This window comes from Blastomyces dermatitidis, assembly GCF_000003525.1.
Source record: "Blastomyces dermatitidis ER-3 genomic scaffold supercont1.1, whole genome shotgun sequence".
Classification (NCBI taxonomy): domain Eukaryota; kingdom Fungi; phylum Ascomycota; class Eurotiomycetes; order Onygenales; family Ajellomycetaceae; genus Blastomyces; species Blastomyces dermatitidis.
The window spans coordinates 3,638,191-3,710,279 of NW_025544774.1; the positions used below are offsets into that span (position 1 = coordinate 3,638,191).

A 72,089-nucleotide genomic window follows, 5' to 3' on the forward strand; every position below is an offset into this window, starting at 1 on the left:
ATATAATGTTAAAACCGTGTAATGGGATCAGTCGAATTGGTAATGAGACTATCAAAAAATCTAGTCCTGGTCCCAGACACGGTCACACGGTCAGTCTAGTCAGCTTCAAGACTTTTAAGAAGACTGTTACTGACTCTGTTTATAACTCTTCAAATTTCTATTTTAATTTATCTGAACAGTTTGTATGTAGATGTTCTGATTTAGAACAGATAAAGTAGAGTCTCTTTTTCTTGATCTCTCTGTTATACACTCTATTCACAGAAGCTTGTAAAGCTCTCTCTTTCTACTCAGCAGTCAGATATGAATCTCTCTGTATTTTATTATCTTTTTCTGATAAATCTGTTCTCTGTTGTTCTGACTCTTGCAGAGCTGATTAGTAGTTTACTCTCTATAAGTCTGTAACTCTCACAGTGATCTATAAGTGATGAATAAAAGTTATCAGTTTCTTCAGAGTTAAGAACTTAGAGTCTTACTTAATGAGCTTGTTCTGTATATCTTTATTCAGTCTCTTTATAAATATTATCATTCAGGTCTTATTTCAGAACTCTGTTTTCACAGATCTTAATTCATATCATAATTTCATAAAGTATTATAAGTAGTCTTCATCAGATTTCTCATCTCTTTTTCTAATATTAATAATTACAGTTCAGATGTTCTCTGTTCAGCTTATAAAGTCTCTTAACTTATTCTCTAGATAGGTCTTGAGAACAGATCAGTGAGATCTCTTATAATTATTTTTTAAATAATTCAGTCAGTTCTTAGCTTCAGTGTAATAGAGATCTGTTATTATATAGATGACAGCTTCTTCATCTTTTATATCACACAGCTGACCTTGTAAGTCAATTTCAAATATAAACTTGTAAAAGCTTTTATAGATTGTAATTCAATAAGTGATCTTAAGTAATTGTATCTTAAGAAAGTTTCTTTTTAGTTCACAGATATCTCTGAAGATTATGTCTAGAGACTCAGTTCAAGAGTGTTTACAGACAGTAAGTATTTCTTATAGAAAAATAGCTTAGTTTTATAAGAGATGCTCAAGAATGTTCTTCACTGAGATTGATTTGTTTATAAGTTCAGAGAATTTCTCTGTCATAGATGCAGAGAATGATGTCTCATGAGTAGTTAATAAGTTCTCTGAGACTTCTTTTATGAAAGCTATTCATGATTTGAGTGACTGCTTCTGAGTGTCTGTAGTAGAGTTTACAGAGATTGAAGTATATAAGTTTCTAGTTCTTTCAGTCATAACAGATGATTACTGACTGACTGAGCTTGAAATGTAAGAATAAGTGCTTACAGATGATTATTCAGATGTTTGCAGCTTGATGTGATATATACTGTTAACTACTAGAAGTATTCATAGTAGAAAGATAAAATGTAAAGATCAAATGTATAATAGCATTCAAGCTGAGTTATGAATAGTATTCACAAACTTCAGTCTATATAGTTATGTATAGCCAAGGGCTGCTAGCTCTATTGATTACATGAGAGATAGAAATAGAGATAAAGAATCCGCGAGAAGCGGGATTTCTTACATAAATCTTCAGTTATAAGATATTATAATCTTCAGTATATCTTCTTATTAAAACTCTGACTTCTTGCAGAATTCAATGATTCAAAAGATATCTGCATCTGTTATATAATGAAACTAAACATAGATGTTAGAGAACATCAGTATGAAGACATTTATATATATAAAGTTAATAATCTTGATTATAATCTTATATTAGAACTTATCTGACTATCTGAACAAGGCATCTTATTAAATGCTTAAAACAGGAGTTTAATATTCTCTAACAATAATAGAGTTCATGAGAATGATATTTACAAGACTATGAATCTGACACAGATCTCCTATAACATCTATAAAATACTCAGAAAAAGAAGTTGCTGAAAGAATCACTGATAGTAAAATTATGTATTAATCTATTCTATCAGTCTGACTGATATTAAAAAGACTCTAGAAAAGTTATTTCATGTTATAATAACAGATTCTTATACAAAACTCTCTTAATAATATTATGAATATCTAGATGTCTTTCAATAAGATAATAATGCTACAAATCTACCTCTCTTACAGAGTTCAGAAGTAAATTACAGTATCAAGTTAGAAAAGAAAAACAGTAAGAACTCTGAATCATCATGAGACTCTCTTTATAACATGTTTCAAGATGAACTTCTTCTTCTTCAAAAGACACTTAATGATTCATTAAATAAAGAATTCATACACATTAACAACTCTTTCATCACAGCCTCTATTCTCTTTGCAAAGAAACCAGATGAAGAACTTCAGTTCTGTATAAATTATCAAGAATTGAACAGATTAATGAAGAAGAACTGTTATTCTTTATCTCTTATCAATGAAACTCTAGCTTACATTGAACAAGCTCAATGATTTACAAAGTTAGATGTTATCATTACATTTCATAAGATCTGCATCACTGAAGAAGATGAGTGACTTATAGCATTCTGAACACAATATAATCTCTTTGAATCAGTAGTCACACTCTTTGAACTGACTAATGCTCTCAGTACATTTCAGAAGTATATCAACTAAGTACTCTGAAATTTTCTTAATGAATTCATATCTGTATATCTTGATGACATTCTCATCTTCACTGATGAATGCAGAAAAGAATATTAAGAACATATGTAAAAGATATTATAATAGCTACAAGAAGCAGAACTATCAATAGATATTAATAAGTATGATTTTGAAGTCAAGAGTATCAAGTATCTGAGTTTTATTATAGAAGCTGACAAGAGAATTCAAATGAATTCTGAGAAAGTCTCTGCTATTCTTGAATGAGAAGCTCTACATACTGTGAAAGATGTATAAAACTTCATCAGATTTGCTAACTTCTATCAGTGATTTATATAAAACTTCTCAGATATTATAAGATTATTTACAGATCTCACTAAGAAAGACTCAGTATTTCAATAATCAGCAGACACTAAAGCTGCATTTACACAGATAAAGATGATATTCATTAATATCTCTCTGCTAATAACATTTGATTCTGATTATAAGACAGTTATTAAGATCAATTTCTCTGACTATATAATAGAAGAAGTAATACTGTAATATAATAATAAAGATATTCTACAATCATATATCTTCATATCTAAGAAACTGAGTTCTGCTGAATGCAATTATAAGATCAATAATAAGAAACTTCTTACAATTATACACTGTTTAGAAGAATGAGACTCTGAACTCTGAAGTGTCTTCAAATTTAAGATAGTCATAGATTATAAGAATCTCAAATACTTTATAACTATCTGTAAACTTATTAAATAACAGATATAATGATCTGAGTTCTTAAGTTACTTTCATTTTATAATACACTATCATTCTGACAGTCAGAACTCAATGACAGATGCTCTCTTATAACAAGAGTAAGATATGTCATTTAATGTAATATATACTCACTGAATGAATCAAGAGCATCAGCTCTTAAATCTGAAGATACTAGTTAATTAAGATGAAACAGCTCATAGTACTATACATACTTCTTCAATTAGAACTGATATTGATATCTTCACTTTCTCTACACTGAATGAACTGTGATATACAGCAGCTTAGGCTGATAAACTTCTTCAGACTCTCACTGAAGCAGTATATTAAGAAGCACTCTGATTCTTCTCAGAACTACATATAAGAACTGATATTTCAGAATATTCAATCAATGATAATAATACTCTACAATTCTATAAATGATGCTGAGTCTCTTACTTTGAACTCTTACACACTCAGATAATGCAAGAGATGTATAATTTATATATAACTGATTATTCAGACTGTGAATAACTATATAGAATAATCTTCTGAGAGTTCTACTCATCTGAGATATTAAACAGTATTAGATACTTTATCTGAAACTGCAATCACTGTTCTTCTATTATCTTATGAAAGAACTGTAGAAAAGATCTATTAAAATCACTCAATATCTCTGATAGAATCTAGTAAGATATAGTAATTAACTTCACTATCAATCTATCTAAGAGTAAGAGTTATAGAAACCTTCTGACCATCATGAATTAATTAAGCAAAGATATAATATTGAAATCTTGTAATAAGATGAATATTAAATAAGTCACTGAAGCTTTTCTACAGAGTCTGTTCTATTAAATGTATAAATTACTAAGATTTATAGTATCAGATCAGAGCTGTCAATTTATAAGCACTTTCTAAATAAGAATCTGTCAAGTTCTTAAGATTATATACTGTCTGTTAACTGTCTATCACTCTGAGACTGATGCTGTATCAGAATAGATAATTCAGATTATAAAGAATTATCTTTATAAGTTCTGTAATTACTTATAAGATGATTGATATGATCTTCTTCTACATGCAGAGATTGCTATTAATAATCAAGGTACTATTTTAATAGATATAAGCTTATTCTTTCTTATATATAGTTATTATATGAAGATGTTAGATCTTCTAGAGATTATACAGTTCATATCAAATTCTCACAGTTCAATTCAGATCACTGATAATATAGTAATAAAGCTCTAAGATATCTGTAATTGAGCAGAGGTCTTCATGACAACTGTGAAACAAGATTAAGAGAATTAAATCAATATTCATCAAGATCTCACTGAATAATATAAGATAGAAGATCTAATATAATTAAATCTTAAGAATATACAAATCATATGTTCATCTCATACACTAGATTACTGCTATATTAGATATAAAGTGATAGAAGTTCTAGATAGTTATAACTACTATCTTAACACATCATCAGAAATCTATAATATATTTTATACAAGCTTACTATACTGCACTATCACTGATCTGTTCTTCTCTCAGCTGACTTCTAACTGACAGTTATCAGACATCATAGAAGAAGATAATGAGCTTGAGTGAAAGATTGAGAATATTCTTGATAAGAGATCTCACAGTTACAGCTGATAATATCTTATGAAATAAGTCAGCTATAATTAACTGATCTGAACTCTGAGTTTCATGTTATCTGAAACAGCAGTTCTTGACTTATGAGAACTGCTTCTGAAAGAGAGAGATTAATGTGACAGACTGCACCTGATCAATTATATAAACTATTTCATTACACTTCATAGATTCTTTCATTTCACTCTTAAATATATATACTCTGATTCTCAGTCATTTCTGATTGCTGATTTTCAGCTGTTATGAACATATATGTTTCAATCACTGATTCTCAGTCACTATAAATATGTGTATATTCTTCCACTCTGAAGCTTCACTGTGTACACTATTACATACATGTATAAATATTCATCTTAATCACTGATTCTCATACTTTCTCTTTCTTTTCTTCTCTAATGTTTTTCTCTTTGTTAAATAAGATCTATTAATATAATACTGATCTATTCAGTGTAGACCTCTTACAGACAGAGTATAAGTGTGAAGAATTATCATTATTAACTGTAACTGACTTAGTGAAAAGAATACGAGATTATAAATATATATATAAGTGAGATTATGTTAACTTCATCATCTTGATATTCATTTATTAAATTCTTGTCAATATTATTCTCTTTCTTTTCTTACTTTTTTACAATGTGATGTGTTTTCTGCAAGCCTCTTTTTTAAGTGAGTAGTAGTATTATTAATTAACAAGATCTTAAATGTGTTAATACTGATTGAATAAGATGATTTTTAAACTGACTATGTAACTGTGTCTGAAACTAGAATCAGAATTTTTAATAGTTTTATTACTAATTTAACAGATCTCATTACATGATTCTAACATTAGATAGTAGTCTCATACTGTTTCAGTGAAACTTACTGTCTACTCTTATCACATTTTTCAAATGAGATCATGATTTTCACTTCTCAATTTAAATTATTTTTATTACTTTAAATGACTTTAAATCTCATTTAAGTGTTATTAAAAAGTGTTGCTTTTTAAAAAATTAAAAATAGTCTAAAAAAAACCTTAAAATGTCTAAAAATAGTAACTTTATATTAAGAATGAAATTAAATGAGATTAAATGAGATCACTTTCTCATTTTTTTCAAGTCATGATTTCATTTTAAGATCTGATATATAGTCACTTTGCATGTTTATTTAATGATTAGTCTCAGCAGAATTCACACTAAGAAATATATGAGATCAGATTAAATGAGATTAAATGTGAAATTTATAATCTCAGTAATCAGTCTAATGATTTTAACATCTGATAAATGTATTGAATGAAGCAGTAGTTAAAATAATGATTATATTGACAAGAAATTCTAAAATGACAGCAATTTTGTGCAAAATGAGTCTCATAACCTGTGGAAGGTGTAAAGCTTGTGTGATTGAAAGGTTGCTAGCTTGTGGAAAGTTATATGGTGGAAGGATTAGTAGGCCAGATCACGTGACCTGACAATACCAGCGTACATTCTCCCGTACATTCTCATTATCTCACATTGTTGCATAACCTCAAAGGGGCTCATTCTTTACAGGGAAGTAGAATAACTCATACACCCCATTCCATACATCGACATATCCATCAATCCGTCCTATTCATTCAAACACACACGTCTTGTTAACAACGCCGGGATCCTTGCTGTTTAAGAAAAAAAAAGAAAAAAAATTAACAAAATTAAGATGAATAATGAAATCCAATCCAAACACGCGCCCCTTTTAAACGAAAATAAATAATAAGGTAACTGCCACAAGCAAGCGCCTCTTAAGAAAAATATAAAATAAAATAAAAAGACATTAAATAACTCCTTTTCCATTTTATTCTTTCTATTTCCTCTTCCCTTTCAATTTGCTGGTGGCCGGTGCGCTTGACGAGACACTGCCAGCTCTCGATGTAGCAGTGGATGTAGCTCTGCTGCCACTGGCAGATTGGACAGCTTTGAGTTGCTTGTTCTATTGTTTCGACTCGTTAGATAGTTAGGTTCATATAGATCGCGGGTGGAACATAAAAATAAATAAATTGAGACTTACCACAGCGCCGTTTTTAGTTTTCTTCTTCGCGGGGGCCTCAACCTCTTCATTCTCGACGTCATCGTCACGATCACGGCCACGGCCCTTACCGCTGCCCGTATCGCCATTGGGAATTTTGCCTCCATCAACTTCAAATTCCTTTGCGACGGTGTTTAGTAGAGTCGTGCATCGTCGACCAATCTCAACGGGTGTCCGGCTTAGGAAGAACCAGTCGAAACGAAAGAGCGGGCTTTCCCTGATTTCCTCTCTGATTTTCTCGTAGAGGCCTTCGCCATCGACGCCGTGCCTATCCAGCATCACAAGGAGGAATCTGTCTTCCTCTTCCGTGTATACCTTCTTATTTGTCGTGGAGACGGTATAATTCACTTTCAATTGTTGGAGGGGGACGCGGTACATTTCCATTTTCTTGCGAAGCATCTTGCGTTGGTGGTTCATTTTGCGCATCTTTTCTTCGCCTTGCTCGATGACACGGATATATTTGGGGTAATCTTGAATTTCGGTATATCGCTTCCAGAAGACCTTTGCATACTCTTTGATTTCATCTGGGTCCTTGCTGTCCACTTCAGTAGCAATCTCGGTATAATTAGTGCGACCGAATTTTGCGGACCCGTTGATAAACTGTTGAAAGTCTCTTCGATTCCAATTACCAAAGCCTTCTTCGGACAGGGCGGCCTTTTGTTCCTGTTCCTCTTCCGTTAACGGAACAGCATTGTCAATTTCCTGCTGTTCTAATTCTCGCTCTGCTTCTCTATCACTCAGTTCCTCGTCAGGCCCGTCAGGTAGGACCGCCTTGTATCCAATCTCTTTATGGAAGTAGGCGGTTTCTTTTTCCTGTAACTCCTGGAGTTTAGGCGGGAAGAACTGCCAGTCGTGGACGGCAATTTGTTTCGGTGCCCGGGGGACTTTAGGCTTTGGATCAGCCGTCCTGCCTCCAGTAGCCAATGCCTGTCGATAGTACTGGTCCATCGAGTACGATTGTTCTTTCCGTTCACGTTTTGCAGGGTTGATCCAGTTGATCCCGATGTCCTTCTTTCGATTAGTGAAGTCCTCACCGTTCCACTCATACGCGTTATCGGATGTGAACTTCTGAAGGTCATCGATTCCGAGTTTCTCGTATTTCTTATTCAGCTCCGCGGTGCGTTCTTCGCCCTTTCTCAAAATTTCATCGATATCATCCTCTGAAATGTCATTGCCTTTTGCCAGAGCCCCGGTTGGGCCTTTGGTGCTGAAAACGCTAGCAGCACCGTGTTGGATCATGCTCAATAGTTCGTCCTTAGACGCCGCATTCTTCACTTGCTGTTGAGCACGCCCCTGTTGGATAACTAGTTGGTCTAGCCTCAATTTTTGTGCTGCGCGTTCGAGGACTTTTTCTTCAATGGCATTTTCAGTCACAAAACGGAAAACAATAACTTGTTTCGTTTGGCCGATACGATGGGCGCGGTCCATGGCTTGTAAATCTGCCTGGGGATTCCAGTCGCTGTCATATAGGATGACAATATCAGCGCTGGTTAGATTGATTCCTAGGCCACCAGCGCGTGTCGTGAGGAGGAAAATAAACTTTTCCGAGCCGGGACGGTTGTATTCATCAATGGCAGCAATACGGTCTTCATGAGCAGTTGAGCCGTCAATTCGACAATATTGATGTTCGCGGAAAACACAGTAATCCTCCAAAATATCAAGAACACGGCTCATCTGTGAGAAGATCAAGACGCGGCTTCCTTGATTCTTCATTCGCTTTAAGATCTTATCTAAAATCACCATTTTTCCGGCGTTGTCGATCAGGTGCTCATCTGTGGTGTAAGGAGGCCCCGGTTCCGCACCCTCAAAAAGGTAAGGGTGGTTACAGCACTTCCTCAGTTGCATAACGATATTAAGAAGGCGAGTTTTTGATTCGCGCTTCCCTTGGGCTCCATTGACAGCATCGATATCCTTCTCTAGGATTTTCTGGTACCATTTTACCTGCATATCGGACATGCCCACGTACAAATTCATTTCCTTTTTCGGCAATAAGCTCTTTTCGACATCACTCTTAACACGCCGGAGCAAAAATGGTCGGAGAACTCGATGGAGTTGCTGAACCACGGTATCCTGATCCGCTTCCTGATTGGAGAACCACTGGTCGAATGCGTCAGAATCTCCGAAAACATCGGGTAAAAGGAAATTGAGTAGAGCCCACAGCTCGTGGAGATTATTCTGGAGAGGTGTTCCGGTAATGAGGAGTCGATTTCTTGAATGGAACACACGGATGATTTGAGCTAGAGAAGATTCTTCATTTTTGATCCGATGGGCCTCGTCAATAATGATATACTCCCAAGCAAACTTTTTCAGATGAGATTTCTCCCTTAGAACCATCTCGTAACTCGTGATACATACGTCAAACTTCTCGTCAACGAGTCGTTCATTGATGAGTTTGTGGCGGTCCTCCTTTGCACCCTGCAGCACGAGAACGTTGACGTCAGGGGTCCACTTTGAGAATTCTCGATGCCAATTATCGAGGGTTGATTTTGGAACGGTAATGAGATGCGGACCAGTTATTCCGCGTAAGTGCCGTAGGTAGCCTAGAAAAGCAATTGTCTGTAGTGTCTTCCCGAGCCCCATCTCGTCGGCTAGAATTCCAGAAATACCATTTTCGTGAAGCGAGACTAGCCAGTTCAAACCAGCGACCTGGTAATCTCTCATTTCACCTCCCTTGACAAACGCTGGTGATTCGCGGAATACTGTCTCCGCCTGGCCACCTCGTTTCTCGTCTTTTAGGAGTTCAGCATCTTCTTCTTGCTCTGTTCGCCGCCGCCGTTCACCGCTGGCACCTCCTTTACGAGTGAGGCCTTTCCTGGAGTTGGCCTCCGCTTCATTCTGGCGATCTATCTCTGCCATAATTTCCTTTATGCGGGGATTTGGATTTGTTTCAATAAAGTGGCGGAAAAGATCAGTTAATCCTAGCAGGTAGCGAAATCTGCGGATCGAATCATCTTCCTACAAAAAATAAAAAAAATAATGACATCAGAATGTATCTGATTTGAGGAAGACTTATTCTGCAGGGAGGAGAGGGCGAGCTGGGGCATGATTGACTTACCTTTGATTCATCGAGACGGCCATGTTTTCGTCCCAGCACGCTTTTCCGGAGTTGAAAGGCCTCTGATCTTCGTTTTCGTCCATCTTGTTGAGCTATATCGCCCGCGATACTACTTGCGGTCGTATTTGGGTTCGTATCGGAATCCTGGCTAAATGTTAGAGCGTATGGTCTAAGTGTTTAAAATGATATCTATTTTCGCGGGCGGCAAAAGTTGACAGAAGACATACCGTGTAGTCTGGAGTGTCCTGATAATCCTGGAAGTGTTAGCGATTTTTTAACATTGGATGACTTGAAGATAGTCATATATGGCCCGAGTGGGCTGTTTGAAAGGGGGGGGGTTAAAAAAGTTTACCACCATGCTTTGGTCCTCATCACGGGTTCCCTCCATAGTATTGGAAGGATAACCATTGGCATCAGCCATAGGAGTATCTGCCTGGGCGGGTGACTCCGACCCAGACAGATGAGAGAGCGAAGGGGCCATATGTGCTTTGCGAGCAGGCTGCACGGCGCGGCGTCCAGCCAGGAACAAGGTGATATGAAAGGCTAAACGCGTTTCAACAACCACAAAGCACAGAATGTGCTGAGAGCAGGCAACGCGGAGATGCAGAGAGATAGGAAGAAAGCGTGGGAGTGGCCGTGGCTGGCAGGGTTCATGTCATTAGTGAAAGGTTGAGGGTTCGCGATTGAAGATGGTAGTATCTGAATGAATCGCGTGGCTCTAGGTTGGAAGGGCTCGAAAAGACCCGGAGCCCTTTCACGCGCGCCGATTGGCCGGGCGCTGACTGACTCAGCGGGTTTTTCATGTAGTCGGAATATCTATTGTCCGACAGTGCTTGTCATGTGGTAACTACGGCTTGGCGGGCAAACTCACCATCGAGGTACTCCTACAATCTGCCATAATTCCTCTTTGATATACCGCCTCCTCCCGACCACCTGTCCCCTTGGTTGTATGCTACTCTATATTGCATTCCCTTTCGGTGTCTGAGAGCAGCTTTCTTCTTCTTGTTGTTCCATCTGTTTTTTCTTTTTTGCCGAGCTTGGAACCTTATTAAGTTCGTTAACTACCCACTTTACTCATTAGTCTTGGAAGGTTCATCTGAATACTGCCCTAGCAACGAGGGGTCCTTTTGGGTTGCCGACGCAGACGAAGATATTTTTTTTTGGCTGCACCCCAAACTGCCAAAACACCTCGCGCCATGGACTCGATGAGATCTCTCAATACGTCTCTGCCAGTTTCGTCGCCTCGTCCAAACTATGCACAGCCTCCTGAGCAGCTGCTCCAAGCGTTCAAAACTGCAGCCCTCTCCGTGACAAACCTCTACAAAACCGCCGTTTCTGACCAAGCAAATGCCCGCCAAACTGGATACCAAGAAGCTCTGGAAGACCTTCGCGCTTTTCTCGACAGGGAAAAGATTGGGTTGAGTGATGGGGAAGGGTCGAAAGTGCGATGTTGGGTCGCAGAGCGAATAGATGGAACCGCCGCCGCCACCTCTTCGATGGATAGTGACGATGAGCGAGGAGAGGTCGACAGCAAACGAGAGCGGAGTATATCCCCAACCGTCACGAGAAAACAGACTCCGGACGTTAATCATACATCCCAAGCACCTAGAGCCACCTCTCCCCCGCGGCAAGAAACCAGTACCCTCCAACCGTCAGCACCCCCTGACTTATCTACTACGCCATCCAGACCAACCACCTTCACGTTCACCACTGGACCGCAGTTCCCGGTCCTTCAACAGTCCGATATCGACATGCAAACTTCTGAGTATGTGCCAGTGACTACTCCTGCATCCTTGCAACCGGATTCCTCCCACCTGCCACACTCGTCGACTATCAATAGCTCCCCAACCGTCAGGGTTGAAGTAGTTCCTCGAGGATCAAGAACCCCCCATCGACTCAATAACGGTAATCGACATAGCGCACGAGCGTCGGCGCGGGATCCCGTTTCAAACAATGGATCCAAGAGAAAATTCCATTTTGGAGATTTTTTTGATATCTCCAGTCTTGGGAACGGACGAGAGGCTTTTGGAGGCGGCAAGCGGGGCCGCTTTATCTGAAGTAATGGCACGCCGTCATTTGGGGGCATAATATTGGGTTAGACAGAATTCCTTGGGATGGGATGATAACGACGGAGCATTATTATGGTTTTCATTTACTTTTACTTTTTGTTTTGCTTTCTTTTCTTTCTGCTCTTTGCTTGTCTTGTTGTTCGACCCTTTTGTCATTTAGCTTAGTCTTTATCCCCACATCCCCACATACCCTTTCTTCTGGCTCATTGTCCCTTTTGTTTCCAACGGCCAACCCAAAGGTCATATCATGATTAGAAGCATTTACGGAGTCAGTATTCTAGCATTTTCATACATTACATAGATAGCATCCAATCAAGATACCCATGACCAGATGATATGAGCTCTTTAACTAAATTCATGTATACAAATCATATCCTCCATTCAGAGCCACAAGGTTATCTTATAGCCTCACAAGGAGACAAATGTTCCCATGGACATCCAGTCTCCCTGTCCTGTCATGCAACACAATCGTCTTCGAGCAACGTCCAACAAACATCGCGTAATGGAGTGGTATCGCATTTCCTTTCGGTTTCAGTGAAGAGCACGCCATATCCCCATCCCAACCAGCGTCGCCGATATCGTCGCAATGCCTAGCCGTCTTGAACCCATTCTATACGGAGACTTGCTCTTCAGGATGACTTTTTCTTGCTTCGTGAGATTGTTCATGCCGGAGATGTAGCTATATACGCCGAGTCCGATAAAAGCCAAACTTCCTATAAGATTTTTTTTTTTTTTTTTTGCCGTATTAGAATAAATTGCCTGTGCCTAGTTTTCTTGCGCATCCTCGCGAGGAGCTGGGGGGAGGAGGATGAGTTCCCGTACCTGTAACCTTACAAGCAAGGCAATCATCCTGGTATTTTTCCTGGGCAATCGCCTTCTTCATATCCTTGGGAGTTATATCCCATGAAGTATCTTCTTTGGCCATGGTAGGCTTATCTTATTAGCTGTGGAAGCGTGAGGCGATTTGCACACTTAGAAGCGGGAACCAGGTAGGAGATCCTTTCGTCATATCATCGCTCCCTTCCTGTAGTTTTTGTTCTAACTATCCAAAGTTAATCAGCTGTACTGAACGCATCCCTAGAATAGGCAATGCATTTACTAGTTAATCATAGAGCGCGGAGAGGTGCTGGATCATACATACTTTTCTCCCAAGAGAGCTCCGAGCTGGTTGCGATTTAACACTCAACTTCTGCTCGTCTTTAAGATTGGCAGAGAGAATGACCAAACTCTTAACTTATGTAATCAATCCTACGCCAACAATCCCTTCCCCGCCGGAGCCTCTTGTTGCCTGTAGCTGATCCCAAGCACCAAAGATACCGCAAGCTGCAACAATGAACAGCGCCATAGAAGCGCTTTATATATTTGATGAGCTGAAGTAAGTGATTCATTATCAAAAATTGGACTACAGGTATCTCTTTTTATTATCTTACTGACCAAGCCCGGCTTGAATTTCTAGTACTCCGATCCTTGAGCACGTCTACCGCGGCCGCCCACCTGCCGCCGTTACGCTACTCGGTCTCTTCCTCGCCCATCCCAGCCCGCGTCCTTCGCTGCTATATCTCTCCAACGCGACGCCCCCAACATCGGTTTTCTCCGTAACGCATTCAAATCTACTGTTCCTAATCCCCTCGAGTACGGAGAGCGAACCCCTCCTCGTTCTCGAATTTCTTCACCGCGTCATTGATGTGTTGGAGGAATTCGTCGGCGCCCCGCTCCTGGCGGGGAAGATACAGAGCAACTATGACGTTGTTGCGCAATTGTTGAATGAGATGTGCGATGGCGGTATTATTTGCAATACCGAACCGAATGCGCTGCAGGAAACCGTTGAGATTCCCGGGTGGATGGATAAGTTGCTTGTCGGGGTTGGCTTGCCAGGGTCAATATACAACCCCCTTGATCATTTCGGAGCTTTTGTTTTGAGTTTATGGAAGCTGTCGTTTGTCTGTTTTGGAGGTGATGGGCTGACCGGCCGCTGTATGAATAATAAAACAGTGCTTCACCCGCCCTTGGACCTTCGAATTCGCTGAAATCATCACTGGCCACTGCGGCGCATGTAAATGGAGCGTCAGCACCAGCCATTCCGTGGCGACGACAGGGGGTCCGGCATACGTCCAACGAACTATACGTCGATATAGTTGAGTCTTTGTCCGTTACACTGGCTCCCTCGGGAAGACCTATTTCAGCACTAGTACATGGGACTATTGTCTTCACTGCGAAAATATCAGGGGTGCCCGACTTGTTGCTCTCCCTCGGCGCCCCGGGAGGTCAAAAAAACGTAGCCCACAAGCTTCAACTCCCCGTATTTCACCCCTGCGTTCGTCTTGCACGATGGAGGGAAAAACCGGGAGAGCTCAGCTTCGTCCCTCCTGACGGGCGTTTTGTGCTTGCAGGGTATGAAGTTGACCTACAGCCCATCGAACCTGACAAGGACAATCCACCTAGCCACATGGAGAAGCTATTCCTACCTGCTAGCGTAGACCTACAAAGGTCCCTGGGCCCAACCGGGGCCGAATTCGAAGTCCGACTTACCTTAAACACCAACTTCCCCGGCTTACCACCTAGGAGTGGATTACCCGGCCGGGGTTCAGGGACATCCACCCCATCATTCCTCGGAGGCAGCTCCAGTTCCACATCCAACGCCCCAACCATAGACGAAGTAGTAGTCACAGTCCCCATCTCCACCTCCGTCCGGAACCTCACAGATCTCCGTCCTAGCCGCGGCGAAGCGAATTTTACACCGGGCGGCGACACGCTCGAATGGCGCGTCCCTACAACCAGCAAAGACGCAGGCAGCCTCTCCGGCACCGCAACCCTGCGCTGCACGATAATCGGCCCGCTCTCCTCACCAGCCAACGAAGACGACGATGATAATACTAGATACGAATCCACACCGAGCTCCGCGAGAAAACAATACCGCACAAACCCCCTAATCGGCTACTACGACGACACCCTCGCCCACCAGCCCGAGAGCAGTTACCAGGACCTGGAACATGCCCACCACACCTCAAAACAACACTACCCTTCGTCATCATCGGGCCTGCAAGGCTCGACGACGACGCCGCTCGAGCGCGCGCGCAAGTCGCATATGGCGGCTTTGATGCCATCGTCTGTTTCTGTGTCGTTCACGGTGCGCGGGTGGCTACCGAGCGGAATACGGGTTGAAGGGTTGCTGGTTGATGCGCGGAGGAGCCGGGGGCTGGGTGAGGGGGTCAAGCCGTATAAAGGGGTTAAGTACCTGTGTGTTAGTCAGAAGGGGGTGGAGAAGAGGTGTTAGATTGTGGAGGTGCAAATTTTGGAGAGGATAGGCCGTGTGGTAGGGGTATGTGGTATGGAAAATGACGTGGGAGTTTGGTTTGTTTATTTCTTGCCTTCCTTTAAAAAAAGAAAAGGAAAGATATTCATGACTGCTGCATTGGAACATAATCGAGAGCGGGTGTTTTGTCCTTTTGCAACGCTAATTACTGTTTAAGTGTTTGCTGTTCTTTTTACTTTGCTGGTGTAGGTAGGTAGGTATGTACTATACATATATCAATTCAATGTCCATGACCTACAGAGGGAGCACCGTTCGTTCTAGGTGATTAAATAAAAACCTGAAGAACGATTTAGTTATACTATGCGATATGGTTCATCAAAGATAATTTAAACCAACCTATGTAGGTGACTTACCACCGGAGAAAAGAGGTAGTATTGGTGTGATCCTCGGACGCCCGATCAATGCGATAGGAGCACATTCATTGGAAATTTGACAGGATCGAAGAGGGCTTACGGCGTCATCATCACAATCTCCCTTACGCCTCCCTCTTTGTCGAGTTCATCCATCTTTCTACTTTCTCCTGCTTTTCCTGCTTTCCCTCTCCCTCCTATGTGACTTGTATATTCATTCATAACCTCGGGGGTATGTAAAGTGTAGATAATTAAATAGTTGCCCCAAAAAGCCAAAAAGGGGGAAAGGCGGAATTCCGCCTTCTCTCCCTTCGACGCTTCCTTTCCCTTTCATGACTTTAAATTTTCGTTCACAAGTTCATCAGAACAATTTATTTATGGTATGTTTGTTAGGTATATATAGTACTTACATACACATATGTACCGAACAAACGAAAACGCGGATTGCACATAACTATGATTGGCAAACGTAAGGTATGGAAGAAAGGTAATAAAAAACAACAATAGGAAGAGAACCTGCGGGAAGTGATCGGTGTGTGTAAATAGATGGAGGGGAAAAAAAAAGAAAAGAAAAAAAAAAGAAAAGGAAAAAGAAAGAAAGAAAGAAAAGAAACGATTTCCATAAGATGTACACGTACATGTACAAGAGTAATGTAATTTAACATGGTAAAAGTAGAAAACGGTCGCAGCATTATGAATCGGGAGAAGCTGGTGAAATTGTTCTTGTATACTATAATGATACTGTTTTATATCGCTAAAACAGTTTTTCTGCTTCTGGTTTCAGAGGTTGGCTCCGCGCTTGATGTAGTAGTTGATAGCGATGGCGGCTAGATATTTTTTTCATGAAAATTATTTTTGTTAGTGAAGGGGGATATTCATTGGTGATGGTAAAAAGGAGATAGTTTAAGGAAAGATAAGAGCGAGTATTGTGTTTTTTTGCTCTTGGGGCTTTTGTGCTGGGTGAAATATTGGGTATCGAGGTTTCAACAAATAAGAGAGAAAAAAATATATAGGGCAAAGAGACTGGGATGTACATGATGTAGTAGGTGATGTACAAGAAGAGTATTAAAGGGAATGGTCGGAAATGAACCGGTACAGAAAGGGGACCAAGGGGAACAGGAATATGGGTGATGATAAACATCGTGAGAGGGATGGGGGCTTATTTAAGTGGAGTTCTTTGGCTTCGAGTCTAGTTCGAAAAACGTAACAGGTTGGCATATATATGGCAAGAGTTCGGATAAGTTGAAGTCGAATTGTGAATGGGGTATAGAAAATGACAAAATAGAAAAGAAAAAGTTAAAAAAAAGGAGCAAATGAACTTCGAAGAAGATAGTGGAAAAGATAAGGAGAATTTCACTAACCAATAGCCGCAACAGCCGCACGACTCGCCCCAGACTTATTAGCCCCGCCAAACGTAACAAACCAAACAATCCAGCCCAAAAGGCCCGTCGTCGTCTTCCCATTCCGATCGAAATTGGGCGCTACGGCGTTGGACTTGAGCGTCTTCTGCAACTTGCCAGCGTATGGTGGGTATCGAACAGAGAGGACGCGCTCGACCCAGCCTGGTGTGGCGGCGATCGACCGTCGGTGCACAAAGGAGTCGAAGCTGCTTCGCCCGTGGTAGCAGCCGGTTCCACTCTCACCGACACCGCCGAACGGTAAGGTTGGAATGCTAGCGTGCATGAAGGAATCGTTGATGGTTGCGCCTCCGGAGCGAACGGCGGATAGGACTACGGGAGGAATTTTATATTAGTCTTAATTATGATTTTAGAAATTCGGGGATATAAAGCGAAAGAACAAGGGTCTTTTTGGGGAGGAGGACGGTGGGGGGTTGGTAGTGAATATAAAAAGAACGTACCCTTTTCGACCTCCTGCTTCGTTCCAAATGGGTAAATAGCCAACGGAGTGCTATCAACGTCATTCGCGATTCTGATCCCTTCATCGAGATTGTTCACAGGCAAAAGCGTAATAATTGGACCGAAGGTCTCCTGGCGAACAAGAGGATCGTCCGCAGAGTCGACCTGGACCAAAGTCGGCTCGATAAACCGCTCTTTCTCATCCATTGTGCCTCCGAGCAGAATCTTGCCATTTGTGCTATCAATCATGCCTTTAATCCGGCGGAAAGCGGCATCACTAACGATACGGCAGTAGTCAGGGGACGCCTTCACGCCATCGGGGTAGTATTCCTTCCACGCCTTGCCAAACTCCGTCACCAGCTGTGACACCACCTCTTTATCGACAAGTATGTAGTTTTGCGACAGGCAAATTTGACCAGCGTTGAAAGTTTTACCCCATAATAGCCGCCTTGCAGCCAGTCTCAAGTTAGCTTTCTTGGTGATGAATGCTGGGTTGCGGCCACCAAGCTCAAGGAGAACTGGGGTCAAGTTGGGAGCGGCCGCTTTGGCAACAATGCGACCCACGGTTGCGCTGCCAGTGAAGCAGATCTTATCCCAACGTTCGCTTAGAAGAGCCTGGGTTTCCGGAACGCCTCCTTGGATGACAGTGACAACATCTGGATCGAACGCAGCTGTAATGATTTCTCCCAGGACAGCGGCGCAGTTGGGGGATGTTTCGCTGGGTTTAACCACGACGGTATTTCCTGCCGCGATGGCACCAATTAATGGACCAAGTGTCAGGCCAAATGGAACATTAAAGGCTCTGTATAAAAAGGAAAAAAGTTAGGGGACGTTCCATTTTATTAGTTCACACGCCGAACGTATGTCTTTAGCGGAGGCGGGGGGTGGGGAGATGTATGTTTTTTTTCTTCCGTACGCAGCTTACCCGATTACAAGAACGCAACCCAAGGGGTCCTTTCTGATTGTCGGCTTCATCAACGTGAAGGGCAAGTCGACATCCTGCGCTTTCTCATCTTTGGCCCATTTGGCCACGTTCTTCTGAACGAAGACGATGTCATTCTCCACCATTCCGATTTCTGATACGTAGGCTTCATATTTTGGCTTCCCCAAATCCAGACGAAGGGCCTCCGCGACTTGATCTTCACGATCTTTCAGCCTGTCGTCGATTCAATTGATGGAAACGAATTAGCTTGACACGGATAGATATTAAAGTTGACAACAAAATTTATTTGGGGAAGAAAGAAAAATTAAAAATTAAAATAAGTGGGTCAAAATAAAAATTAGACACTCACGCCCAATATAGCTTTCGCAGCTGTTGAATCCGGAACTCGATAGGGCGAGTCTTGTGTAGGAGGAAAGTATTGCGGACTCCCTTGACCTTGTTAGGGATCTCCTCCACAGGGGTGGGAACAAACTGCGGGAGGTCGATGGTCGACATGTTGAACCAGGTGGACGCTTTGGTCGATGCTCGTTATATATCGACTAAAGTGGCGAGCGGGTTCCCTGCTGTAGATACCTAGGTACCCGATAGATTGGAGAGGATCGAATGGTAGTTATCTCTTTATCTCCTTAGTATATGGGTAAGTGTGGTGGCGATGGGAGCTGTGCGCGAAGAGAGGACATGGCTTTGACTATATAGGCGCGAGCACAAGCGAAGCGACGGGGAGTTGCGAGAGCCTCTGCTGTGTAGAAACGATAATGCTCAGGAATAATCACATAGAGGTGGGGCGAGTCGAGTGTACAGAGTAGAATAGGGGAGTATGTATTGGTATGTAGTTAATGGTCATGGTAATAATAACCATAGGGGAAGAACATAGGGTTAATTTACGGTGATTACACCGTGGATCCACCATTCCACCCGTGTCACGTGTCGCCGATTGTAACACATGTTCCATCATTATATTCAGTGACACATCGCTGAATATTAAATGTCAAGATGGCATTGAAACAGCACAGGACTTCTTGACATCATCAGGGGACAGCTCAGTCATCATGTAATCAGTGGATGCCATGATCAAGATACTACTGGGATACTGTGAGTCACAATATACTGTTCTGTCAGTGAAATTAATACTTGTATACTATTCAGCTAGACTAGTTAACTACTTCATATAAATCAAATTACTATCTAAAGAAACAAGACATCTCAAGTGTAATATAAATATCTTATTATCTGAGATTCATATATTAAACAATCATCATTTTCATCAGTATTCAGTATTGAAATGTCATATAATACTGTCTTTTGAACTGCTGAAAGCCTGATAATAGTATAACTATCAGAATTCTCTTATAAAATTGACAGATTCAGTAGATAATTCTGTCTGACATAATATAGAGAAGTAAGTGTAAAGAAAATCTGCTTGATTTTTCTCATTTCATGAATAAAGATAGTTATAATCTGGCTAAGATCAGTTCTCTGATATTGAAGAATATCTCTCTTCATAAGAAAGATTCAGTGAACACACTTTCTGATTTATATGTTAACAAGTTAATAACTAATTGATTGATTAATTGAAGAGACATATTAAACTGAGAATGTTAACTTATTATAGAAAAGAATTGAATGATGATCTAATTTCAAAACTAAGAACTTATTTCAATCAGTATTATAGAATTCTCATAGATTATTAAGAAATGAATAAAGTAATTCAAGCTTGAAGAGATTTATAAATTATATATTAACTTTCTCTGACATCTTGCTTGATGATAGATGACTAAAAATCTTTGAAGTAATATAATCTTTTATTAACTTTAACTTGATAGAGTAGTTTGATAAATTATCATCATTATCTGATTCTTTATTCATTCTCAGAAGATTATTGAACAGTGCTGAATAAACTGTATATAGCTGTTGAATCTTCTATGTCAGATACAAGTCAGATCTGTTAAAAGAATCTCTTAATACTAGTTATAAGATGTAGTGAAAGCTCTTCTATAAGAGCAGTGTCTTCTTCATATTCTAATAATTTATTCACTGCACTAGATTCTTGTAGTCTCAATACTTATTCTTCTCTGTCAGAACATTGCAGTTGTTAGATACAGTGTATTCTTTAATCAGCTTAATATAGTACAAACTAATATGCATATTCAGCTGACTCTTTATATATTATATAAGCTTTGCTTTTTTAGTATAATCACTGATATGTGTAGCAACTGTGCTCATTGTTAAAGCAGAGAATGACTGATAACTAACAACTGAATCAGCTCAGAATAATTTAAATGTTGCTGCTGCTCTTATCACAGCTTCAATAAGAAATTGTAGCTGTCAGCAGGCTATAAGTATGATTTAATAAGTCACTTCAGAATCATTTTCTCTCAGAGATTGAGATATCAATAAACTATTACTTCTTACAATGACTGCATATATCTGAATAATAAGATTAATAGATGATTGATTTAATGCTGAAAATGCTATAGAAATAATCTACTTAATCACTGAACTGAGTCATTTCTCTCTGAGCTCACATCACAAGATAAGAGATATAATGATTGAAGCTCAAGCATGTTCTTGAAGCTGATACTTCTTGAGATGAGTGATCAGTGACTGTAGATAATTTTAATCATAAGAAAAAGAGAATATCTGCAATATTCAGAAGTATTCTAGCTAATTATATAGTGATAAGACAGTACTGATCAGCAATGAGTGTGAAATCTCTGATATATCAGCAAACTCACTATAGTATAAATCAGAAGAAAAAAAGAAGATCAAATTCAAACTTGAGTATATTTAAAAAAGAGACACTGTCTGTGCTGTTATACTCTGCTCTTGACATATTTACTCTCTATATATGAGATTTGACAGATCATTCAGTTTAGACTGAAGATGTTGCATATGATGATGAAATCAGCTGTTATTACATAGATCATAGTTCAGATTCAGCTGATTTTTATCATTAATAAAGCAGCTTTAACATGATCTTCTTGCAGTTGATTCTTTGATCTCTGTATTACTATTTTACTGCAGTATATCTTTAAGAAATGCAATATAAGATACAACAACTCTCATCTTTTCTTCACTGATATTCATTATAACTCTCTCACAATCTAATGTAGATAAGTCATACAATAATACAGTGACAGTATTGAAAAAATTGATATTATAAGAATCAAAGATTAGAATAAAAATATTGTTTCACTTTGAGCACTCAACAGCACTCAGTGCAGAAATTATATAAAAACTCATCAAGCTTCAGTACATGTTCTGATATAAATCAAATCTATCAATAAATAATTGATATGACAGGGAAATAACTTATATATCAGAGTAAAATATACTTTTCAAAAGATCTTGATCATGTGCTGCAATTTTCAACTCAGTCTGAATCAGTGAAGATTTGCAATATAATTATATCTTAATAACTTCAGTTTTGATTCTCATGACTTAGTGAAGAAAATACTGATCTTGACTCTTATATATCAGCAGATCAGAACCTGATTCAAATACTGTATTCATATAAATATCAAGTTGATTGAGAACTTGAGTAATTGAGATATATTTCATCTCATTCTTCATTGTGATTATTTTGAAGAAGTTAAATAATGAATTCAAGAACAGTAATCTTTATGCAGTCTGCAGAGTATAGTGAACAGCTTCTTGAACTTTTAGAACTATCATATAAAGTCTCATATCTGAATGTCAGTGATCATGTCTGACAAAATGCACTCTTTCAATATGAGATATATTATTCAACTCTGATTTACAGTAGCATTCAAGATTCTCACACTGATACTGAATAAAATCAGAAGGAAAAAGAGGTTTATTTATTAATAAATATCATATAAAGTCACTGAAACAATATTTGACAGAGCTCTCTCAACTGTGAGATTGCTATAACTCTGTGAGATTGTTGATAATTTCTGTCATTTCTATATACATTTGTTGCTGGAAAGTTGGGAATTTGAGAAGAGCAGATATCAAGAGAATCAGATTTTGAAAGTAAAGTGATCTCATGAAGAATTCAGTGAGATTTTTCTGAGTAGAACTCAGAGTTGATATTTGCATTGATGATACTATTGAAATTAAGGTTTTCTTGACTGATAAAATCAGAAATTGTGCTCTGCATTGCTTTTTCAGAGTTGATAGACCTTCAGAGAGCAGACTTATCAGCAATGTATTCTTCAATAAACACAGAATTTATAGTAGTGATTTGTAGTTTTTTCAGAAAATATCTGACTCTTCAGCTCAGAGTCTCATTGTCAGAACAAATGAATTCATTTCAAAGTTACTGTGTTTGTGAGATATATCAATTACTGAATCAGAATCAACAAATTGATCAGTAATAGTAATAGTAATTGTATCAGCAGCTGGCATTTCAATATCATCAGTAACTGACTCATCAGAATTCTCTTAATCATCATTTTCAGAAATATTCTCCTCAGCAGCTGCTTTCAAAAGTCACTCAATATGCTCAATATTATCAGCAGCATTCTCATTATATGACTCTGTCTTTAGAGAATGTTAGTTTTTATAATAATAGAGACATTAAAAGTGATAAACTTACTGAGAATAGTAATACTTCTTCACTGAGAGCATCATTGTCTGAATCACTGTCAGTAAAATCTTCATTTGCAGTTTCTGAGAAAGAGAGGCTCTGATGTTGAAATTTCAATTGATCATTTCCAGATTCTTGTCTAGAGGCAGATAGCAGATAGTGTTTCAGATTTTAATTAAACAGATACAACATTTTGCTTTCTGATATGATTTGTAGAAAAAAGTTGCATAGTTGAAAAGATATGAATGAAGTGAATGAGCAGTCTTGATAAAATAAAGAGATGAGGTTGAATTACTGAAAAGGAATATATTAATAAAAGTCACAATCAGTGACAAACATCATCTTAATATTAATAATTATACTTTCTTTGTTATATTTCTGCAAGTAGCTGATTATTTTATCAGAATACTATCAAAATTCTATTAAAATCCTGAAAATAAGTATGGTCATAGATCTCAGTTTAATAGATCTCTCTGAACTCTCTCATCTGATAGGTTTACTGAGACAAATCACCAATTTCAAAAGAAATCATATATTGATATATCTGTATCATAGAATGAACATAATGACATCAATGAAGAATATCAGACAGACAAGGAATCAAACTCATTCTCAATATTCAGTGATCTGTTGAAGAGATGTCACTGAATTCAGCACTCAGATACAGAAGTGTATGAGAAGGAAATTTGGCCAACAGAACAAAAGCTTCATATTGAAACCAGATGAATGTATTTTCTTACATTCTCAAAGAACAATCTGGACAAGACAGTTGCAGAGGTGATGAAAACAAAGAATAAAATCTCATACATATTCTCATCAAGCTGAATTACAATGCTTGATGCAATAAAGACATGAAAGTCAAGAATATTGAAAGAAATGAAGACAAGTATTTCCAGTATTTCAGATCTTAGCAAAAATCTCAACTTTTCAGCAGAATATATCAAGTCTCTGATGAGATATCTTGATCTTTCAGCAGGAAATCTTAGACAAATCTAAACTTTTCAGTGAGATATCAAAACTTGTCTGATCAACTTAACTAATCATTTATTAATATAGAATCATGTTCAACAGAAGAAGGTAAAAAGCAGAGGAAGTTCAGTGATAATTGAATTGCATAACTGCTATGAAGAGTTGACAATCTTTGACTATTTTTGTGATTTGTTTATCACTGAAAAGTTCTTCTTGGTTTTTTACTGAGTGTGGGGAATTATTGACTTTGATCAATTCTCTGAGTGAGGATAATAATATATGAAATGTAAGTTAACATCAGTTTGAAAAACATTGAACTGAGAAATAAGAAACTGATTCTGAAAAATAGAGATATATGCAAACCTGGCAACTCAAGTCAAAATATTTGATGATGCTGATACAAATGAAAATTCCGCTGGAGCTATACTATAATGATAAGATATTCTGATATTTTGAGATCTTATGAGTGATGTTTCTGAATATCAACAAATTATCAGAGATGATTTTGCAGAGACAATTCAGAATACTCTGACAGTCAAAAAAAGATGTATGATGAAAGATGTGTGGGAGAAGGTGTGAAAAAAGATAAAATTTTCAGATGCACTTCTGGCAAAAGACAGATCTGTGATATAGAGTGTTCAGCAATATAGAGAGTTCTGACACAACTTATTTCTATTTCAATATATTTAGTTTTCTATGAGTTTTATATATAAATTAGTTAATATATACTTTAATATATATAATTAGAATATACCTGCCTTGATATTCACTGATAAAAATTGTCATATTCTCTAAAATTTGTATGATTATGACTGCAGCAGAATCACTGATTTCACTGCACTAGAAAATCTTCTTATTCATCTGGAATTCTGTAGATATATTTCTGACAGCATATTAAACACTTGTTTCTGATTAATAGAAATGATTTTATATTCAAAATAGCTGTAGTTCATTCAATGATAGCCCGCGCAGAAAGTATTTGTTCTGAAAATAAGATATGAATGAAATCTGCCAGATGCACTGATTGATTATATTCAGAAGTCTCCTGGAATATGAAAGTATTATAAAAGAATTAACAATACATATAAAGAGAATGTCAACTTGTCATTCTTCTTTTCTTTTCTTTCTTCTTTCTTCTCATAATCATATCACAACATGAACATTGATTTATCAGCTTATTCAGCTCACTCAGCCTTTTCTCATCTTCAGCAAGGTTAGTATCCTGCCAGTTGCAATAGAAAGCTTTAAGAATCAAAAGTTCTAATATAAGATACTGTGTGTGCACAGTACAGCAAGAATATCAGTGAACTATCACATTAGCATTAATAACAGTATCAATAACAGCATCAATAACAGTATTAACAACAGCATCAATAACAGCATCAATAACAGTAACAATAACAATAACAGCAGCACAAATGATCAGTGACACTCTCAAGTGTACATGTGCAGCAGCTGCAAAAGCACAAGAGAAAGAGACAGCAATCAGGCTGAAAACTCTCAATCAGTCAGGTAAGTCAACAATGTATGAATATTATATCTTATATATCTTTCTCTGTCATATTAATGCTATTTGTGACAAAGTTAAAGAAAGCATGAAGCCATGTTCAAACTGTAATCATGAAAAGAAAGATTGCATGATATGCTCTGATGAATTCAAAGATGAAATTGAAAACCTAGTCTGAATTCATGAGTTTTACCTTGCTGTCTCAACAGTTATGAAGAAATCAGTCAAGTCAGTCATGCTGAAGACAGCAAAGAATTTATTCAAGCAAATCAAGAAAGCAAAGACACACTGACAGAAAGCAGAAAACTAAAAAATGAAGAGTGTAGCTATTACATTGAAAGCCTTGAATACATCTATCAGTCTCACTGAAAAAGTCAAACTTGAAATTGAGAAGACCAAGTTGAATATTGAAAGAGTCAAATTGAAGATTAAAAAGAAGAAAATTACTATAAAGAAGGAGAAAATTGTTATTAAAAAGACAAAATTGAATATTGAAAATATGAAGCTTACTGTTCAGTGAGAGATCTTGAGATCAGTTAATAATCATTATAAGAATTAAAAAGCAGTAATGAAGAATCTCACAAACTTGACTAACAGTGTCAGAAAGAAAGTGCAGCACATTTCCATTGAAATGTATGAAATAATAAATCAATTTGAAATAATTGTCAAACTTCTCAGTAATACAGTCAATGAGAGCAGCAGTGATAAGAAATCTGTTAATAGTGATAATTCTCTTTTTCTCTCTGCAATCTTCATCAGTCTCTCTATCACTGCTGTCAATTCTTCTCTTCTCTTCTTCTTCAATCTTCTGACTCTGATGAGTGTTCTGAGTTCTCAGACTTATGAAACAATCACTGAAACAGTAAGCTAGAGTCAGTGAAATGATTTTCAGATTTATTCAGAGATTAACAATTATATAGACTTTTAAATACTCAGCATCTAATCACTCTGAAATCTTAACTCTCAAATATCAGATAACTGATAACAGTGTCTCTCAGATCATGACTAATCTGCAAACCTTAATTTGCAAGTTCAGTGATGTGGTCAATGAGAGTAACATGACTGAAAATGAAGACTATGAAAGAAACTTGATTCAGTTAATTCAGAAGAATTTAGATAGAAGTGTCTGTGATTTTCAATAGAGAACAATATCAGCAAATAAGACAGTTTTAAGAATTAGTGATTATATAGATTGAATTCAGTGACATCACTAATATAATAATTGATTTTTTCAGTTTACTACTTATTTACAGTGATTCCATCATTCATTCACTATTATACTATGATTTACAGCTCAGCAACCGTGTCGCCGATTGAAATGATGGAACAACTATAATCCGGTCGTGTAATAACCCTACATTCTTCCCGTATGAAATAGATAGAACCACCTGCCGCTGAATACGAATACGAACTTGCTTTATTACGCGGTACAATTCTGAGCATGGAGTTATGAGTAACAGAGTATATACAGCACATACAATGTTACTGTTGGGGGTCCCGCGGTTGGTCGGCCCTTCTACCAGCAGTGCGCTGGTGGTGATTGAGCTCTTTTGCCCCAGTAGCCTACAGGTTATGAGACTGTTAAGTGTGAGCCCTGCTGTGATCAACATGCATGGGTTTGATCCCAGAATGGACTTAAAAATTCCTAACAAATACCCTGGACATTTTAACAGTGCCAAGAGATATCCCAGGAGTGTGCCCTAGAAGTCCTGTGAGCCCTAGGACTGACTGAGTCCATTATTAAAAAGGAGCCATTGTGGGGAGGCCACTGAAGGGAGCCACTGAGGGGAAGTACTGTACTCTGTGGTAGCTGGTCCGAGGGGGGGTGTTGGGGGTCCCGCGGTTGGTCGGCCCTTCTACCAGCAGTGCGCTGGTGGTGATTGAGCTCTTTTGCCCCAGTAGCCTACAGTTACATAGAGATAATTCACTGTTTTGATAGCAGACAAAGAGCCTGGGATTGGATTTCTCCTATTAATTACGAGTGCTGGGTGCCCGTATTACCGAAACGTGTTCCAAAGCTTTTCCTAGAAGAAGAATGGGTTTGCCCGCAAATCCGGGGTCAAAAAGTACCGAGGTGTAACTAAAGAATGCATTTGCCCTCTTTTGGTATAGGAACTGTCTTGGCTGCTGTTAGGGCTTGATTACATGATATTACTGATTCTTGAGAAGGAGAACTGTTGGCCGTTACTCTTGGAGGATAACGTTGTTATGTTGTAATCTAACTACGCGAGTTACACTTATCTCAGCGGGCTCAGACCCTCTGGCTCGGTTTGAACGGGTTGCAGCATTATTATTAACTAATCCGGCATGACACTAACCTACTTTTGATACAAGTCATGTGCTCAGAGCAATCCTCGCCAGAGGGTCTGAGAAGAAATAGTTTCATCTTCAATGAAGATTCCTGAGATTTACAAGGATTTTTCAGATTCTTCAACTTTGACTTTCTATTACTATATACTCACATATCTTTGAGATTTGAAAATCACCTTAGCTTATAGCTAAAGAGAAGAAGAATAGAAATATTTCTTTAATATTTCAAAAAAATCTATATTTAAGATAGATGTATACTCTTGAAAATGATCATATTTTTTAATCTCAGAATTTCTAAGAGTTTTTTTTTATATGAGAAATTGAATTAAAATTCCTGTATTTAAAAACACACTAGTTAACTTTGAGATGATACTTCTATTTTAAGAACTTGAGATATGAATATAAAAATCAGATATATTATAAGAATATTATTATTCTAAGATTTTAAAATAATACAGAAATGATGAATCTATGAAGTTGAGTTGAAATTCTCTTTTATACTCAGAATACTAAGTAAATCATTTCTATGTTATTAATAATCAGAAATTATTTCTTCTCAGATACTTTATAAGATATTATCACTTATATAATCTGATTTTACTATTTGAATTAACTTATTACTTATTTGAGATTAGCTCATAATATAATTATTAATTCAGTATTAAAATAGCAATGAATATCTGAAGAAGTGTCTGAGCTTACTGAGATAAAGTTACACTAAATGAATAGATTAAGATGATATATAACTAGAGTAGATATAGTAATTATCAACACTTTCTTACTACACTGTGATCTATAAGCCGTCACCTGAGACCTTTCTCATTCTCAAATCTTTTGAAAATGTAATAATAATTAATTACATTAATCAGACTCTGATTTTCTTATTAGAAAAGATATCTGTACAGTAATAACTGTAAAAATTAAGAAATATATGTAAAATTCACTGATTCACTGTATTATTATTATTATTCAATCACTTCTTTCTGATCTCTTTTAAATCAATTCTTTTAACAAAATCTTCAAATGCAGGCTTTATCAGTGACTTGATAAGTCTGTCAGCTATGTTCACTGTAGAATCAATATATTTCATCATGATTTTCTCTTTTTCAATTAAATTGTGAAGAATATGATATCTAATCTTGATATAGTATAATCTTCATATTAAGAATTCTCTCTTTGCTAGATCAATTGCTTTCTTATTATCAACTTATAGATGTGAGTATATTTTCACTTTTTCATTATTCATCAACTCAGTATTATATAATATATTATTTAATCAGATTATCTCATAAGCTGTTTTACTAGCTGTAATATATTCAGCTTCTGTGATTGATTTAATGATAGATATCTGTCTCTGTGACTGTTATAAGATCAGTGACTCATTAATCAATATAATATAGTCAGTAGTTAATTTGTATTAAGAATTCATCTCTGCTCAGTCTGAATTATAGTATGTTACAGAACTCAGATTCATATCACTGATCTTCTTTCTGTATAATATGTTATAGTTTTTTATCTTCTTAATATAATGTAGAACATGCTTCAATGCTGCTCAACATATCTTATATAAATGCAAGTTAAAATACAAGAGATAGTTGACTGTAAACATTAGATCTGACTGACTGCTTGAGATCAAATATTACAATGATCTCAATTCTTGATAATATCTCATAGCTGTAAAGTCATCATTCAATTCTCTCTTCTCATCAGGTGAGAATTTCAGTTATATACTAGCTGTTATCAGAGTGTCAGCTGAATTTATCTTATTCATGCTGAAATTTTCAAGAATCTTCTCAATATAACAGCTCTATGTAACTGCTAGATTATCATTTCTCTAATATTTAATCTTTATTTCAAGATATAACTTAGTCTCTTCAACATTCTTTATCTCAAATCTCTTTATAATCTTTCTTAATACTCAGTTTAATTACTGTTCTTGAGATTCTGTCATCTGATAATCATTAATATGCAATGTTAGATAAATCTTATGAATAGAGTGATATAGAAATTCACTGTTATAAGATGATATTTTAAATCTCAATGTAGTCAGATATAGACTGGCCGCCGGGACCATGAATTTCACATTTGATTTCATTTGGTCTGATCTCATACATTTCTTGGCGTGAATCCCGCTGGGACTGGCTATCAAAAAAACAGGTAAAGTGACTATATATCAGATCTTAAAATGGAACCATGACTTGAAAAAAATGAGAAAGTGGTCTCATTTGGTTTCATTTAGTTCCATTCTTAGCATAAAGTTACTATTTTTAGACATTTTAAGGTTTTTTTTAGACTATTTTTAATTTTTTAAAAAGTAACGCTTTTTGATAACACTCAAATGAGATTTAAAGTCATTTAAAGCAATAAAAATAATTTAAATTGAGAAGTGGAAATCATGATCTCATTTGGAAAATGTGACAAGAGTAGACAGTAAGTCCCACTGAAACAGTATGAGACTACTATCTAATGTTAGAACTGTGTAATGAGATCTGTTGAATTGGCAATGAGACTATCAAAAATTCTGGTCCTGGTCTCAGACACGGTCACACGGTCAGTCTAGTCAGATACTTCATTGTAAGAAAATATCATATTCTTATAACTTACTTCATTTTATATAAACTCTGACAGAGTAATCTCATCAAGTCTTCTCTATCATGCTTAATATCTGTGAGTAGTTGTATATAGATCATCTCATTCTGTGATAGTATATCATTTAAAAACACAGATATATAGTCAATCAATTTGATCTTTTATTCTTTGACAGTCAATATAGTAAATAGACTGCATGATGTAGACTCTGATATTACTGCAGTATATAATCTTGTATAATGAATATTCTGCTGTTGCAAGAACTCTCTAATCACTCAGTAAGCTCTAAAGCAGATGATTTCTCTCTTATTATTGAATTTTCAATTATATACTTATTTATCTGTAAGAATATTCATTTCTGAGATCTTTTTAATGATAATATATATCTTCTTCTATTCAAATATCTTAATCTTCTTTTTCATTATCTTATATTAATAGTCTCAGTCTGAGCTTCTCTTGACTTTCATTAGTGTAATTGATCAGTCTGTCAGAACACTTAGAACAGAATCATTCTTATTAACAGAATCTTCAAACTCTTCATTCATGACAAGCTGTGTCTCATTATCTAGAAGATAGATTGAATTAATTACATTCTCTAAGTCTTCATTGATAATTATCTTCAAAATATCTAGCTTTTTCTTCACTAGATATTATAGTAAGTAGTGCTGTCATCTCTCTCTGACATTCAGAATGTTCAATTCATTAGACAATTCATTAAATTCTCTCACTGTATTTACAGATGTATTTACACTCATGTCAAGAGCTTTATCAAATATGATATCTCATGCAATCTCAAGATGACATGCAACAGAATTTCACACATGATATTAATATAATTCTTGATATTCAATCAGCTGTTATTTCTTGTTATCAGTTCTATCTGTGAGCTTATTCAACACTTTCAAATTCTTCTTATAGATCTTGCACTCTTATCTCTGTATTTAATGAACAGAAGATTGCATCTCAGTTCATACTTTAAAAGATGTAAGTGATGTTTCTTTCTTATATTCAAATATCTTTATTAATGTTGAAGATGTGTTGATTATCATGATTATAGCTTGTATTACTTTATCTCAAAGTTCTCTTTCTAATTCACTATTAAATAGTAGGCTTTATGTCTTTTCTGCAACTATTTGATTCATGTGTTTCACTGAGTCATTTGATTGTGATGTGTCAGATGTAGTTATTTCATACATTATTTCTTTACTCTGACAGTAGGTCTTAAGTTCTTGACTTTTAAACTCTTCTTCATCATCTCAGTGTAGAATTTTAACTTAATATTATATAGTTATTTCAATATCTGTGATGAAGTTCATTAATCTTGCAGTAAATTCTTTCTTTTTCATTATAAAAATTACTTATCTATAACAGATTGTATTATTTATTATACTTAATCAGTAGCTTGCACTCTCTCTAGTGAGAGTGTCATTCTCATTGAAAAGTGTTTTTTCATCCTCTGTCAGATTGATGAAGAATCTTATTACTGACTTAATAGCTTGTATCATAGATACAAAGATTGAATATGTCATTTTTATCTGAACACAGACTTTGCAGAATGATAAAGCTTATTAATTAATAATTCTCATCTCTAGATATGAATCTGCTGCTATTTTTACAATATCTGTAGAATTTAAATATTCTAGCTTTTAAAACTATTGCATCATTATAAGTTCTATAATCTTTGTATTATTTCTTTCAGATAGTGTTAATATTGTGTCATCTTTTATCTGTAATGTATTTACAGGTTCAAAATCATTATTAAGTTTAGTAAACCAGATCAAGTCTCTGTATATAATCAGCCTTTTCATCTCATAGATATCATTCTCATTTAATCTTGCTGTAAATGAGAATATGCAGTCAGAAGATATAATTAACATAGTATGATTATTCTCATATATTAACTGCTTATAGATATAACTCTGATATACAAGCTTACTCATACTTATGAGATTCACTTCTAACTTCAGAACATAGTAGACATTATTTAACAGTATATCTGTCTCTTTCACTGAAATCTTTATATCTTCTATAGCTGCAGTGAGAATCACTGTTTTATCTGCTATTTTTAACATTACTTTCATCTTCTAAGGTTTTGTCATGATCAGATCTCTGTGAGATGTGACATGAGTATCTGATTCAGAGTCTAGAATTCAGATATCTTTTTCTGTCTGATCACTTACATAGGTCTTTTCTTTGATATAAAATACTTGCTTTATAATATTATGAACAGAAGCAGTATCTGTATTCTCTGTATTCTTGTCTTTATTCTTATTTCTATTGATGTTAAAATTCAAATTTGAAGAATGTTTCTCAGAGTATTTCTTTCAACAGTTAGTCTGAATATGATCAATCTTTTGACAATGATAGCAGATTCTCACATCATTATCTCTATATTCAGGTTTGAATTCAGTGTTCTTATTCTTATCATTGTCTTTGTTCTTGTCTTTCTTATCCTTGTCTTGAGTGTTATTCATAGGATTTTTTGTGAATTCAGTACTACTATTTTCTGTAGTAGAAAGTTATAGAAGTATGTTATAATATAATCTCATGAAGTCTTCTTCTAGAGGTCTTGAATTGTTCTTATCAATCTAATTCATTCTATTCTTTATGAAGAATACTCAATCTCTATTAACTTCTATTAGTAATCTATTGAAAAATATAACATCTTCAATCTTATATCTCAGATGAATATAATCAGTTCTGATGATAATTAATTGTTCAATGAAAGCTCTGTTAGATTCTTTACTTTTAAAGATTATTTTAATAAGCTCTTTAAATAAATGAGTTCTGTATACAGTAGATCTCTTGAAAAAGTTATTCTCTATAATAGTTTATAGAGTATAAGCTGATAATTTGAACTTCTTAAGTATAGTGAAATGAGTCTTGATCTGCAGAGTAATTGCAGACTATATATAATTATATAATCAAAGATTATATTCTTTTCAAAAATGTTGCATATTTATAATAGTATTCTTATCAAGACTATTATTTTCAAGAATATCATCAGTTTCAGACTACTCTGCAGTTAAAAGAATTTTCTCTCTTCACATTGAGTAGTTAATGAATTCAATGAGAACTATTGATCTTTTAATGAGTCTTACTTAGCTTCTGAATTCTTTGAGAACTTTTATTATGACAGATATCTTCTCTTTCTGTTGAAGATATTCTGTCAGATTCACTCTTATCTCATCACTTACAAGAGTCTCATCTCTACTAATCTTCATATACTCAATCTCATGCTGAAGTCTCATAATTTCAAGTCTTATACAAGTCTTCTCACTCACTGAGCTATTGTTATTTCAGTTATCTGAGCTCTCTGTATTATCTGACATCTCACTGATATCTTCAATCAGATCTTTGTATATATTGAACTCATCAGACTGTTTCTCTGTAATGATTTCATTCAGCTCAAATGCCTCTGAAACAGTCACTTTTCAGTTTGTTACAGATGTTGATAAGCTCACACTCAATTCTTCTTATGCTTCAGATATTTGTGAATTTCTTCTTCTACACATTAGCATGTAATTCTTCATTAAGTCAGGCTTTTCACCTGATCTCAGGTTCATCATGAGTTCAATTAATTAATAAATTATCTAGGCATACTTGTAATGATGCATGAAGATATCAATTTAGCATGTTATTACAGTTATTTATTACTTATGAAGAGCTTTATAACCTCTTGAAGAATAACATTGTTATGTTGTAATCTAACTACGCGAGTTACACTAAATGAATAGATTGAAGTGGCACGTGACTAGAGTAGATGTAGTAATTATCAACAGTTACAGCTGTTGCGGTTAGCAATTTCACTAGATCATGTGACTCATCACTATATTATGCTCTTGTAGATAGATCTATTAATACAACCTTAAACTATTCTATAGATTATAGCTCAGATAACACATTTTTCTTTTTAAAATATTATATTAATATTTTTAATGAGAGTAGTTTATCTTTTTTAAAAAGACTCTTACTTTTGATTAGAGATATTTTATTTTTTCTCAATTTACTGATAAGTAGATTTATATACTTTTAACTTTTAAAAAGTACATTCTCTATTATGAAGAATATCATCTGTTTTTTTTTTATTTATTTTTTACATATCTAGATAAAGTAAAGATATATCTATTAGCTCTGATAACTGAATAATTAATACAGTTATCTAATAGTGTCTTAGCATGAGAAATCAAGATGCATGAGTTTAAAACCCGCAGAGAATTTATTAAATTCAGAACTCAATTATCTCAGATTTCTAATAAATACAGAGATGTATTAATCACTTCAATGAATCACTCTATGTTTCTGAGCTAGAAAGTTATTATCACATGTATCTAATTGTCACTTCTTTGTATTTTTCTATGTTCTTATTATCTTGATATGATCTCAACATCTGTAATTTCTTCTATATAATTAACACTTGATCTGTATTTAACATCATGCAAGAACTCATCATAAGCTTCACTTGTATATAAGTATAATGAAAGAATAATAATAATAATAATAATAATAATAATAATAATAATATATTTATTACTTCAGAGTTCAGCTCAAGATCTAAAATCACTCACTCTACTAAATAACTTATTAATAGAATAATTACTTATTATAAGAAGATTTCTGAGTTTTAAGATAAGACTGATATCAGTTTTTATCAAAGTATGAAATTTGATAATGAGATAATAAAGAAGCTTTAAAATAAAGAAAAGCAGAGTTAATACTTATCTATAAAATCTATTTATTTCAACTTAATAAATTCTTTATTATTTCTTATATCTGAAATGTTAACTTTTAATAATGATCTGAATCAATCTATCTATTACACTGTAGACAATTTTATAAATCTCATACAGATAATACTTTAAAATTAACTAACTATAGCTGAATTTATATAATATCTCACTATATCTGTCTCTATATAAATGTCACGCTCCCGGCCGCGCTAAGGCCTCATTGCAGTTTCACACGGCTCATTGCTTTTATACAGATGATTTCATTCATTTCACAGGCTATTTAAACTAGTTTTCAATCACTCTATAACATTATTCAGATATATTATAGAAAGATCTGATTAATAAATATAAGAACCTCATTTCTATATAAGATCAGTAGATTACTCTTTCTTAATAATGAAACACTGCTGAGATATTACTCTGACTATTCTTACTTATGAAATAAAAGAAGAGTATCTACTCATTGTCTATATAAAATAACTAGATACTGATTTCTTATTAAAAAGACTAGTAATTCATTTTTCTTCTACTGAAATATATATAAGAGTTACTGTATTTCTTATATAATCTTCTTAGTATACTAAGTATCACAGCTGTGATATTCTTATAATAACTCTGTAGTTTATAAGCTCACTATTTAAGTAAGATAGTTAAGCTCACTTATATAGCTTCTCAATAACTATCTCTATATAACACTGCTAACTACTTATCACTTCAGTTTTATTATATTACAATTCAAATCACTTGATCTGATTATAAGTTTGAATTAGTCAAGCTCTATTAATAAATTAATATAATCTTATATATCTATACTGAGACTGACTCAATCTCACTCTCTGAGAGAAACTTTATATTATTCTTCAGAGTATGTATATCTCTACTTTAGCAGAAATCTGAGATTTCTGAATCTGCTGCATATTTTAATATAAGCTCTTTAACTACTCTATTATTATTATAATCTCTACACATCTACATCTATTATAAAGATAGAGAGATTAAAATCAAAGATTCTTTAAGATATAAGAAAAATATATTATCTGAATTTCATAGCTTTATCTATACACTTGAACAGAAATTTCATCTTAATCTGAGCCAGTATAATACTTATAAGATATAAGTAATATATACTGTTAATCTTCTTGAAGACATCTCTGTAACTACTTAAATTATTAAGAAGAGAGAGCTTGAGTATATTAATACTATAATAACTTGAAAAGAATTCAAGAATTTTTTACTGAATTAAATCAAAGATTACTGTAACTGCAGCTTCACAGCAGTGCAGTGATTTAACTCATTATATTAATAAAATAATGAGAATTCTTTCAATTTCAATATAAGATTTAAAGAATATTAAGAGAAATTGACTGATAATTTGAATTAATTAAAGATACAGCTTTATCTTACAAAGCTGACTTATAAAATGTAAATAATAATATTACAGTATAAGAGTTCATTAATTAATTATACTAAGCTTATTAATCTGATTTTCTGAATCTATTTGAATAATTAATTCTCTGAGAAAAAGATTAATAAGATCTCTTCTAAGTAATTAATAATAGAATTTAAATAACACTGTGATAGCTTTAGTGTAGAGAAAGTAAAGAAGAATTTTAAGTATTTTAATTCTTCACTCATTGTAAAGAAATATTAAAAAAAATTTAATAAAAATCTCTATTTTAACTGCAGAGCTAATAATCACTATACTAGTAAATATAAGAAGCTAAAGAAGAGAAGAAACTGAGAAGATATTTCTTCAAAGTTAACTCTTCTTCTAACAAATATATTCACAGAAGATAAAGAAGAGAAAGAAATGAAGAATTAATAATACTTATATCTCTAAGTCTATATTATAATCATAATATATATTTTAAATGAAGAGATATCAGTGAGATATCTACTTAACTTCAGAGTAGATATTAACTTCATATTCTATTTCTTTTCTTTAATGAAGAATTGAAAGAAGATAGATCTATTAAATTATATAAAATTTATCAATAAAATAAAGTATCACTGTTTTAATATAATATAAGTGAAGTATATAATCACAGACTTAGAAGAAATCTTTAAGAAAAGCAGTCTACTTCTTCATATAGTTAATATTATAGATAAGAACATCATTCTAGATCTCTTATAATTGAGAGAAAACAATTCTCTTATTAACTGAGTTACTCAGATATGATGATATCATCTCACTAATGAAGAGACAGTGATAGAGAAATCTGAAGACTTTTATTAGAACAATCTTGAGAAAAAGATAGAGTTAATATACTGTATAGCAGGTGACTGAGACTTGAAAATAGATAAAGAAGTTATCACTCTTACTGTAAGATTAGTAGCAGTATCTGTTATTGAAAATCAATATATATAATATCTCTTTACAGATTATAAGAATATCTTTTTAGAAAGAGAAGTAGTGAAGTTTTCTGATATCAAGATACAATATAAGATTTATCTTGAAGATAATATAACAGTGCTATACAGACTTCTTTATAACTTGTCTGTAAAGAAATTGAATATTCTACATAAATATCTTAAGAAAGTATAATTAAAAAACTGAATATACTTATTAAAGAGTCTGACAGAAGCATCTATACTCTTTATACTTAAGAAGAATGATAGACTATGTCTATACATAAACTACAGAGGTCTTAATAAGATGATAATTAAGAATCACTATTCATTATTATTAATTGATAAGATGATTGATTGATTATCTGAAGTAAAGATGTTCTTAAACATTAATATATAGAATATCTATCATAGAATCAGAGTTAATAGAGATAATATTTGAAAAACAGCTTTTTATACTAAGTATGATAATTTTAAATATCTTGTTTTATCTTTTAATCTTTGTAACACTTCAGTCATCTTTCAGATCTATATAAATAAGGCACTGCAGAGCCTTGTCAATGTATTCTATATAGTATACTTAAATGATATTCTAATCTTCTCAAAAACAGAGAAAGAACATGATACTCATGTTTGAGAAGTGTTGAGTCAGTTGAGACAGTATTAACTCTATGTAAATACTGAAAAATACTCATTCTATATACAGAAGATTGATTTCTTAGATTATATTATTGAAGTGAATGACATTTCAATGAATAGAAGTCAGATCTTCATTATTAAGAACTGACTAGCACTGTGAATATATTATAAGATGCAGATGTTTCTGAGATTTACAAACTTCTACAGATGATTTATCTATACATATTCACAGATTACTGCTTTTCTTACAGATCTGTTAAAGAGAAGTGTGAAAGATAGAAAAACAGAACTGTTTATTCTCACTCAAGACACTGTATAGATATTTACAGAATTGAAATAAGCTTTTACAGATATTATAATACTGAATCACTTTAATCTCAACTTACTTAGTCAGTGTAAGACTGATATATTTAAGAATGAAATTTGTGAAATCTTTTCACAGTTGATATCAGAGATCTTTCAACATTGAAAGAATCAGAGAATAATTATCTCTGAGAATACAGATAATGAAATTTCTGTGAGAGAAGACTTTTTCATAGAGTCTATAAAATATTATAAATAGAGATCAGTTGTCATGCTCCCGGCCGCGTCAAGGCCTCACTGCGGTTTCACACAGCTCATCACTTTCATGCGGATGATTTCATCCTGTCTGAACTGGTTTTCAATCACTCTATGATATTATTCAGATATATCATAGAAAGATCAGATTGATGAATATAAAAACCTTGCTTTTATATGATATCAGCAGATTACTCTTTCTTGATAGTAAGACATTACTGAGATATTGCTTCAGCTATTCTTACTCATGAAATGAGAGAAGAGTATCTGCTCATTGTCTATATAGAATAGCTAGATACTGACTTCTCATTAAAGAAGTCAGTGATTCATTTTTCTTCTACTGAAATATATATGAGAGTTACTGCATATCTTATATAATCTTCTTAGTATACTAAGTATCATATCTGTGATATTCTTGCAATAATTCCGTAGTCTATAAGCTCACTATTCAAGCAAGATAGTCAAGCTCATCTATTGTAAGAATAAGTGCTCGCAGGCGATTATTCGGGTGTTTGCAGCTTGGCGTGATATGTACTGTTAACTACTAGAAGTATTTGCAGTAGAAAGATAAAATGTAGAGATCAAATGTATAATAGTATTCAAGCTGAGTTATAAATAGTATTCATAAACTTCAGTCTATATAGTTGTGTGTAGTCAAGAGCTGCTAGCTCTATTGATTATATAAGAGATAGAAATAGAGATAAAGAATCTATGAGAAGCAGAATTTCTTACATATTTTCTTCTCTTTAAGACTTCATCTGAGAAGTCTTTCACTGAGTGACTTCATAGAATCAGCTCAGCACTGCAGTGATACTCACTAAAAACTCTTTATATCTATAAAAAAAACCTTAGTGAGGAAAAATTCCTTGTTACTGTGAAGAGAAAAGAGTCTGTCACTCAGTTTCTTATTCTGTAAGATTCTTTATAATCTATAGATTCTTCTCTAATTATTATACAGATTCATCTCACATCTTTCATATAGAAGAGTTTCAGTTGACTCTTAATTATTTTCATAAGATTCTTATGTGATCATCACACAGATTCATCTCATAGATAAATCACTCTCTGTAAGATTATTCTTATCAAAGAGAAGTATTTATAAGTTAATCTTTCACTTATTCTTACAAATCATTGTTCTTTAACACTGTAGAATTGTGAGGAATTTTTCATTCTTTCACTAACTCTATAGAATTGTAGAATTAAGATATCTACAGTCTGTAATCACTCTTTATAGTTATATAGAAAGATTCAGGCCTGCAATTCATAATCACTCTTATTTACTAAAGTGATCTGACTGTTCTGCAGAATCACTCACAGTGTAAATAAATCTCTCTAGAGTAGTATAAATATCTCAGATCTGTCTGTGAAATCTTATCTTCTTTTCTCTTTTTCTGTAACAGCTCTTATTCTTATAACTGTGAGTATTCTCATTCATCTATGAAGTGTTTTCACTCAGATAATAAAGAGAGAGTGTTTCTGACAATGTCTGTATATTGATTCAAGAACTTCTCAAGAATAAAAATTTTTCAATTTCAATATCTTTGTAAATAATGTCTGACTGCTATTGAGCTTCTCATGAGTGTCTCTGTGACTTCTCTGATTACTTTTTATCAGCTGATAAAGCAGAGATACTGCTGCTTATAACTGTGTCTTCATTTCTCTCAGCTCTGTCACTGTATTCAATCTTCAGACTAGCAGTTAACTCCCTGCCTTCTTCAGGCCAGTCTCTGACTTTAAGCAGTGCAGTCTCTCTCTTTACTGTAAGTCTTCTCATAAGTAATTCCTTACAGACTCTAGCTAATAGTTCTTGTAAAGCTTTCAGTGTTATCAGTGTCTTCTGTGACTCTGCAGGTCTACAACTATTCTCTTCCTGCTTATACAATCTCTGATCAGATATATGTGAATATGTCTAGATTCTCTATCAATGATTCTCACACTGCAGTACATTTTCACAATCTTATTATTAATGAGAGATGAGTCTCTGAGTATCTGTAAAATCTGAGTAATCAAGACAATGTGAATATCATGAATTTGTGACAGAAGTTAATCTGAACAGATGAGCTCTCTCTCTGTGACTTAATTATTTTCAGGCTGAATACTTCAGCATAACTAGACTGACTGTGTGACCGTGTCTGAGACCAGGACCAGATTTTTTGATAGTCTCATTACCAATTTGACTGATCTCATTACACAGTTTTAACATTAGATAGTAGTCTCATACTGTCTCAGTGAGACTTACTATCTACTCTTGTCACATTTTCCAAATGAGACCATGATTTCCACTTCTCAATTTAAATTATTTTTATTGCTTTAAATGACTTTAAATCTCATTTAAGTGTTATCAAAAAGCATTACTTTTTAAAAAATTAAAAATAGTCTAAAAAAAACCTTAAAATGTCTAAAAATAGTAACTTTATATCAAGAATGAAACTAAATGAAATCAAATGAAATCACTTTCTCATTTTTTTCAAGTCATGGTTTCATTTTAAGATCTGATATATAGTCACTTTACCTGTTTTTTTAATAGCCAGTCCCAGCGGGATTCACGCCAAGAAATGTATGAGACCAGATCAAATGAGACCAAACGTGAAATTCATGATCCCGGCGGCCAGTCTAAGCATAACTGAGAAAGCAGACACAGCTTTATAAGAAGTATCTGATTACATGCACAGATAATCAGCGTTCAAGACTCTGCTATAACTAGACTGACCGTGTGACCGTGTCTGAGACCAGGACCAGATTTTTTGATAGTCTCATTATCAATTCAACTGATCTCATTACACGGTTTTAACATTAGATAGTAGTCTCATACTGTCTCAGTGAGACTTACTGTCTACTCTTGTCACATTTTTGAAATGAGATCATGATTTTCACTTCTCAATTTAAATTATTTTTATTGCTTTAAATGACTTTAAATCTCATTTGAGTATTATCAAAAAGCATTACTTTTTAAAAAATTAAAAATAGTCTAAAAAAAACCTTAAAATGTTTAAAAATAGTAACTTTATGTCAAGAATGAGACTAAATGGAACCAAATGAGACCACTTTCTCATTTTTTTCAAGTCATGGTTTCATTTTAAGATCTGATATATAGTCACTTTACCTGTTTTTTTAATAGCCAGTCCCAGCGGGATTCACGCCAAGAAATGTATGGGATCAGATCAAATGGGATCAAATGTGAAATTCATGGTCCCGGCGGCCAGTCTAGCTATAACTGTATATACTCTAATGTTCAGCTTCTCTGAAGTCTGTACATTTCTGATAATCTTCATATCAAACATAATAATTATCTGTATCACAGATATAATACTCTCTGCTTCTTTGAAGAGAGAAATTGATAGTTATGAAGAAGATTAAGTATCATGAATATTGAGAGTGTGAGTGTGAGTTTTCTTTATTTTTTCTTTATTAATCTCTAAATTATTCACAGCTCTGTTTATTTTCTTATTTTTTAACTTTAATGAGAATATGATTTCTTCTTCTCTTGTATATGTTACAGACTGTTCATCTCAGTAGAAACTCATTATCTTATAGACTAGAATTTACAAATGACAGTGTTAATATCTTTATTATAATCAGGTTCTTAGTGAAGACTGCATTATTCTGACTTATCAAAATTTATAATATAAAAGTCATATCTCAGCTTCTGTAGATATCTTATCTGTCTGAATAATTCTCAAGTGAACTTATTCATCTTATCAGAATACTCTTATCACTGAACCTTGAATCAGAGCTTATAATCTCACTTCTCTGAGTCAATAATCTTTTTAATCTGATATTCTCTTTCACTCTCTAGTGCTTTATAAATAGAATGATGAGTCACAGAATTCTCTTCTGAGAATTTCTTATATTCATGAAGTAAAGAGATATGAAAAATATTATATATCTGTAACTTAGATAACAGTTTCAATCTATAGAACTGTGAGCTAACTTTCTTTATAATCTTACAAGACTCTGTTCACAAGAGATTCAGCTTCTTACTAGATTTTCATATAATGATATTTTCTAGACTCAGTCAGACTCTATCATCTTTCTTAAAACTCTTTATAATATACTTAAAGTCATAGTATCTCTTCTGATACTCTTGAGTCTTTCTCAAGAATTCACAGACTTTCTTTCAGATCTTCTGAATTCTCTCAGTCTGTTCACAGATATTATCACACTCTATAGTATACTCTTACAGATTCATTAAGATCATCTGCAGATAAGTCTCAGTGAGTATCTCAAAGAGAATTTTACCTGTACTAACATACTTTAAGTTATTATACACAAACTGTGTGAGTGATAATCAATGTACTCAGTTATTCTGATTGTAATTAACAAAGTATTACAGATACTGTTTTAATATACTTATCAGATATTCTATCTGATTATCTGTCTGTTGATGAAAAGCTGTGCTTAGATCTTATAAGATCTTCAGTATAGTTATCAGATCAGATCAGAACTCTTCTATAAAGATTAATTCTCTATCTGAGATAATATTCACAGACAATTCATGCAACTGAATCACATTATAAATGAAGATATAAGTTAAATTCTTTGACTTCAAGTTCTTACAGATGAGTATAAAATATGTTATCTTAATAAAGTAATTCACTATCATCAGCACACTGTCAAAGCAGACATTATATATGTTCTTACTTTCAGAAAGACTCACAAGAGCATTCATTTCTAGCTATTTCTAAGATTCTCACAGAATGAGTAGAGAAGTAAGTTCTTTATATAATCTGAATCACACTATCTGTGAATTCTGATAAATAGTATAAGAATTCACTATCTTCTTCACAAGTTCTTACATCTTCAGTCAGAACTATTTTCTTATAAGTAACTCATGAGTTCTAGTGTCTGTAAAATGACCTGCTAGAGAAGAGTCATAATATCTTTTAATAAGTTCTACATATAGAAACTTATTCATGAGTATATAAATTCAGCTCTCTCTTTGTAAGAGATTATTTAAGTCTCTTTAATTCTTTATTTCTGCAGAGTTGATCCCTGCTGTGAGCAGTTTCTAAATATACTAAGTATATTTATTCTTCAGTTGTAGTTCAGATAATCTGAATAGAAGATCTTATAAAGACTTATACTTTGTTTTCTCTTATATCAGATCTTCTGCAGTGCTTCTCAAAGCTTATAAACTCTTCAGATTATAGATACTCTCTTCAAGAATTCTCACAGAGATTCTCAGAGTGTTGACTCTCAGTGTTATAGAGAGTAGTTGTACAAACTTCTTCTCTCTCTTTCTTCTCTTCTCTTATAAGAGATTGAGAGACTCTTCAGTCAATCTCTTCACAATACTCAGTCTGAGTATCTTATAAAGCTTTTCTGTCTTCTCTAGTCTCTCTGTATCTGTCACTCTGATCTTCTTAACATAGTCTGATCTGTGAGAGAGTCTGTTCACTGAGTTCTTAGTTCTCTTAATATATTCTATCTTGAATCAGAACTCACTCAGTCTCTGAGCTCAGTGAATCTGTCATTATAAGAGTTTCTTAATTGAAGTGAACTGTTATAAGCTGTTATAATCAGTTCTAATAGTAATCACTGTTATAAAGCTCTTAAAGTAGTGATATTAGTGATAGAAGAATTTCACTATTATAAGAAGCTTCTGATTATAAATGTTATAATTAATCTTCATGAGTTATATCTTCTATAAGAAAAAGGTCACTGAAACCCAGTTCTCATTTAACTGTAGTTATAAGACTATTTCTGAAATCATAAAGAAGAAGATATCTATCTTTAATCTGATTAAGAGTAAGAAATCAAAGTGAAATAGTATCACTGTATCTATAAATATCTGTTTCAATCTTATAAAGACTCTGTGAGCTTCTGAGATAAGAAAGTTCTTACAGTTCTTTCTTCTTAATAATCTTTTCATTCTCTATTCATAGAATGACTTCTTCTTGTTTTCACTCTTCAGCATGTCTGTAAGAGTTAAGAAGATTCTTATGAATATAAAGATAAACTGTCTATAGAAATTCACAAAGCTCAGAAAGATCTGAATCTCATGAATACTAGTTAACTCTAATCATAATAGAATAGTCTTAATTTACAAAGATTTCATCTGAATATCATCTGTGATGATTATATATTCTAGAAAATTAATCTGACAGGCACTGAAGTTGCACTTTGTAAGCTTAATATACAGTTCTATCTCATCTAAGATCTTCAATATACTTCACATATACTCAGTGTGTTCTTTCTTCTTCACAGAGTACATTATCACATCATTCAGATATATTATCATAAAGACATTCATATATGTAAGAAGTGTTTTATTAATGAAAGACTGAAATGCTGCAGGAATATTAGTCAGATTAAAAGATATCACTAGATATTCAAACAATCTCAGTACAGTTCTAAAGACAGTCTTTCATTCATTCTCAGACTGTATTCACAGCTGTATATATACATTGATCACATTCAGTTATGTGAATATGACAGCTTCTGTGAGATGATTGATCACATTCTCAATCAGAGACAGAAAGTAGTGACTCTTTGTTATCTTGAAGTTCAGATCACAGTAGTCTACATACAATCTGAGATCTTCATTCTTCTTCTTCACAAACATCACAGAGGCTCCCGCGGAGGTCTGTGAAGATCAGATGAAGTCATTCTTCAGATTCTTCTTTACATAGATCTGCAAGACCTCTGTCTTGTGATGAGAGAGCTTATAGATTGATTCTCAGAAGGGTTTCTGCTCTTCTATCAAATCTATTATCAGATTCTTCTTATGATGAGAAGAAAGCTCAGCTGTCTTTACTGAGCTGAACATCTCTGCAAGATCTTGATATTTCTCTGATATCTGAAGCTCAGTTTTCATGACCATGAGATTCTCAGACACTTACAAAGTCATTACATAGATGAGCTTGTCTTCTCTAATCAACTCTGTTCACAGAAGCTTGTGAAGCTCTCTCTCTCTACTCAGTAGTCAGATATAAATCTCTCTATATCTTATCATCTTTTTCTGATAAACCTGTTCTCTGTTATTCTGGCTCTTGCAGAGCTGGTCAGTGATTCACTCTCTGCAGGTCTGTGACTCTCACAGTGATCTGCAAGCAGTGAATAAGAGTCATCAGTTTCTTCAGAGTCAAGAACTTAGAGCCTTGCTCAATGAGCTTGTTCTGCATATCTTTATTCAGTCTCTTTATGAACATCATCATTCAGGTCTTGTTTCAGAACTCTGTTTTCACAGATCTCAATTCATATCACAATTTCATAAAGTGCTGTAAGTAGTCTTTATCAGATTTCTCATCTCTTTTTCTAATATTGATGATCACAGCTCAGGTATTCTCTGTTCAGCTCACAGAGTCTCTCAACTTATTCTCTAGATAGGTCTTGAGAACAGATCAGTGAGATCTCTCATAATTATTCTCTAGATAATTCAGCCAGTTCTTGACTTCAGTGTAATAGAGACTTATTATCATGTAAATGACAGCTTCTTCATCTTTCATATCACACAGCTGGGCTTAGACTGGCCGCCGGGACCATGAATTTCACATTTGATCTCATTTGATCTGGTCTCATACATTTCTTGGCGTGAATCCCGCTGGGACTGGCTATCAAAAAAACAGGTAAAGTGACTATATATCAGATCTTAAAATGGAATCATGACTTGAAAAAAATGAGAAAGTGATTCTATTTGGTTCCATTTAGTCCTATTCTTGGTATAAAGTTACTACTTTTAGACATTTTAAGGTTTTTTTTAGACTATTTTTAATTTTTTAAAAAGTAACACTTTTTGATAACACTTAAATGAGATTTAAAGTCATTTGAAGCAATAAAAATAATTTAAATTGAGAAGTAGAAATCATGATTTCATTTGAAAAATGTGATAAGAGTAGACAGTAAGTCTCACTGAGACAGTATAGAACTACTATCTAATGTTAAAACCATGTAATGAGATCAGTCGAATTGGTAATGAGACTATCAAAAAATCTGGTCCTGGTCTCAGACATGGTCACACGGTCAGTCTAGCTGAGCTTGTGAGTCAATTTCAAATACAAACTCACAAAAGCTTTTATAGATTGTAATTCAATAAGTGGCCTTAAGTAATCACAGCTTAAGAAAGTTTCTTTTCAGTTTGAAAATGTCTCTGAAGATCATGTCTAGAAACTCAGTTCAAGAATGTTTGCAGACAGTAAGTATTTCTTGTAGAAAAATAGCTTAATTCTGTGAAAGATGCTTAAGAATGTTCTTCACTGAGATTGATTTATTCATGAGTTCAGAGAGTTCCTCTGTCACAGATGCAGAGAATGATGTTCTGTGAGTAGTTAATAAGTTCTCTGAGACTTCTTTCATAAGAGTTATTCATGATTCAGATGACTGCTTCTGAGTGCCTGCAGTAGAGTTTGCAGAGGTTGAAGCATATGAGTTTCTAGTTCTTTCAGTCATAATGAATGATTGCTGACTGACTGAGCTTGAAATGTAAGAATAAGTGCTCACAGATGATTATTTAAGTGTTTGCAGCTTGACATGATATGTACTGTTAACTACTAGAAGTATTCACAGTAGAAAGATAAAATGTAGAGATTAAATGTATAATAGTATTCAAGCTGAGTTATAAATAGTATTCATGAACTTCAGTCTATATAGTTGTGTGTAGCCAAGGGCTGCTAGCCCTATTGATTATATGAGAGATAGGAATAGAAGTAAAGAATCCGCGAGAAGCGGGATTTCTTACATCTATACAGCTTCTTAAACAACTACTTCTATATAACACTGCTGACTAGTCATCACTTCAGTTCTATTATATTACAATTTGAATCACTTAATCTGATTACAAGTTTGAATCAGTTAAGCTCTAACAGACTAATATAACTCTACACACTTACACTGAGACTGACTTAATCTCACTCTCTGAGAGAAACTCTACATCATTCTCTAAAGTATGTACATCTCTATCTTAGCAGAAATCCGAGATTTCTGAACTCACTGCACATTTTGACATAAGCTCTTTAATTACTCTGTTACTGTCACAGTCTCTATACATCTATATCTATCATAAAGATAGAGAGATTAAGATTGAAGATTCTCTGAGATATAAGAGAAATATATTATCTGAATTTCACAGCTTTATCTGTACTTTTAAACAGAAATTCCACCTTAATCTGAGTCAGTATTAGACTGACTGTGTGACTGTGTCTGAGACCAGGACCAAACTTTACAGTTGTTACATTGCCTAAAAGCATTACTTCTGGTCATGGTTTGTGTTTATCACATTGATTTCAAATCCTGTTATTTCAAATATTAAAGGTCTCAGATTCACTTTTCAAATAAAAATCTAGTCTCAGATAAAGAATATGTTTAAATTCTTAGTCACATTTTCATTCTGATTTCATTATTGAAAATGATATCAAATGAAATCATGAAATCATTTCTCACTTACATAATATCATAACATAGTGCTCATTTGTTGAAAATTCAACAGAGAGTATTATCAAATATCATTACTTTTCTGAACACAGATTATAATCAATATCATTTTAATTAAAAAAAATATATAAAATACAAAAAATAACAAAAAAATAAAAATTAAGATTACAGAGCTGCAGTACTCTTAAAATACTCACTTCTCAGAGTCTTTACAATGTTTATCATCAACTGTGTATCTCTCACAGTGAGAGTAACACAGCTGCAATGAGTCATTGTCTTAACATTATCTAATAAATAATCAGTATATATCTATATAAATGTGAATAATTAGAAAATATACACTTAAAAAGTGTGATCAGAGTGAACTCTGCTGCTACTTAAATAATATCAAGAGCAGAACACTGAAATCAATGATTTCTCTCATCAATTTCACAGATAAGACATGTGAAGATAATCTTGAGAAATATAAGATTCTCTGACTTCTGATAGAAATGAATCTCATAAAGAGACTCTATTTTCATTATATCAGAGACTGAGTGTTATTGAAAAGTGTTACTTCAATATATATATACTTACTACAGTAATTCATTCTCTGTGCATGTGATCAAGAGTTGCAGCTTTCTCATGCTGCATGACTCTCTCTGAAATGCTGCTGCTGATTTGCAACTCATGCAGTCTCTCAGTTCAGCATACACTGTATATATACAGCTCTGCATGCTGGGGCTGTGTTGGTCATTATGACCTGGCATGATACTCACTTTTCACAGGCCATGTTTCATTTGGTTGAAAAGGGAGAAGGGGACATGACTGCTGTTTTATTTAAGAGAAAGTGAGTAATTGAATCTGTAGAAGATAATTTGATTTCTTCTGCATTTAAAATTTGATTAGTCTATACTCTTCAATTTGAGAGTTTCTGAGAGTATTTTAATAGTTTTCATACCAGCTTGAAATTAGTGGTTGATTGAAGAAGAGAAAAGAGAGAAGAAAGAAATGAGAATAACTTATCTTTATAATATAAAAACAGAGAATTGCTGCAATCATTTGTTCTAGCAACAAAGATCTGTTTTCTACATGTATCTCTGATACAGATTATATAATAACTGTATACAAAGAATATCAACAGTGCATGTATTGAATGAAGATGATATTGCTATGCAACACTGTAGCTGTTTCTGTACATTGCTGAAAGCTGTTAATATTTTCTTTCAGTCTCTTTATATTTAATAAGTCAGTAATATATTTCAATGCACTTCTTCTTTCATCATCATCATCATCATCATCATCATTATCATCATTATCACTATTACTATCATTATTACTATCATCATTATTATCATTATAATCATCATTATTATTATTATTATTATCATTATCATCATTATCATTATTATTATTATATCATTTCTGGCCGCCTCTTCTGCTTTCACCTCTCTTCAACATTTATCAAAATCAATCATGTTATCTCTCTTCAAATATTCTGCGGTTCTGCGGATCATCAAGACGCGTGAGCACTGTCACAGATTGAAGAAAGAGAAGAAGAAGATGTTCAAGTGAGAGAAGACAGATTGTAAGACATGTTATAATGCCTTGAAGAGGCTCTGTAAGAGAGTAGAATGATAATGATTTTAAGTAATACTTCTGATAGATTTAGACTGAACTAAGTATAGAAATAATGCAGATAACACTATCTGTAAGAGATTGAAGAAGAAGACAGTGAAGAGTCTTATACAGCAGTGATGAAATCAGAAGAAGTTCTGAGAATGATTTGTGATTAAGATGAAGAGAGAGAGAGAGAAGAAGAGTATTACTGTAAATAAGCAGTGATAGAAGAAGATTGAGAGAGTGTTAAAGTAAGAGATAAAGAAGTTAAAACTGATAAGTTTTTTATTTATTGAGAGATAATGATTTTTGATAATACTTCTATTCTCTAATTGATTAGCAGAAGCTGGCAGAGAAGAAGAGAATTGAGACCTTGTTCAGATCTTGAATACACTTCATAATTCAGAATATTGAGAAGACAGCTCTGCTCTCTGAGCATGTCAATCTGCTTACTACTAAGATGAAACCTGAGACAGCAGATCAGAAAATGTGAGATTTTGAGACACAGATTGACCTGGCTGAGAGAAAGCAGTGAAAACTCTTCTCTGAGAAGACAGTGAAGAGAGATTTTGAGATGATTATTATCTCAGATAAGGAGAAGAAGAAGAAGAAGAAGAATAAGAAGTGAATTATAAAGAATAATAAGAAGAATGAGAAAGAGAAGAAAGATAATAAATAGAAAAAGTTTTTTTCTTTTTATATTAATTAGTTATAAGTTCATAATTATTAATAATTGAAATTAATTTTAAGTTTTTAAAAATTATTATACAAGTTGTAATCAAGTCAGGAACAATATATATATATATATATATATATTTAACTATCATGATTCACAAATCACTATAATGTATAAGTATTAACATTTTTTCAACATTAATATTCACAATATTAATATATTTTTAATGATATTATCTGATAACACAATTTAGTAACACTCTCTTTCACAATATTAATATATTTCAAGAAATATGACAGAGATTAATCAAGATTGTTTATTTACTTTTATACATCAATGATATTCAATCTGAGTTAGTACTAAAATTATAACTAAGTTAAGAAACAAGATTATTTTCTCTTATATTAATTCTTCTTACACATATCAGTGATCAGTTATTGAAAATAAATTATTATCTTTCTTAAATTATTATTATATCTTCTGAATTCACTTCTTTCACTTCTTTTACTTCTATTGAAGATTCATAAACTCTTCAAGAAATCACTGTGAATCACAAAGTCTATGTTATTTACAATTCAACACAGAATACTCTCTTTCAATTATAGTGAATAATCACTTCATTCTTCATATCTGATTTCAGGTCACAAAATTTATGAAAAACTCAACACAAATATTGAGATGAACTATGAAATAATTATTAACAGATTGCATTGTAGATTACTGAAGAGTTATCTCTCTGCTATAATCACTGTAACTTCATTCAAAAACATTCATTATAAACTGATTATAACTCTGAAGAAATTTTCTGATATCTGAAGTCATCAGAATGCAGACAATAAAAGAAAAATAATCAGAAAATTACTACTGAGCTGATAAGTTACTCTATCAGATAATGATTTTTAATAATACTAACTTTCTAATTTGAAGAAAATCATGTAAAAATGACTCTGTATCAGTACTCTGATTTCACAACTCTCATCTAATAACTTCTGTAAACAATTACTTTATATATATATATCTCTGAATCTTTCTCTTCAATTAATTGAAAACTCTGAATTCTGAACACTTCTTCAAATGCTTAATTCAAATCTTCATATTTTATATCAATTCTGTCTTCAGTTCAACCTTGAGACACACTACAAAGTCAATATACAATATCTAGAATCAGAGTTGAAGAATCATTGAAGAGTATCTCTCACAGTGAATACATGAACTAGTACAAACAATCTTACATTTATAAGAGTTATATGTTATTACATTGATGAGAACTGAACTTATTGAGAGACATTAATTGAATTTGAATCATTGATTAGTAGTCATACTGAGGATTATATGACAGAGATATTAATAACTGTGATTAAAAATGACTATTGAGATATTAGTCTCAGTCTTCTTACAATTACAACTGATAATGCTGTGAATAACTATACTATGATAAAGAGCTTGAAGCAAAAATTGACTTTGTATTTCTGAAATGATAAACAAGGTCATATTTTCTGCATTGCTCATGTGGTTCAACTTGTGATGTAAACACTGATAAAGAATCTTAACATTGAGATAAAGAATAATGAGATGACTGATTCTTGAGATGAGAATGAGATGAAAGTGATTACTCAAGTAACTTTTGCATTCACTTTGCAAAAGATAATATTTTTTGATAACACTTTTTAATATTGTTTTTTGATAATACTTTTTAGTAATACTACTGTTAATTTTGAATAGATTGACTAATAATTTAAATATCATAGATTCAAAACATTGCTAATGTGATTTGTATCTCTTCTAAACAACAACAATGATTTCATGATATTCAACAAATAAACAAATCAGTCACATCACTGAATATAATACAGAATATTAGAACACAGTGAAGTTCAACATATGAGATGACTGTTTAGACTCTTTGATTATATCAGACAATTGATCATTGAGTGCAACACTCTGATTGAGAAAAGATTCAGATATTGAAACTTTCTGATATGAAGTGAACTCAGTTGAAATATGTGATTGATTTACTGTTTCAGTTTTATAAGATAACAAAGACAGTCTCAATCACTTGTACATCAATGCTGCAGTCAGCCTGATGAGTGTATAACAGTTTATTTACTTATCTTGAGAAGCAGTTGAATCACTTAAAAAGAAATTCAGTCTGGAATGATGCTATAGTGCAGGCTATTATTGCTGCAAGAAATAAACTGGTATATTATTATAGCAAAATGAAACAATCTTTTGCAGAGTACTATACTGTAGCAGCTCTACTAGATCTCTCTCATTGAGTTAATATCTACACTTCTCAAGATTGAACAGAGAAGAAATGAGACTCATATGTCAAATTAGTCTGAGACTACTATAATACTAACTATCAGAGATTTGAATGAGCAGATGTTTAAGATGTGAAGATAGTGAAATACAATTCCCTAGTAAGTAACAATCTTTGATAATACTTCATATCTAGACTGACCGTGTGACCGTGTCTGAGACCAGGACCAGAATTTTTGATAGTTTCATTGTCAATTCGACAGATCCCATTACACGGTTCTAACATTAGATAGTAGTCTCATACTGTCCCAGTGGGACTTACTGTCTACTCTTGTCACATTTTTCAAATGGGACCATGATTTCCACTTCTCAATTTAAATTATTTTTATTGATTTAAATGGCTTTAAATCTCATTTGAGCGTTACCAAAAAGTGTTACTTTTTAAAAAATTAAAAATAGTCTAAAAAAAACCTTAAAATGTCTAAAAATAGTAACTTTATGCCAAGAATGGGACTAAATGGGACCAAATGGAATCACTTTCTCATTTTTTTCAAGTCATGGTTTCATTTTGAGATCTGATATATAGTCACTTTGCATGTTTATTTAATGATTAGTCCCAGCGGGATTCACGCCAAGAAATGTATGGGACCAGACCAAATGGGACCAAACGTGAAATTCATGGTCCCGGCGGCCAGTCTATTCATATCACATAGAACTATAATACTAACTTTGAAACAGAACTTGCATACATTGATTGTAACTGAAAATCAGACAAAACTACATGCTTATAAAACTGAATTTAACTGCTATCTTCAAGATGATCTGATGAATTTATACACTAAATCAATTCTAGAGTTATGAAAAATTATTGAGAGTACATATTTAACTGTTGCACTGATAGCATATGATATTCTGATAATTTCATTGACAGAGGTGAAAATGAAGTGAAAGTTCAACTCAAGTTAAGATATTTATCACTATTGCTGAGGACAATTATAAGAAGAAATAATCAAGAAACTCATGATTGTAAAACATGAAATTATCAGACAGTTTAATATCTCTGATTATAGTATATCAGAGAAGTGTAGTTTTCATGAGAAAGTGAAGAATAAACTTGTACAAGAATGTATTTAGTTGTTTCATGAGTGTTATCAATAATTGTTACCAAATTCTGATTATATAAGCAATCACTGAATGAACTGAATGAGACTGATTTTAATCTTCAGTCTCAGTCTCATTCTGATTTTGAAAGAATGATTATCTTTCACAGTTTATCCCGGAAAATTACTCTCATTTCACTGTTCTTGAATTAAATCTGGTCATTTTTCACGCCATTTCTCTCAGAAATGGTCCATTTTCAGATTTTTTTGAGGCTTGGTCCTGGTGGGACTCACGCCAAGAAATGTATGAGACCAGACCAAATGGGATCAAATGTGAAATTCATGATCCCGGCGGCCAGTCTAGTCAGTATAATACTTATGAGATATGAGTAATCTACACTGTCAATCTTCTTAAAGACATCTCTGCAACTACTTGAATTATTAAGAAGAGAGAGCTTGAGTGTACTGATACTGTAATAACTTAAGAAGAATTCAAGAACTTTCTACTGAATCAAATTGAAGATCACTGTAACTGCAGCTTCATAGCAGTGCAGTGATTCAACTTATTATATTAATAAAATAATAAGAATTCTTTCAATTTCAATGTAAGATTTAAAGAATATTGAGAGAAATTAACTGATAATTTGAATTAATTAAAAACACAGCTTTATCTTACAAAGCTGACTCACAAGATGCAGATAATGATATTATAATATCAGAGTTTATTAATCAATTATACTGAGCTTGTCAACCTGACTTCTCAAATCTATTTAAATAATCAATTCTTTGAGAAAAAGATGAATAAGATCTCTTCTAAGTAATTAATAACAGAATCTAAATAATACTGTGATGACTTCAGTGTAGAGAAAGTAAAGAAGAATTTCAAGTATTCTGATTCTTCACTCACTGTGAAGAAATGTTAAAAAAGATTTAATAAAGATCTCTGTTTCAACTGTGAAGCTGATGAACACTATATTAATAATTGTAAGAAGCTGAAGAAGAAAAGAAACTGAGAAGATATCTTCTTAAAGTTAACTTCTCTTGTGACAAATATATCTGTGAAAGATAAAGAAGAGAAAGAAATAAAGAATTAATAATTCTTATATCTCTGAGTTTATATTATAATCACAATGTATACTCTGAATAAGAAGATATCAGTGAGATGTCTACTTAACTCTGAGATGAATATTAACTTCATATTCTATTTCTTTTCTTTGATGAAGAATTGAAAGAAGATAGATTCATCAGATTATATGAAATTTACTGATGAAATGAAATATCACTGTTTTAACATAATTCAAGCAAAGTGTGTAATTACAGACTTAGAAGAAATCTTCAAGAAGAGCAGTCTGCTTCTTCACATAGTTAATATTATAGATGAGAATGTCATTCTAGATCTTCTATAATTGAGAGAAAACAATTCTCTTATTAACTGAGTCACTCAGACATAGCAGTACTATCTCACTGATGAAGAGACAGTAATAGAGAAATCTGAAGAGTTTCATCAGAAGAATCTTGAGAAAAAGATAGAGTTAATGTACTGTGTAACAGATGACTGAGACTTGAGAACAGATGAAGAAGTTATTACTCTCACTGCAAGATTAGCAGCAGTATTCATTATTAAAGACAGATAAACATAACATCTCTTTACAGAATATAAGAATGTCTTTTCAGAAAGAGAAGTAGTAAAGTTTTCTGATATCAAGATATGATATAAGATTTATCTTGAAGATAATGTAACAGTACTATACAGACTTCTTTACAACTTGTCTGTAAAGAAATTGAATGTTCTACATAAATATCTTGAAGAAGCATAATCAAAGAACTGAATATACTTATCAAAGAGTTCAGCAGAGATGTCTATACTCTTTGTATCTAAGAAGAATAATAGACTACATCTATGTGTAGACTACAGAGGTCTTAATAAGATGACAGTTAAGAATTACTATTCATTACTGTTAATTAATAAGATAATTGATCAATTATCTGAAGCAAAGATATTCTCAAAAATTGATATACAGAATGTCTATTATAGAATCAGAGTTAACAAAGATAATGTTTGAAAAACAGCTTTTCATACTAAGTACAGCAATTTTAAATATCTTGTTTTATCTTTTAATCTTTATAATACTTCAGTCATCTTTCAGATCTATATAAATAAGATGCTGCAGAGCCTTGTCAATGTCTTCTGCATAGTATATCTGAATAACATTCTAATCTTCTTAAAATCAGAGAAAGAACATGATACTCATGTTCAAGAACTATTGAGTTACTTGAGACAGTATTAACTCTATATAAACACTAAAAAATGCTCATTCTACATGCAGAAGATTGATTTCTTAGATTATATTATTGAGATAAACAGCATTTCAATGAATAGAAGTCAGGTCTCTGTTATTAAGAACTGATCAGTGTCACAGACATACTGTGAGATACAGATATTTCTAGAATTTGTGAATTTCTACAGATAATTCATCTATGTATATTTACAGATTACTGTCTCTCTTACAGATCTGTTAAAGAGAAGTGTGAAAGATAGAAAAACAGAATTATTTATTCTCACTTAAGATATTATACAGATGTTTGTGAAATTGAAACAAGCTTTTACAGATATTATAATACTGAATCATTTTAACTCTGACTTACTCAGTCAGTGTGAGACTGATGTATCTGAGAATGAAATCTGTGAAATCTTTTCACAGTTGACATCAGAGACCTTTTAATATTGAAAGAAACAGAGAATAATCATCTCTAAGAATACAGATAATGAATTATCTGTGAAAGAAGGCTTTTTCACAGAGTCTATAAGATACTGTGAATGAAGATCAGTAACCTTCTTCTTCAAGAAGTTATTACTTATACAGAGAAGATATAATACTCATAATCAGAAGATGTTAACAATTGTTGAATTCTTTAAGATCTGATAATATTATCTTCAGAGTAGTAAGTATTCAGTGTAAGTTCTCACTGATTATACAAATCTGCATTACTTCTTAATAACAAAGAGCTTAACAGAATATTAAGTCAGATGAGCAGAGCAGCTTTCAGAGTATGATTTCTATATCTGATACTGTTCAGATCAGCTTAATTCAGTTGACACACTGTTTAAATAATCTGATTATAATATTATTAATATGAAGAAGAATTCTACAAAAGAATCTCTGTTATCACTGCAGAAGAAGCTGACTGCAGAGAGTTAAGATTCTCTGAAGCTCAGAAACAGTGCTGATAAGACAGCTACATGACTCAGTATAGAAGATAAAAGAAAATCTGAGTCTCTGTAGAGAACTGACACTGAAGATTATGAGCTTCTTATATCACATCTTACTATTATTGAATTGATAAAGAATGAAACAGTCTACAATCTTTTAATCTAACTACTTTTAAAATTCATTGATAAATTACAGAAGAGAAACATCTCTACTACAGCTTGAATTCAGAAGTTAAAGAAGAAAGAATTCAGTTTGAACTTGAAAGAGACAGACTCTGAGCAGAGCAGTGCTGCTAAGAAATCAAGTCACTGATAACTAGAAGAATATAGACTTCTACTGCTGAATAGTTCAGTCTTCATCTCTTATAGTAGAGCAGTGTGTCAGAAGTTATTAAGAATTTATCATGATAATTCTTATACAGAGCACTTCAGATTAGAGAAGACTGAGAAGCTTTTAAAATATAAATATATTTAAGACAAGCTTTGAGCAGATGTTAAAGAGTATGTTAAGACTTACAATATCTGTCAAAGAATAAAGATCTCATAGTATAAGTAATACAGTGAGTTAGTATCACTGTTTGTTTCAAAGAACTTATAACAGAATCTATTAATGAATTTCATAGTTGATCTGCTGAAGTTAACAAGAGTTAAAGAATATGACTTAATTTTAGTTATTATTAATCATTTTATGAAGATGATTAAATATATCTCTACTTATAAAAAGATTAAAGCCTCTGAATTAACTGACCTGTTTTTAGATATCATCATTTATAATTACAGTGCTTTAAAATTGTTAATAATAGATTAAGAATCTCTCTTCATCAGTAAATACTGATCAGCTTTTTACTATTATCTTATAATAAAATGTCTTCTCAGTACTGTATTTCATTCACAGACAGATAATCAGACTGAATATCAGAATCAGATACTAGAACAGCATCTTTAAGCATTCTATTTATATTATTAGAATGATTGATCTAAATATCTTTTAATCACTGAATTCATATATAATAATATAAAGAATGTAATCTTAAAGATATCTTCTTTCTATACTTATTATAAATATAATTCTTTATTATTCAGTGACATCACAGACAATGTTTTAAAGAGAGAAATAAATAGTCAGAATATTAAACAGATATAGAGAACAGAGTATCTCTCAGTATCAGAAGTAAAAGTAAGATTAAAACTTTTGAATAAAATTTATAAGAAGATGATGAAAAGCATCTGCTGTGCTCAGAAGTGATAGATAAAATACTATAATTAAAAACATCTTTTAATAAAGTTCTTGATAGAGAATCAAGTGCTACTTTCAGTAAAGAATATCAAGATAATGAGACTATGTAAGAAGCTCAGTGAGTGATAACTAGAATCTTTCTCAGTAATAAGAGTGATGAGTAAGCAGATATATAAGTTAAAATTACTTACAGAATTGAAATTAATTCATTCTATTTTTCACATTTTCTATTTAAAGCTTTATAAGTAATATCTCAGAGCAGAGTCATCTTGACTAAATAATATTAAGATTGAGAGTGATACTGAATATCTTATGAAGAAAATATTGAATAAGTGAATACATTATAATAAGCTTCAATATCTTATAAAATGAAAAGATTATTCATTATCAGAGAATTCATAAAAACTGCTTGAGTATTTGAAAAATGCTGAGAAAGAGATTGTAAGCTATAAGACAGCTAGTAGAGACTACTCTGTTACATATTAGAGACATTGAATAAGAAATACTGCTTAAGACTTCTCATTTTTTCTTAAAGAGTTTTTAGAGATAATCTTGTAGTAATGAGCTGATATCTTGTGAGCTCTGTAGCACTCTTCTTCTATTTTCTCTCAAAGGATTTTTTAGAAGTTTAATAAGACTACACAAGTATAAAATTCCTGAAGTGATTAGAGAAAAGAGATATTTGAAATTAACAAAGATTAATATTATTAATTCATAAGCTGCTGCTATTCTAATAGAGCTGCAGCTCACTGAAAAAGTAAAAAGAGAGATCAGAGTCTACTTACTAATAATTACATTCTTATCAAACTCATTCTTCACTGTTGAAGTCTTTAGTACTGATATCTTTATCTGCTGAGAAGTTAGTGCTGCAGCACTGTAGAAGAGTATGAGAAATATATAAAATATCAACTTATTAACTTATAAAGCATCTTAATCATCTGCTTTAACTGAAGTGAGATTCTCTCTAATCAGTGATTAATCTTCATAACACTTTCAATAACAGTACTGACTGATTTCTTCTTAAAGTCAGTTATTCTGAGATGTTTTTTTATCTCAGAGATTTATACTTTCATCTTCTTTTATAGATGAGTAAGAGAGATCTTCTCAGTCTTGATAAAATTTATTAATACTTAAAACTCTGAAACTCTCACTCTATACTGCTTAAGCATCTGAGCTTCTTATCAGAGCTGATATGATATCTTCTTGTAGAGTAGATAATACTTATAGAGAGATAGAAGTTATTATTACAGATACAATGAAAATAATAAGAGTGAGAGAAGAAATAAATATACAAGATTTCTCTCTTCTTTAACTACTTAGTACAGTGGGCAGACATTATCAAGATAATCTGATCAACCGCTCCACCACGAACTCGCTCGATTTTTCGAATAAGAACCCGCCGATAGATCCATCGAAAAGCCCTCGATCATACGAGCATTTTGACCCCATCGCCGACCGCATACCCCGTGTGGTGGTGGAGTTATCCAGCCAAACGTGAACCAGACGTCGTTCGGAACTCCTGCGTGGGATTATCCCCCATTCTCCCCTACCAGACCACAACCCCGGGCCAAATTGCCATACAAATTGTAAGGTGAAGAGACCTAGCCGTATGCACCAATCTTCTCGATTTTGGAAGATCCCCGATCTGTAGTTGTGGAGATATCTGAGGAGCGACCTCCGCGAAAACCCTGTCCATCTTTGATGTTCCAAAACACCAACGCCAAGTCCCACCCTCGTACCGCCCTTCCCAATCTGGCCCATCCCCAGCAGAAAAATACAAAAAGATACCTCGGCGATAATATCAAGCACATAATCAATGGACAACGAGTCAACAGCACATCAACAACTATAAAATCAGTATATCTCAAGATCTGACTGAGCCTTTGATCTCTGCACAGTGAGATATATTAAATCTAGTTTTAATATCTCAATATTCAATAGATTCTGCAAGGGATTAAGAACAGCAACACTAGGTTTCTATTGAATTTAAGAATTAACTCTATATTAATATAATCATTGACAAAGTCTTCTATTTTGAGATATAAATAACCAGTTCCTCTACATCTCACTGGCAATATTTATATTATTATATAGAAACAGACTTATATTCTCTATAATATCAAGACTCTGAAGAGAGAAAGTCTTGATAAAGAGTATACAGTAGTGTATATCTTAGCAGTTTCTATCTCATTCTTCTACAGCAGTCAATGCATAAAAAAAAAAGATCTTAGAAATAGTTTTTTACTTCTCTTGAAAAAGTAAGATGTTTTTCTCTGGATTTTACACAATATTCTTACAAAGAATTAAAAACAGAGCTGTTTTCTGTCATAATTTCATATTCTTTTAAGTAAGAATTACTTTTTCAGTGACTGAAGAGCTTTCATTAATACTTAATTCTTTTTTACACTCTTTATTAACTGATTTGAGTTGCACACTTGTTGTGTGAGAAGAATTGAATAATTTAGAATAAAATTGAATAGTTTTAATCAATTTCTCTGCAAAAAATTGATTTATTTTTTATCAGTTTTTCTCTCAAAAACTGTCATATTATCTGATTTATTATCAATTGATATCATACTTTTTCTCACTGTATCCCAAGAAAGAGATTGTAAAGATTTTATTGATTTATCTCAAAAATCAATTTTAGTTTATTAGATTCTCTTCAAAAATCTAACCTAGTTACTGAACTAGTGTGAAAAAAATCAGGTGTTTTATACACAAAAGTCTTTTATTCTTCTTTTGAAACAGTCTGATCAACTTTTCAATTGAAAACAGACTTAGAAATATCTCAATTGAAACAGTCTGATCAACTTTTCATTGAGTGAAAACAATGAGTTTAAAAATACACTCAGTTGATGTGGAAAAAGATGCTTTCTCAAATGCTATTTCTGAGATTGAAATTCTGAAGAGAAGAAAGAAAGAAGAAATAGAGAAATAACAAGTTCTTGAAATACAGAAACTTGAAAAAGCAAGCAAGATTCTTGAAAAGCAGTGTCTGAGTGAGATGAATGAAGAAGTTCTGTTAATTCTTGATACTCAGACTAGACAACTACAGAAGATGATCAAGTTCAAACTTGGAATCTCAAACACAGTTCAAAAAACATTGAAAATTCCTAGTATAATTACTGACTCTTCATCTTGCTCTTCTTCATTCTTTTTTTCTACTTCTTCTTCTTCTTTGAATCAGAAGAAAACATATGCTCAAGTAGCTGAATCTGCTGTCTCTAAACCTGCTGTCTCAAAACCTGCTCAAAATCCTGAGAAAACTGAGAAGAATACTGCTCATGTCTCTATTCATAGAAAAGTGAAAAAGAAAATGTAAACAGAGAAAAACTTTCAAATCTTCAGAAATAGAAGACTTATTCTCAAAGTCTCAAATCAGAACATTCTGCAATGAAACAAGCTAAACTCAAATCTCATTTTCAGAATCAGAAATGAAATTAATCAGCAGTTCTTTTCTCAGTTGATGACTGATATTGAAGTTCAAAAATCAGTTATAGCTTCAATTGAGTCATCATTCTTTGAAAACTTCATCATTCTGACTACAATGTCTGAATTCAGTGCTGAATTTCTTATTCAGAATAAGAATCTCTGAAAGTCAGCAGTAGAATCTTTGTTAAATATAACAATTCTATCTGAAAGAGATGAAAAGTGAGATAAATTCATTCTTCATGATATTTCAGTTGAAGTTTTTGACTGTGAAGAAGGAATGCTACTTCTCAAAAATGAATTGAAAGAATACAACTCTATTCAACTGAGAAAGAAGCCTGTATAACTAAATTCAATTGAGTTCAGACAAAGCAGAAGAAATGTCTCTGTTCTAGTATATATAAAAACACTTGAACAGTCAAAGATCTCTGAAGTAAGAGTAGCAGGTTTGAAAATGAGAGTTCATGAATACAAAGACTCAAGAATGAATCTCAAAGCTCAAACACAGTGTTCAAACTGTCAAAGATATGAATACTTTGCAATCTCATATTTTAGAGACTCAAAATGTGCATTCTGTGCCAGAGATCACAAAACTAGTGAGCATAAATGTGAAACATGCTCAAAAAGAGATGAAATTTGTCAATATACTCTGCTTAAGTGCTCTAATTGTAAAGAAAAATATGCATCTAGCTCAAAAGAATGTATGTTTGCTTCTAGAACTCAAAAGAACTGGAGAAAAGATGAAGCTCAAAGTCAATCTAGAACTGAAGAGAAGAGTCAAGCCAGTAAACTTACAACTGTAAGTTTAAAAAGAAGAAACTCTCAACTATCTAAATCATCAAACTCTAATTCTTCAGCTAAATATAAACAGAATTTGAATCCTCAAACTTCTATTAAGATTAGAGAATTGAGAAATGACTCTGATGATAAACTAGATATAATGCAAGCAGTTGAGATTTCTACTTTTAAGAATAGTTATAATCTACTATCTGATGATAGTGATTAGATTCTACTCTACTCTCTTTTAGTATGAATATACAACAAAAACAACAAAAAAAGTTTAAAAACTCTTCAAAAATCACATTTATTCAAAATAATGTGGATAGAAACTCAAATTGCATTTATTCTTGTCTTTAAATTGCATTTGAACAAAAATAATAATATCTGGACAATTGATAGAGGATTTCTGAACATAACTTCATCAAGAAACTGTATAATTGCAGGAGATTTCAATGCACATCATCTCTGATGAAATTCAGAATGCAAGAGAGCAGTGAAAGCTGATAATCTAGTTGAATAAACCTTTAAGCATTCAATAGATTTGATTAATAAGTCTGATCAACAACCATTCTTTAGAAAAGGCATGAAACAGAAATCTATTATAGATCTAATCTTCATGTCACAAAATCTAATGAAAAGAAGACTTGTAAACTGATTTATTAATTCAAATGAGACATCAGAATCAGATCATGAGATTATTCAATTTGAGATTGAACTGAGTAAAAAACAAATGAGTGAAAATCCTCTTCTCTCTAATCAGTTTAACTTTGAAAAAGCTGATTGAAAAGCAGTTGAAGAAAGTATAAAACTGTTAAAATCTGAAAGACAGAATGAGCTATACTGAAATTCTGGTCAAGATATCTCAAATGAAATACTTGAGAATAGAGTGAAGCTTATTACATCTATTATTCTAACAAGTGTTAAAGATAATATTTCAAAGAGAAAATCTTCTGAGTATTCAAAATCTTGATGAAATGAGAATATCTCATCTAAAAGAAAAGAATTAGCTACTGTTAGAAGAGATTGAAAGAATGATATAATATCTGATAAAGAGTTCAAAGCTGTCAGAAATGAATATTTTTCAGATATTAAAAAAGCTAAAACAGACTGCTGAAATAAATTTCTTGAAGAAGCATAAGAGAAGAAAGTTTTTAAAGCTTTTAACTATACTAAAACAAGAAGTGTAGCAAAACTTTCAACCTTAGAATATGAGTTTCAGAATGAATCATATACAGCAAACTCTTTTGAGAAAAAATGTCAAGTTTTTATAAGAACTCTCTTTCAATACTCATCAGATTCAGATTCAGAGGAAGAGAATATATCACTTCTTAACTATATTGATGAAAATGACTGGGAATGGCCTGATCTTACTCAAGATGAATTAGAGTCAGCTATTTTCTCAAGTTCAGTTAAGACTGCTGCAGGGCCTGATTCAATTAATCACTTGATTATTCAAAATACATACTTCTACTTAAAGAATGAATATTTTGAGCTCTTTTTCAATCTCTTGAAAAATGAATATCATTCTGAATGCTGGAGAGAAGTCACTGAAGTGATTCTTACAAAGCCTAATAGAAAAACTTCAATTTCTAAGTCATATAGAGTAATATCTCTATTGAACTGTCTAGAAAAGATTTTAGAAAAGATAATAGCTACTCAACTATCTTTTATAAGCTCTGTCAGTAATTCTCTTTTATTCAGTGAATAAATGAGGAATAGAAAACAGTGTTCTGCAATTGACACTGTTCTCTCAGTTATTCATGATATTCAAATAGCAAAGTATGAAGATCTGGTCTCAACTGCAGTTTTTATTGATATAAAAGAAGCATTTGATCATGTTTCAAAGTCAAAGCTAAATCAGACATTGAAGATGTTAAAACTGTCACTTTCTCTAATAAAATGAGTTAACTGTTTTATATCTAAAAGAATTATACAACTTTTCTTTGATGAAATGAAACAAGATAAGACTGAGATAAAAATAGAAGTATCACAAGAATCTTCAATCTCACTCATTTTATTTGCAATATACACTGCATATCTATTCAAGAATAGAAATATGAGAATAGTGAGATCTCTGAGTTATGTGAATGATATTGATCTAGTCTACAGCTCAAAAACTATCAAAGAGAATTTAAAAGTGATTGAAGAAGCTGTAAAGAAAATCTTTGTTAGAGCAGATATCAATTAAATTCAATTTAATATGAATAAAGCTGAGTTAATTCATTTCTTTTCTAGATTCAATGAGAAAGAACTGTCTCTATCTCTTTTAAATAGAGAGATTAAACCCAGTGTAAATGTCAAATGATTAGGAGTATGATTAAACTCTAAGTTAAACTTTAAATATCACATTCAACAAAGAACTGTCAAGGCAGAAAGGCTATTGAACAACATAATCAGACTATCAAATACAGAGAGAGATCTATTCTTCCAGGCTATGAGACAGTTATATATAGCCTGTATTACATCAGTAGCTGATTATGAAGTTCAAGTTTAATGAAATAATCAAGGCAATTTCACTGAACTCTTTCAAAGTCTGCAAAACAGAGTCTTGAGAAGAATTCTGAGAGTATTCAAATCATCTTCTATTAAAGCAATGAAAATTGAAGCTTCAATTCCTTCTCCTGCTATTAGATTTGAAAAGGCCTGTATGAACTATGCTCTGAGAGTTATAAAGATGAGCTCAAATCATATAATCAGAGAAAGAGTCTCATTTTCATTTTCATCAATTAACTCTGGAAATGAACTGAATTGAAATAGATTTCTTGATTGAAATGAAAATGATTCTTCAAAGAAAATGTCTTCTCAACTTTACAGACTATACTCTCTGATTAAAAATTAATTTTCTTCTTTAAATATTGAAAAAGTGAATAATGAGAAGTTATCTCTTTGAAGAGAAAAGCTTGAATCTCTTATAGACTTATAAATAAGTGAATTATCAAAAGAGAAAGAATATGAACAGCATTTGAAGAGATTTTCTACAATCAATATAAAAGACTCTATTCTGATTTATTCAGATGACTCAAAGAATGAGAATCTGAATAGATTAGATGCAGGCATTGCTTATACTGAAGATAATATCAATTTTATCTCAGATTTCTGAAATCTAGGCTGTGAATCTGAAGTCTTTGATGCTGAACTATTTATAATAGTGAAAGCTTTCAAACTCATAGAAATAAAATCTTATAAAAGAGGAAATAGTTTGAAAGAGACATGAATATTCTCTGATAGTCAAGCTGCTTTAAAAAGACTTAGAAATAGTCAGATTCATGATGATTAAATGAATCTTGAACTGATCTTAAACTCTGTTTTGAAAATTCAAAAGAGAAGAACATCAAAGCTGATAATTCATTTACACTGAGTTTCTACTCATATGAATATTCATGATAATGAATTGGCTGATTCAGCTGCAAAAAAGAGTGCAGAATTAAGCAGATGTATTCAAAAAGTTATGTCCTGGTCTTTTATAAAGAGAAAAATAAAAGAATCTTGTTTAGACAAGTGAAATGAAAGCTGGCAGAAACAAAAGAAGAGTATACATTATTCAAGATTTGAAACAAAACTCAAGTGGAAATCTTGTTCAATTAAATGTAAAAAGAAAATATTCTCATCTATAATACAGCTAAAACTAGGACATGGCTATTTCAAATCTTATATACAAAGATTTGATGATAGATTTGACTCAATAGAATGCTCATTCTGCAATGTAAATGAGAATCCTGAGTATATTGTAATGCACTGTGTGTTATACAATAGTCTCAGAGTCAGATTGAAAGAGAAGTATGATCTAAATTAATTAAATATGAGATTCTTATTCTCAACTGAGACAGGAATTAAATATTTAATAGACTTTCTATCAGAAACTCAAGCAGCTATAAGAAAATGACTAAATTCAGAATTATCTGAATATGAAGAGGAGGAAATCAATCAGATATAGTCTGTTATAACAGCTATATACTATCTTTTAATAATTTGTTTTATTACAGTCTTTCTTTACTTTATCTTTTCCTTTCAATTTCTTTCTATCTATCTATTTAATGTGTCTATCTTTAAGACTGTGTTCTTCTTTCCTTTGTTATGATATTGTCAAATGATTTCAAAGTATCAGAAGATGTTAAAACACTGCAATTTGTAAACAGTTTTTATATTCTGAGCTGGAATTTTCTGATTTTGCATATCTGAAATTGATGAATGTATAATAGTTAACTTTACAGATATAGGAAAAACCCTGAGAACTAAAAGTTCTCAGGTAAATGTCATAGTCTCTGACTGCATACATCTATAATTGAAGAATAATAATAATAATAATACTTAGTACAGTGTAGATAAATAGTAATATCAGTCAGAGACTGTACTGAAGCCTTCTTACAGAGAGAAGATGAAGAAACTGTGAAACTCTGCAGACTCAATTCAGCAGTATTCTGAGCAGAGCTCAGATATGCTGTGAGAGAGAAACTACAGATTGAGCTTCTTAAAGTCACTGTTCTCAGAATCAAGCTCTTTCTGAGTTTCTCTCTGAATGATCACACAGAGTCATATGTCATCATGTTGACTGAGAGAAGAGACAGTGTTGTAACAGCAGCAGAGAGAGCAGGAGAAGAACTGAACATGAATAAACTGACTGACAGAAAGAATGACACCTCACTGCAAAGACACAGTAACTACCGCCGCGGCTGCAAGAGAAGTAGAAGAAGAAGGAGAAGAAGAAGAAGATGTGGCAATGAGAGCAGTGCTCCCGCGGTCTGTTGACACTGTCATCTCTGCCTTCAACTGAGCTTTCTTAACAGTTATGAAGGCTGCAGCTGCATCATGAAGACATTTACTCACTAAAAAATGTCAGAATAAGCTCTTTATTATTCTTTAAGAATGATACTCTCATGCACTCACTATTACAATTGAGAGAGAGAAAAGAAAAATGTTTTATAGAGAAAGAGATCTTTTTAAAAAATCCTGTCACTACTGTTAACTTTGTCTCTAAAATACATCACTTTTATAGAGAATTTCATATATAGAACAGAATATAATGAGAGATCTGTAAGTCACTTATTAACTATATTTTTCACATTTTAAATCAATATATAAGAAACTCACTTATCATGTATTTAATTTGAATGAAGATGAGAAAAGAAAGATCTATACAGTCAGCAGTGAAACTCATCTATTTCTTTATATTATATACAGTATATATGCTGTCAAATCAGTTAATAACTGTTACTATATAACAAAGATAATTTCTAATCTGATAATCTTGAGAGTATTAGAACTATACTCTTAAAGAGAAGAATATTATCATACTTTTAATTATATCAAGACCTCACTACAGTTTTATACAGCTTATTACTTTTATACACATGATTTCATTCTATCTGAACCAGTTTTCAACTACTCTACAACATCATTTGAATATATCATAGAAAGATTTAATTAATGAATATAAGAATCTCACTTCTATACAAGATCAGCAGATTACTCTTTCTTAGCAGTGAGATACTGCTAAGATATTACTTCAGCTATTCTCACTTATGAAATGAGAGAAGAGTATTCACTTATTATCTATATAGAATAGCTAGATACTGACTTCTTATCTTATTAAAGAAGTCAGTGATTTGTTTTTCTTCTACTGAAATATATACAAGAGTTACTGCATATCTTATACAATCTTCTTAGTATACTAAGTATTATATCTGTGATATTCTCATAATAACTCTGTAGTCTACAAGCTTGCTATTCAAGCAAGATAGTTAAGCTCACTTATACAGCTTCTTAAACAACTATCTCTATATAATGCCGCTGACTAGTCACTGCTTCAGTTCTGTCATGTTACATCAGTGATCTTCTTCTTCAAGAAGTTATTACTTATACAGAGAAGATATAATACTTATAATTAAGAGATATTAGTAATTGTTAAATTCTTTAAGATCTGACAATATTATCTTCAGAGTAGTAAGTACTCAGTATAAGTTCTTACTAATTATATAAATCTGTATTACTTCTTAACAATAAAGAGCTTGATAAAATATTAAGTCAGATGAGCAGAGCTGCTTTCAGAGTATAATTTCTATATTTAATATTATTCAGATCAGCTTAATTCTACTGATACACTGTTTAGATAACTCAATTATAATATTATTAATACAGAGAAGAATTCTATCAAAGAATCTCTGTTATCACTGTAGAAGAAGCTGACTGCAGAGAATTAAAATTTTCTAAAGCTCAGAAATAGCATTAATAAGACAGCTGCATAACTCAGTATAGAAGATAAAAGAAAATCTGAATCTCTGTAAAGAACTGACACTGAAGATCATAAGCTTCTTATATTATATCTTACTATTATTGAATTGATAAAGAATAAAACAGTCTACAATCTTTTAATCTGACTACTTTTGAAATTTATTAATAAGTTATAGAAGAGAGATATCTGTACTACAGTTTAAATTCAGAAGTTGAAGAAGAAAGAATCTGATTTAAACTTAAAAGAGATAGACTCTGAGCAGAGTAGTACTGCTAAGAAATCAAGTTACTGATAAGTAGAAGAATGTGAACTTCTACTACTTAATAATTCAGTTTTTATCTCTTATAGTAGAGCAGTGTATCAGAAGTTATTAAGAATTCATTATTATTATTATTATTATTATTCTTCCATTATACTCATATGCAAGCGGAGCTTATGATGAGTCCTTGCGTGATGTTAAATACAGGCCAAGTGTTGATTATACAGGAGGAAATACAGGTGTTGAGACCACGCCAAGATAACAAGAACATAGGAAATACAAAGGAGTGACAATTAGATACATGCGATAATAACTTTCCAGCCCAGGAACATAGAGCGATTTTATTGAAGCAATTTGTACACCTCTGTATTTATTAGAAACCTGAGGTGCTTGAGTTCTGGATTTAATGTATCCCCTGCGGGTTTCGAACCCACATGCCTTGGTTTCCCACACCAAGGCGCTACCGGGTGGCCGCATTAACCATTCGGCCACCGGGGCAAGAATTCATTATAATAATTCTCATACAGAGCACTTCAGATTAGAGAAGACTGAGAAACTTCTAAAATATAAATATATTTGAAATAAGCTCTGAATAGATATTAAAGAGTATATTAAGACTTATAATATCTATTAAAAAATAAAGATTCTACAGTATAAGTAATACAGTAAGTTAGTATCACTATCTATTTTAAAGAGCTTATGATAAAATCTATCAATGAATTTCATAGTTGATCTACTAAAGTTAACAAGAGTTAAAGAATATAACTTAATTTTAATCATTATTAATTACTTCATAAAGATAATTAAATATATCTCTACTTATAAAAAGATTAAAGCCTCTGAATTAACTGATCTATTTTTAGATATTATCATTTATAATCACAGTGCTTTAAAATTATAGATAATAGATTAACAATTCCTCTTTATCAGTAAATACTGATTGACTTTTTACTATCATCTTATAACAAGACATCTTCTCAGTACTGCATAGACTGACTGTCAGAATCATGAATTTCACATTTAATCTCATTTAGTCTGATCTCATACATTTCTTGGCGTGAATCCCGCTGGGACTAATCATTAAATAAACATGCAAAGTGACTATATGTAAGAAATCCCGCTCCTCGCGGATCCTTTACCTCTATTCCTATCTCTCACATAACCAATAGAGCTAGCGGCCCTTGGCTACACACAACTATATAGACTGAAGTTCATGAATACTATTCATAACTCAGCTTGAATGCTATTATACATTTAATCTCTACATTTTATCTTTCTACTGTGAATACTTCTAGTAGTTAACAGTACATATCACATCAAGCTGTAAACACCTGAATAATCACCTGTGAGCACTTATTCTTATATTTCAAGCTCAGTCAGTCAGCAACTGCCTGTTATAACTGAAAGAACTAGAAACTTGTATACTTCAATCTCTGCAAACTCTACTACAGACACTCAGAAGCAGTCACTCAAATCATGAATAATCTCTGTAAAAGAAGTCTCAGAGCACTTATCAATCACTCATAGAACATCATTCTCTACATCTGTGACAGAGAAACTCTTCAAACTCACAAATAAATCAATCTCAGTGAAGAACATTCTTGAGCATCTTCTATGAGATTAAGCTATTTTTCTACAAGAAATGCTTACTGTCTGCAAACATTCTCAAACTGAGTCTCTAGACATGATCTTCAGAGACACTCACAAACTGAAAAGAAACTTTCTTAAGTTATAATCACTTAAGATTATCTATTGAACTACAATCTATAAAAGCTTTTATAAGTTTGTATTAGAAATTGACTCACAAGCTCAGCTGTGTGATATGAAAGATGAAGAAGCTATTATCTATATAATAACAGACCTCTATTACACTGAAGTCAAGAACTGACTGAATCATCTAGAAAATGATTATAAGAGATCTTAATAATCTATTCTCAAGACCTATTTAGAGAATAAGTTAAGAGACTTCATAAGCTGAACAGAGAACATCTGAACTGTGATTATCAATATTAGAAAAAGAGGTGAGAAATCTGATGAAGACTACTCACAGTACTTTATGAAATTATGATATGAATTAGAGTCTGTGAAAACAGAGCTCTGAAACAAGACCTGAATAATAATATTCATAAAAAGACTGAATAAAGATATGTAGAATAAGCTCATTGAGTAAGACTCTAAGCTCTTGACTCTGAAGAAACTAATGACTCTCATTTATTGCTTATAAATCACTGTAAGAGTCACAGATCTGTGAAGAGTAGATCATCAATCAGCTCTGCAAGGATTAGAATAACAGAGAACAGATTTGTCAGAAAAAGATAATAAGATATAAAGAGATTCATATCTGACTGCTGAGTAGAAAGAAAGAGCTTCACAAGCTCTTATGAACAGAGTGTATAACAGAGAGATTAAGAAAAAGAGACTCTACTTTATCTGTTCTAAATCAGAATATCTCTGCACAAACTGTTCAGACAAACTAAAATAGAAATTTAAGAAGTCATGAACAGAGTCAGCAACAGCCTTCTTAAGAATCTTGAAGCTGATACCTGAATCTGTTGCTCTCTCAATGAAAATACTTACTTATAGAGAGAGACTGCACTGTGATACTGCTGCTCTGTAAGTATAAGAAGCATTGATAAACTCAGAATCTCAGATCCCTGTGATATCTCTAAAGCTTGTAAAGCAGATAAGCTGAAAGATGAAGACTGAGAATCTGCTCTTACAACAAACAGAATATGAGAACTCAGATCTGAGAACTGAGAGACTTATAAGAGTTATCTTTGAATTACAAGATCTCTCTGAAATCTGAAGAAGATTTGTAGAAACTGTGATTGTTATGAATATTACAGATAATATGTACTTAAGACTTACATAACTTCAAAGACATAATCTGCACATAGCTGTTCATAAGTCAGGTTTATACTTTCAATCAGTATTGATAGACTCACTTATAAAGATAGAATCAGTTAATGCTACAGAGTTAATCAGAGAAGACAAGCTTATCTATATAATAACTTTACAAGTATCTGAGAATCTTGCAATTATGAAAACTGAGCTTCAGATACTAGAGAAATACTGAGACCTCACAGAGATGTTCAGCTCAGTAAAGACAGCTGAGCTTCTCTCTCACTATGAGAAGAATCTGATAATAAATTTAATAGAAGAGTAGAAGCTCTTCTGAGAATCAATCTATAAGCTCTTTTATT

General features: G+C 33.0%; 7 protein-coding genes across 9 annotated transcripts; 3 read left to right on the forward strand and 4 right to left on the reverse strand.

Annotated features, from left to right (window-relative positions):
* Positions 1–6,197: 6,197 nt before the first annotated feature.
* Positions 6,198–10,743, reverse strand: BDCG_00454 (the record flags this gene model as incomplete). 2 transcript variants are annotated; one of them, XM_045415970.1, is made up of 5 exons in its annotated part: positions 6,198–6,853; positions 6,932–9,904; positions 10,005–10,148; positions 10,232–10,249; positions 10,357–10,743. In XM_045415970.1, the coding sequence occupies 5 exons, from the start codon at positions 10,483–10,485 to the stop codon at positions 6,728–6,730; spliced, it is 3,390 nt and encodes a 1,129-aa protein (XP_045279178.1). The 2 variants fall into 2 exon arrangements, with proteins under 2 accessions (XP_045279178.1, XP_045271794.1); XM_045415969.1 differs by having other exon boundaries at positions 6,728–6,853; positions 10,232–10,258; positions 10,357–10,485.
* Positions 10,744–10,888: 145 nt separating this feature from the next.
* On the forward strand, positions 10,889–12,405 carry BDCG_00455 (uncharacterized protein). Its single transcript, XM_045415971.1, has one exon. The coding sequence runs from the start codon at positions 11,201–11,203 to the stop codon at positions 12,059–12,061; it is 861 nt and encodes a 286-aa protein (XP_045271795.1). The 5' UTR covers positions 10,889–11,200; the 3' UTR covers positions 12,062–12,405.
* Positions 12,075–13,275, reverse strand: BDCG_00456. 2 transcript variants are annotated; one of them, XM_045415972.1, is made up of 3 exons: positions 13,215–13,275; positions 12,896–13,115; positions 12,075–12,786 (listed from the first exon to the last, which is right to left on the reverse strand). In XM_045415972.1, exons 2-3 carry the CDS (start codon positions 12,996–12,998, stop codon positions 12,605–12,607), a joined length of 285 nt encoding a protein of 94 aa, XP_045271796.1. In that variant the 5' UTR covers positions 12,999–13,115; positions 13,215–13,275; the 3' UTR covers positions 12,075–12,604. The 2 variants fall into 2 exon arrangements, with proteins under 2 accessions (XP_045271796.1, XP_045279179.1); XM_045415973.1 differs by having other exon boundaries at positions 12,896–13,111; positions 13,215–13,265.
* On the forward strand, positions 13,148–15,790 carry BDCG_00457 (AP-3 adaptor complex subunit mu). The gene is made up of 3 exons (XM_045415974.1): positions 13,148–13,448; positions 13,530–13,949; positions 14,066–15,790. The coding sequence occupies exons 1-3, from the start codon at positions 13,405–13,407 to the stop codon at positions 15,345–15,347; spliced, it is 1,746 nt and encodes a 581-aa protein (XP_045271797.1). The 5' UTR covers positions 13,148–13,404; the 3' UTR covers positions 15,348–15,790.
* A 750-nt stretch (positions 15,791–16,540) lies between these two features.
* On the reverse strand, positions 16,541–19,030 carry BDCG_00458 (aldehyde dehydrogenase (NAD(P)+); the record flags this gene model as incomplete). Its single annotated transcript, XM_045415975.1, has 5 exons — positions 16,541–16,925; positions 17,098–17,466; positions 17,595–18,394; positions 18,518–18,748; positions 18,885–19,030. 5 exons carry the CDS (start codon positions 19,028–19,030, stop codon positions 16,900–16,902), a joined length of 1,572 nt encoding a protein of 523 aa, XP_045271798.1. The 3' UTR covers positions 16,541–16,899.
* Positions 19,031–25,876: 6,846 nt separating this feature from the next.
* Positions 25,877–26,083, forward strand: BDCG_16140 (uncharacterized protein; the record flags this gene model as incomplete). The annotated part of the gene is made up of 1 exon (XM_045425402.1): positions 25,877–26,083. One exon carries the CDS (start codon positions 25,877–25,879, stop codon positions 26,081–26,083), a length of 207 nt encoding a protein of 68 aa, XP_045279180.1.
* A 33,444-nt stretch (positions 26,084–59,527) lies between these two features.
* BDCG_16141 (uncharacterized protein) lies at positions 59,528–59,995 on the reverse strand (the record flags this gene model as incomplete). Its single annotated transcript, XM_045425403.1, has 1 exon — positions 59,528–59,995. Exon 1 carries the CDS (start codon positions 59,948–59,950, stop codon positions 59,528–59,530), a length of 423 nt encoding a protein of 140 aa, XP_045279181.1. The 5' UTR covers positions 59,951–59,995.
* Positions 59,996–72,089: the final 12,094 nt, after the last annotated feature.

What these genes read in the sequence shown, in the direction of transcription:
- BDCG_00455 (XM_045415971.1), top strand. Translation starts at nt 11,201, where the DNA reads ATGGACTCGATGAGATCTCTCAATACGTCTCTGCCAGTTTCGTCGCCT.
- BDCG_00456 (XM_045415972.1), bottom strand. Translation starts at nt 12,998, where the DNA reads ATGGCCAAAGAAGATACTTCATGGGATATAACTCCCAAGGATATGAAG. An exon ending in CCTTGCTTGTAAGGTTACAG is followed by an intron (nt 12,787 to 12,895) that starts GTACGGGAACTC and finishes AAAATCTTATAG; the next exon opens with GAAGTTTGGCTTTTATCGGA.
- BDCG_00457 (XM_045415974.1), top strand. Translation starts at nt 13,405, where the DNA reads ATGAACAGCGCCATAGAAGCGCTTTATATATTTGATGAGCTGAA. An exon ending in TATATATTTGATGAGCTGAA is followed by an intron (nt 13,449 to 13,529) that starts GTAAGTGATTCA and finishes TTGAATTTCTAG; the next exon opens with TACTCCGATCCTTGAGCACG. An exon ending in GTCGGGGTTGGCTTGCCAGG is followed by an intron (nt 13,950 to 14,065) that starts GTCAATATACAA and finishes ATAATAAAACAG; the next exon opens with TGCTTCACCCGCCCTTGGAC.